The sequence below is a fragment of the Primulina eburnea genome, chromosome 10, assembly GCF_022965805.1.
Source record: "Primulina eburnea isolate SZY01 chromosome 10, ASM2296580v1, whole genome shotgun sequence".
Lineage (NCBI taxonomy): Eukaryota > Viridiplantae > Streptophyta > Magnoliopsida > Lamiales > Gesneriaceae > Primulina > Primulina eburnea.
The window spans coordinates 22,754,927-22,827,015 of record NC_133110.1 but is presented as its reverse complement, the minus strand read 5'-3'; the positions used below and the strand labels follow the sequence as shown (position 1 = coordinate 22,827,015).

General features: G+C 36.8%; 1 protein-coding gene across 1 annotated transcript; it reads right to left on the bottom strand.

Moving 5' to 3' along the window:
* Nucleotides 1-12,599: 12,599 nt before the first annotated feature.
* LOC140802802 (uncharacterized) lies at nucleotides 12,600-61,007 on the bottom strand. The gene is made up of 7 exons (XM_073158427.1): nucleotides 60,932-61,007; nucleotides 54,550-54,693; nucleotides 54,007-54,348; nucleotides 25,889-27,436; nucleotides 24,214-24,349; nucleotides 23,407-23,601; nucleotides 12,600-12,618 (listed from the first exon to the last, which is right to left on the bottom strand). The coding sequence occupies exons 1-7, from the start codon at nucleotides 61,005-61,007 to the stop codon at nucleotides 12,600-12,602; spliced, it is 2,460 nt and encodes an 819-aa protein (XP_073014528.1).
* Nucleotides 61,008-72,089: the final 11,082 nt, after the last annotated feature.

Below are 72,089 nucleotides of genomic sequence, written 5' to 3'. Positions count from 1 at the left end.
AGGAGTGTTTATTCAACCCCCCCCCCCCCCTTCTAAACACTCTTTATTCGTTTAACCGATCCTTTCAAGTGGTATTAGAGCAGTTGTATCTCGTCTCAGAATATCTATACTCAAATTTTTCATTATGTCTTCATTCAATAAGATTCCTATGTTCTCTAGAGAAGACTTCATTGATTGGAAAATCAGGATGCAGGCTCACCTAGCTACACAAGATGATGATATGTGGTACGTTATAACTGATGGACCCATGAAGATTTTGAAAGCCAACACAGCTGTTTCGATTACTGATGGGGCACCTCATCGTATAGAAAAGCCCAGAGAAGAATGGACCACAGAGGATAAAATAAAAGCCAACTTGGATAATGTGGCGAAGGACATACTATATAAGACGTTGGATAAAGTAACTTTCAGCAAAATCAAAATGTGCAAGACAGCCAAAGAGATTTGTGAGAAGCTGATCCAGCTTTGCGAAGGGAACGAACAAACCAAAGAAAACAAACTTTCTGTTGCTGTTCAGAAGTTTGACAATATCAAAATGAGAGTTGGTGAAAAAACGATGCATGATTATGATGAAAGAACCAGCTGCATCATCAATAAATTAAATGAACTTGGAAAAGTGTACACAAACAAAGAAGTTGCATTGAAGATAATCAGAAGTCTTCCCAAGGAGTGGGACGTGAAGACCATGGCAATGAGGGAGTCCAAGGATCTGAACAAAGTTGAGCTTCATGACCTATTTGCTGATTTGAAAACCTACGAGTTTGAGTTGCAAACTCGTGAAGGAGAATCTTCTACTCCAGCAGCCACGACTGCCTTAGCTGCTGTTAGAACAGAACCAACTGGTTCAGTTGAAAAAGCTGCTGATCAACTAAGCAATGATGCCATGTCATTGTTCATCAAAAAGTTTGGAAGATTTATGAGGAAAAATCAAGGAAACTTTCAAAATAAATACCAAAGAAGCAATTCTAAGGAAGAATCAAACGCTTGCTACAATTGTGGCAAACCAGCTCACTTCATTGCTGACTGTACCAAACCAAAGAAAGACAATCAAGGCTCAACTGAAAGAAGAAACAAACCATATGAGCACAAAAAGGGATCCAAAGATGATAAAAAGTTCTCCAGGAAGAAGCATGAAGTGCTCTTGGCTGAAGAGAGCAATTCAAAGTGGGCAGACACTGACAGCAAGGATTCAGAACCAGAAACTTCATGCAGTTCTAGTGACAATGAAGAGGAAGTGAAATGTCTGATGGCTGGTGACACAGAACTGGAGTCCAGCAGTCAACAGGTATTTGACTTTAGCTCCCCTGATTTTACAAGAGAACTTATTTCAACATTGCATGACATGGTCAGTGAGTATCATAAGCTTGCCTTATCATTTGAAAAGGCCAGAGCAAAGCAAAATGATTCTATTGACAATAAGACTAAAACTGATGAATCAGTTGATATGTTGAGTCTGAAAAAGGAGATTGCTGAACTCAATACTGAAAGAAGCAAGGATCAGTTAATGATTCAAAAGTTGATGCTAGAAAATTCAAAGCAAACTGAGTTTATTCAGGCTTGGAACAAATCATCTGCTGCATTGACTGATATACACAACTTACAGAAATCAGTTACTGATGAAACTGGTTTAGAGTTCAGTAACCAAGGTGAAATGTCTCTCAAAGATACTCGATCAAAACTGAATATGGATAAAGGGAAATATATTCACTTTGTCAAATCAGTTATGATACAAGAACAATCTGAGCCAAGTAAACTGATTGAACAGCCAACTGTAAGTATGAACAAGGGCAAAAGATGTGGTATTGGTTATAGCCCAAAAGTTGTGACTTATTCACGAAGTCAGCCACAAAAAATTTTCAGCAAAAATTACTCAAATGGCTACTCAAATTACTATAACAGGAAGCCAGTTCAGAAGAGATACTGGCTGAAAAATCAGTTGAAAAAGGGCAAATCACATGTTGTTTCTTCTGCACACCATACACCAAACACACACAGATTGGGAAAAACCATCTGGAATACAGCAACTGGACGGTCAGTTAGACTAATCCAAGTCTGGATTCCCAAAGGACTAATCAACTTTGGACCCAAGTAGAAAAGGGTACCAGAATCTTATCTTGTGTGTGATTGCAGGTAAAAGGTACAACCATTGAATCTATATGGTACTTGGATAGTGGATGTTCACGTCACATGAGAGGAGATTCAGACTTATTATCTCAACTGATTAAGTACACTGGACCAAACATTAGTTTTGGAGAACTGTGGGTAAGGGTAAGCTTATCCATGGTAACTTCATCATTAATGACATCTTATTAGTTGGGAATCTCAAATATAATCTGATCAGCATCAGTCAATTATGCGATAATGGATTCTCAGTTCAGTTTGACAAATATTCTTGTTCAGGCAAAAACTCAACTGAAGAGATCATCTTAACTGGCAAAAGGTGTGGAAACACTTACAAAGTCAGTTGGAATGATCAACCTTATGCACCAGTATGTTTTATTGCTTTAAATTCCTCTAAAAACTGGTTATGGCATAAGAGATTAAACCACCTGAATTTCAAGTCTATTTCATATTTGAGTAACCACGATCTTGTTACTGGATTGTCCAAAATAGATTTTACCAAAAATAAAATTTGCTCAGCATGTCAGTTTGATAAACAAATCAAATCTTCTTTTAAGAACAAGGGCCGTAAATCTTCTTCCTGATGCTTAGAGCTTTTACATATGGATCTATTTGGTCCAATACCAGTCATGAGCTTAGGGGGAATGAAATACACCTTGGTGGTTGTAGATGACTTTTCAAGATTCACTTGGGTTATATTTCTCAAGTCCAAAGACCAAACTGCTGCTCAACTGATTAAGCTTTTCAAAAGATTATTAAATGAAAAATCAGTTGGAATTGACAGAATCAGATCCGATCGAGGAACTGAATTTATCAATCAAATTCTTTCAAATTATTTGGAGAATGCCGGATTCAAGCATGAGCTCTCAGCAGCTAGAACTCCTCAGCAAAATGGTGTAGCTGAAAGGAGAAATCGGACCCTCAAAGAGGATGCTAGAACAATGCTTGCTGATTCTAGTATCTCTCAAAGGTTTTGGGCAGAGGCAGTGAACACTGCGTGTTACACTCAAAACAGATCAATGATTAATAAGAATCATATGAAAACACCTTATGAGATCTGGCATGGAAGAAAAAGTGTGGTTTCAATTTTAAAATATTCGGCTGCAGATGTTTTATACTTGTCAATGATAAAACTCATTTAAAAGCTTTTGATGCTAAATCTGCAGAAGGAATATTTCTTGGTTATTCTTCAGTGAGTAAAGCTTATAGAGTCTTCAACAAAAATACTTTAAATGTTGAGGAATCTATCCATGTTGTTTTTTGATGAAACAGTACTAACTGACAAGCCAACTGATCAAGTTGAGCTAGCTGATAGATTTACAGATATAAGATTGGATGATGATGATGAAGAACACATCAATATTAATCAAAGAAACCTCCAAACACCTGAACCAGAAGTGTTAGATCAACCAAGTGAACCAGAAGCTGTTCCTAACGATCAGTTGATAGAGCAACCAAATGACATTCAGTTACCAACTGAAACTGAAAACGTTCAGTTGCCCATAGAAGCAGTTGTTGATTTAGAAGCAATAAATGTTGAACTCAGATGGAAGAAATCACATCCTCCAGAGTTTGTAATAGGTAATCCATCTAATCCAGTAAGAACAAGAAATCAGATGCTCAATCTATTCATTCATTCAGCTTTCGTATCACAAATAGAACCCAAGAAGACTGATGAAGTTCTTGCTGATCCAAACTGGATAAATGCAATGCAAGAGGAGCTAAATCAGTTTATCCATAACAATGTCTGGAACTTAGTTCCAAGACCAATTTCAAAAACTGTTATAGGTACAAAATGGGTGTACAAGAACAAACTAAACGAAGATGGTTCAGTTGTGCGCAACAAAGCAAGGCTAGTAGCACAAGGATATAGGCAAGAAGAAGGAGTTGATTACGATGAGACGTATGCACCAGTTGCAAGAGTGGAGGCAATCATAATATTCCTTGCCTATGCTTCATTCAAAAACTTCAAAGTCTATTAAATGGATGTAAACAGTGCATTTTTGAATGGCCAGTTGCAGGAAGAAGTCTACGTTGAACAACCTCCAGGTTTTATCAATCATCACCTTCCTGATCATGTCTACCATTTGAACAAAGCCTTATATGGTCTTAAGCAAGCTCCAAGAGCTTGGTATGAAACCCTTTCAAAATTTCTAACTGATCACGGTTTTTCTGTTGGATCATTTGATAAGACATTGTTTAAATTCTCCAAGAATGATCATGTTCTACTCGTTCAAATTTATGTTGATGACATTATTTTTGGGTCAACTAACCCCAAATTATGCGAGAAGTTTGCTAAGTTAATGCAGGAGAAATTTGAAATGAGCATGATGGGTGAACTGACATTCTTTCTTGGATTACAAGTGAAGAAACTGGAGTCGGGCACTTTCATTAGTCAAACTAAATACACGAAGTAATTACTGAAGAAGTTTGGCATGGAATCGTGTTTAGCTGCAAGTACTCCCATTAGCTCATCAGTAAAACTGGACACTGATCAAGGGGGAATACTAGTTGAGACGACACTTTACAGAGGTTTAATAGGTTCGTTATTGTATCTAACCGCTATTCGTCCTGATATTGTATTTGCTGTATGTATGTGTGCTAGATTTCAAGCAAATCTTATGCAATCACACTTTACAGCTGCCAAGCGTATTTTGAAATATCTTAAGGGCACACAAAATGTTGGGTTATGGTATTCTAAAGATTCATCTTTCGATTTAGTTGGATATTCAGATGCAGATTTTGCAGGATGTAAGCTTGATTGTAAAAGTACTAGTGGATCATGTCAGTTTCTAGGGGACAGACTGATCTCCTGGTTCAGCAAGAAGCAAACATCTCTAGCAACTTCCACAACTGAAGCAGAATATCTTGCTGTTGGAAGCTGCTGTGCTCAACTGCTCTGGATTCAGCAACAACTGAGAGATTATGGAATTGATGCTAAAAAATCACCCATATTCTATGATAATACAAGTACGATTGCTATCACCTACAATCCAGTTCTTCACTCCAGGACCAAGCATATAGATGTCAGGCATCACTTCATCAGAGATCATGCCTTGAAGAAGAACATCAGACTTGAATACGTCTCAACTGAGCAGCAAGCAGCTGATATCTTCACCAAACCACTGGCTGAGACTAAGTTTTCTAATTTTCGCAATATACTTGGATTAATTGATTTATCCTAATCAAGTTTTGCTGTTGTCTTGGTTGTTAATTCCTTTGTCAGTTTTACTGTCATTTACTGATCATTCAGTTAGCTCTTTATTAATATAAATTTCAACTGATGTCAGTTAATCATCTATCTGTTCATTGTATTCAGTACTTGTGCTTATGATTTACTTATCAACTGATGAAATCAAGTAATGCAGGAAAATAACAAGACAGAGATAAACTGATGACATCATTTCATTCATTTGAGGAAATTGTTGCGAATTACATTATACAATTCCTCCTGAACAAAAGCCCTCCACTTGGCCTTCCATTGATTTAAATCTCCAGTGCAAGTCTTATGAAAGCTGTCAGACTGAGATATGAGCTCCAGGATCCTCATCTCCTTGTAGAGCATCAGCTCGTAAATATTGTCTGGTTCGAAAATATTCACAGCATGGGCAACGTGCAAGCGTTCCCGATATTTCTCCAGTTTTTACAGCAAAATGAGAGTGTTTGCCATCTCATTCTCCCAAAGAAACTGAAGTTCTTGGATATTCTCCCAGTAGCGTAGTATTTGATGGAAAACATCATCTTCCATCTCAACCTTTCTCTTCTCCAGAGCTGCTTTCATAAAATCTTCAGCCATGTCCGGAGATTTTGAACTGCTGGCACCTGCCATTTTCTTTACTGAATATATTTTGCTAATATACTTGCGACTAACTGAGCTGCTCTTATTTATAGAACAGGACAAAGAAGATGAAAGGACTATTTCATTATGACAGACGTTTACACTACTAAGCATCAGGATTTCTTTTAAATAATCTTGTTTATTTTCTCGAAATTCTCTTTTATGCATCTATTAAGGGGAAATATTGGTTTTAAAAGGTTAACTGAGAAGACAATTATTAGTCAACTCTCAACTGAGGACACAGTCTCACAACTGATCATTCAGTTGAGTTTTTCACTAATCTTCTCATATAGGTTAACTAATTAACCATATTATATTCCAAATCAAGTGACGTGACTATTCTTCAAGCATTAAATGCTATCCTTCAGCAAATGATTGGTGGAAACGTGGATACCTTTTGAACCGTTTAAATTACACACGCTTACAGCACACGTACACACGTTGTAATTCAGAATTTCTATTGACTGACACGTGTCCAGAATTTGAATAGTCACGTAACATATGTACCATTCCCCGCTCCATTTCAGTTTTACCTTACGTTTATCTACAAACTCTTGAGAGCAAAAACAAATCTCATCCTTCTATTTTCTAGGAAATCATTCAGTTCCAAATGGCGAATCAAACTCCTGCTGATATGCTGAATGCAATGGCTATCAACTTCGGATCGATTCCATCCTTCGGTGACGCTGATGTCAAGAACGTATTTCAAAAACTCGAAACAGCTGGGTTAAAGACATTCTTGGTACAATCATCACAAGAGATCTACCCCAAAGAACTTCAGGAATTCTACTCTAGCAGTATGATCAATTCTGATGGAAACATCACTTCTACTATCAATGGTCAGTTGCGGACCATCTGTGAAGACTCCTTTGGAGAAATCTTTTCTTTACCATCTGATGGACTGGCAGACCTCTCTGACGTAAAAGCATCTGATGTTGAAGAAATGCAAACCTCACTTTCTGCTGATGGACGGAAAATCAAAGTTTCTGATCCAAAGAAGGAGCTGAAGCACGAGGTTCAGTTACTTGCTGATATAATCGCCAAAGGGATTTTGGCGAAAGCTGGATATTTTGCTGCACTTACGTTGAAAAAATTTCAGGCCATTTCTATCATTATGGCCGAACGTAAACTCAACTGGAAGCATCTTATATTCAATATTTTAAAGAATATGTTTCTATCATCCAAACAGTCCAAAGGCTTTGTCGTGCAACTGAGCTATTTGCTGAAAGTGAAGGGGTTAGTGGCAGATGATTCAGAAAAATCATCCAAATTCAAAGTCTTCAATGTGAAGAATACTATGCCACTCAAGACCAAATTAGACATTTCTCCTGCTCAGTTTGTAAAGATAAAGCAGGAGATTGGGACTCAACAGGAGGCCTCTAAATCAGTGAAAAAGGCCAAGACCAAATTAGAGAAGAATACTATGCTGAAAGTGAAGGGGTTAGTGGCAGATGATTCAGATAAATCATCCAAATTCAAAGTCTTCAATGCGAAGAATACTATTCCACTCAAGACCAAATTAGACATTTCTCCTGCTCAGTTTGTAAAGATAAAGCAGGAGATTGAGACTCAACATGCGGCCCTAAATCAGTGAAAAAGGCCAAGACATTGTCTCAACTGAAGTCAGCAAAAAGGAAATTAGTTGTGGGTGAATCAGATTCAGAGAAAACTCCTTCCCCAAAGATAGCCAAGAAACCGAGAACCCACAGGATTAAGCCAACAACTATAGAGGAATATATTCCTACTGACAAGTTGATTTCTTAAAATGCTCAACAGCCAATTGAAGCAGTTTCTCTGAAGATCATCCCACCAGAAAAATCAGCTGGTGCAAAGAAAGAAACAGTTAGGATCAAAGCTCCTCTGATTAATATTGCTCGTACTACTGTTTTGGCACCTGCCCGACCCAAAGGCATCACTATTATAGAACGGGTGGATGCTACTCGAACTGGTCTAGAAATTCAACACATCCTCAGTTCTGATAAAGGCAAGGGCAAATTGATTGAAGAGCCTAGGCCTTCCAATGCCATTCAGACCCACATTGACCTTGTTTGGGATAGGGTTAACAATTTTGCAGCATCAAAACTTCAACTCTATGATGCTTGGACAGCTTATCGTACTCATATTTTTTCCAAGCAACTGAGAAAGAAATCCCAGCTGAACAAGTTCATCAAACTGGAAGCCTTTGTCCTCAAGATGGTCAAAGCGGCAACAATTGCTCAAGCTCTGGAGAGAAAAACTTATTTGTTTGATCAGATGAGTACGAAGAAGTTAGCATAAATTCTTGACAAATTGAAAGCTAACTACGTTCCAACAAATCCTACTGCCTATGGTGATCATGCGGTGATTACTCAGCTAGACACCGATGTGATTGGATTGCTATCTCAGATAAAGTTTTGGGAAATGGATCAAGAGTTAGTCCTTCATCAAGGAGATCCAGATGATGATGAAGAGGAAATAGTTGAAGAACCTTCCTCTCAACAGAAAGAGTCACCCCCAGAACAGGCCATTATTCCAACTGAAGAGCCAGTTCAGAATTTGCCTCAATCACCTACTGGTGAACATCAAATGTACACTGAAGCAGAATTATCTTTTGCAAACATTGATGAAATAATCTAAGCAGTGATGCAAGAATCCAAATTGAGTGAACCTACTTCTAATCCAGTTGATCACCCCGTTGATCAAATCCATCCAGAGGTTCCTATCTCTTTAGAAGCACCAGTTCAGCAAGATCTATCTGCTGAACAAGCTATTCCAACTGTTGTGCCAACTGATCCCCAAGATCACCCTCTAGAAGCACCATTTTTGGCTTCATCAGATTCTATTATTTTTCTAGACAGCTCATCTGTTGATCAGAATCCACCTTCTCCACCTCCAATTCCAGAAGAAGTTGCTGGAATCACTTCAGTTCAGATTGTTGCTGAAATAGTAGCAACTGATCAAGAGTTGATTATATTTGATCAAACTACAAGAGGACCGGAAACCTCTCATCAGTCTCCTCCTCCATCCTCATCAGATTTTGATCTTGTTCTCGAAGAGATTCAGAATATGCAGGATAGTATGAATCAGATGCTCTCAGCCATCTCAAAGATTCAGAATACGAAACTGTCTCACACTTTAAAATTGGAAGACTCTTAACAGTTCAACTCCGAGAAGCTGAAGGCTATCCAAACTGCTGTTACCTCTCTCTCATTTGCAGTTGAAGAAATCCAAAAGAACAAGGGGATAGCTTTGAGTCTCACTGCAACTCAAAATTCTATTAACAAACGAGTTGACAGTGTCGAGACACTCGTCTCCAGAAAGATAGATTTGCTTCAAGTCACAATGACCTCTGCTATTGAAAACATTTCCACCTCCGTCCGGCTTCTATCTACTGACGTTCGGAAATTATCTATAAAGATGGAGCTGTTTGAAATCTCAATAAGCAGCAGTCTTTCTTGTATTTGTGAAGTATATGAGTTCAGTTGTTCTACCTCTTAGTTTATCTACTATGAAGTTCAGTTATTCGATTTTCTTTTACTCCAGTTTTGTCAAAACACCATAAAGGGGGAAATTTTTGGAAACTGAATTCCGATGTTTTACAAAAAGATAAACCAACTGAACTAAGAAATTGAATTCAGCTAACTGATCAATGTAACTGATTATAACTGAACAGCTAGCTGCTCTTTCATCTGAACATCTCTTCAGTCATTCTCGTCAACTGACTCTTTACCAGCTGATCTCTCAGCTGTACACGTCATCAGTTGAAAACGACAACCGAAAAATAGTACAACTACCTGCAATTGGTAGTGGAAAGCCGCATTTCAGAATGAGCAGTGTAAGACTGTCAGAGTATATCGACGTGGCAATCAACGGTTAGAATATTCAAATATCCTTTAATGTTACCGTTGAGAGAGAAGCCTATAAATAATCGAAGATAGCAGCCGAAGAAACAACGACTGATTTCAGCTATTACATTCTAATTGCTGTTACGCTGCAAAAATATCTACTCACATTCAGAAGTTAAAAGCTCACATTTACTGGTTATATCAGTAGCATTCAAGGCAACATTCTCGAGCTTAAATAGCACTGTGTAATATTTCATAAAGTTTTTCAAAGTTGTGTTAAGATCAATTACCATCTGTAAAAGTGTTATCTAAGAGTTTCAGTTGTGGCAAAGTGATAAGTCCAAACTGAAGTGGGTCAGTGCAGTATCTTGTATTTGATCAAAGTCTTTTAATGGATATCCTATGTTCGTGATAGAATGGGTGACATAGGAGTTATTCAAGTCTCCGAACATCCAGAAACAAATTGTGTTATCTTTACTTCAGTCGTTACTTTTCAGTTAGATACTCTATCTTTCAGTAAGTTTATTTTCCGCAACTGTGTCATTCAGTTTAACTGATTGTCATTGACCGACGTGATACCTAGTATCAGTTTGTAACAAAACTGAACTCAAATTGTCGAAGTATTTTTAAATTTTGAGGAGTGTTTATTCACTCCCCCCTCTTCTAAACACTCTTTATTCGTTTAACCGATCCTTTTTCATATTTATAATTATGAAAACAAAAATAATTAATTTTTTAAATAAAAAATTAAATTTTTTTAAAAAATAAGTACGCAGAGGTAAATGGAACCAATCAAATGGTGCAAAGGTTGGAAATGCACTAAGGGACTTTAAATGCTTATATAACTTTCATAGGGGGTTTTTATGTCATTTTAACGCTTGGAAACCAAAGTTTGATGGTATGGACTACGTATGATTAAAGGAACGTTTGAGAGAAAAAATGATTCCAATTTTTTTTTTTTGTAAAATTACAACAATATCTTTAACCTACCTAGAATTTTCTATTTTATATTATTATTAATTACATTTTAAATCTTATATAGTATTATAGAATGAGTAAGTATCTTGTGACACGGTCTCACGGATTTTTATTTCTGAAACGAGTCAACACTACCGATGTTCACAATAAAAAGTACTACTGTGGGGACCTGGACGCTAATTTATATCTTAATAATTATTAATATCAAATATAACAATTAAGAAAAGTGAGACTATTTTTTTTTTTTAAAATAAAAATGCGGAAACGTAATAGTAATCTATTTGATATCCTTATCAATATCAAACTACAAGTCATGTACTACAAGTCTCTATCTCAAATAGATTCAACGACTATACATTCAGTGCTGAATCCTATCCTGCTTCTAGGCCCAGATCTCCACGCTATCTATAATCTTTCATCATCTTCTTGATCCTGATCCTGATCATGTCCCACATGTTGTCAAGCACACATACAAACAAGACAACAGCCGGATAACTCCGGTGAGAATTACATTCCCAGTATAAATCATGTATACATGCATTTCATATAAAAAAATATAAAAGCATGAAATAGATGTTTCATGACATGTATCAAATCAGAAACATAATTAATACAAACTCTGAATCACATGAATCAATACAAACTCTGAATCACACTCCGTGATTCTTAGACTCTGACTCAACTCATCCTAATCTAGGGATTTTGATCTAAATAAGAACATACACCCACCTACACTCCCGATCGGGGTGGTGGCACATTCTTATTCACGGACTTTGGCTCTTTCCATATCGAACATCAGTAATAGAAGAAATTCCAATTCTATCCACTTCGATATAATCAAACGTCCGGTGTCTTGACTTATCCGTCACAGACTTTGGCACTTTCGCCAACTCAGTATCTTGTGACAATGTGCAATGTGTGTAACGCCCCGAAAATTTAAGGGTCCACGCGAACCAGATGCATGCAATTATTAAATTCTTTGTATTTTAGTTAAATTGTTTTAATGGCATTAATTAATTATGTTGTGCATAATTGCATGTTTAAAATATACTCTTCTACATGGTTGCATTAATAATGTATTTTTTAAAAGGTTATTCGAGTTGCGATTGAAGAACGGAGACCGATGGCTGAAAAATAGGAAATTATTTTTATTAAATAATTGTTTTTAATTATTTAAATTATGGGTGATGCTTTTTATTATTTTTGAAAATAAGGGGTTTTGAGGTGATTTTATACGCCGAGACGTAAATTTTATCGGTGTTGGTTTTTCAACTAAAATACGAACGTTTTGGCAACCCGGCTATTTAATTCACAAATCTTATTAAACAAAATAATTTTTATTATTTAATTAAAGATTTATGAGCCTAATTTGTATGCTTATTGGGCCTAAGCCTTGTTTAGTGAATTAATTAGTATATAATACTCAAAACCCTCCCCATTATCACACAATTCCCACTTTTAAAATTTATAAACTCTCCCCAAAATCCCCACCAACACACACGACACACTCAAGGGTTTGGAAAGGAAAAGCTTCGAAAATTCATCAAGGTTTCAAGCCAAGGTTATCCGTGTTGTCGTTCTTCGATTCGTCAACGTATATTCGTGCGTTTAATACGCAAAGGCACGCCATATTATCTTTTTACTCATCATCACATCATAGTATATTTTTATGCATGCAAAAAATGGAAATCAAGTGGCACTTCCTGTTATTTTCGGATTTATGGCCTATGTCAAGTTTTAGCTTGTATTTTCTTTCAAAAAAATCATGTTCTATATGTTTAAGAGGGCTGCCATGATATAGGTATTGACCAAGCATTGTTTTACATGAATTTAAAGTCTTAATCATCACCTAAAACCCTGCACAACGAAAAGGAAAAGAAAAAACGTAAGCTGGAAGCATGGGGCTGTCATGGGAGACAAGGGTTCGGTTGTTGGGGTCCTACGGCTGGGCTTGGTAATGGCTCATGTCCAGGACTAGCCAAGGTCGTAGGGGGGTCAAGGGAAGAGTCCTAGCCATGCTAGGACTCGAGCTAGATAGGCTGGGAAGAGTCCTTGTGGACAAGGACTCTCACCCGAGAATGGGAAAACAGCGTGCGCAGGTGCAGCGCTCGTCCAGGGCTTAGGGGCTTGGTCTGTGGATTGCAGGCTGGGCCAGGGGGTGACCTTAGGGTCCTAGGTAAGTGCTTGATACGTTGGTTCAGGGTTGGAGTCGTGGGTAGGGGCCCTAGAAGCATAAATCGTGAGAGGAACATGAGTTGCGCAGCTGCTGGGTTCCTGAACCAGGTGGCTCACGCGCAGGTTTTAGGGTCTGGTCTTTGTCTGGTCATGGTCCAGGGATGGTTAGGTACAGGTGGGTTCGGTGGTGGCTCGTTTGGGAGAGTCCTAGACTAGATAGGAGTCTCTTTTGTTCAAGGACACTACACACACACATGTGCAGAAATATGGGTCGAGTTCCAGGATCTTTTTGAGCAGGTTAGGGTCATGTTTTGGGGCTGGGCTTGCACAGTAGGGTCCCTAGATGGGTTGGCTAGGTTTTGGTTCAAGGCGGCTTGGGTGTCGCTCGAGAAAATTGGGAGATGGCTCGGGTGGTTCGGTAAGGGGTCAATATTTCGAATTTAAGACCTAAAATTGAATCCAAGGGTCCACGGGGGTGGCTCACGACTTGGAAGGGTAGAATAAGTAATAAAAAGGCTATGTTAAAAATTTAGGATCAAAATAACGAGTTTTGGATTTATTCGGAATTTAATCGCCGCGCGAAACGCTAATTAATGAGTTAATTGAAACACCTAGTTTTAAGCTTTATAAAATTATGAAAAATTATATTTAAGCTTAAATAATTATTATAAGTCTAAGTTTTCAATTTAGGAATTTTATATTAAGGTTTGGTTTAATTCGGGATTAAAACGCATTAATACGTCATATTTAAAGATGAATTTAAAAGTCATCGAATTAAGCTAAATAAAAATATGAGAAAATTCTTGTAGGCTTAAATAATTATTTGGGACATGTTAGAGTCATTAAAGCAAGAAAAAAGTCGAAAACGTAAAATGTCACGTCCAGGGGTAAAACGGTCTTTTTACATCTAAAAATTAGTAAACGTCATGGCAGTGTCCTAAATGCTATTTTATATGCTAATATGATTATTTTCAATGGTTATGTATGTTTATATGTTAATATGTCAATTTTATATTTTATGGATTTTTCAGACGTTAATATGTTTAATGTTTTATTATTTAATATGTTAAAACGTTTATTTTAAATGTTTATTTTAAAAGTTTACGATGTTAAAATGTTTATTCTAAAAATTTTCATAGATGTTTATGATTTTTAATATGTTAAGTTATGATTTCTAAATGTCTATGATTTTTATGATTTAAATATGGGCATTTAAAAGACATGTTGCATGCTTGGTTTCAAAATAAAATGATAATATATGCATATTTTATTAAGTGATGGAAATACGACATGTTGAAGGATGTGAAGGATTGTGACTACAATATGTTGGAAATATCGTGAGGGTTATGGTCCCAGTGGGAGCCCGACGATCGTGTTTTCGTTGATACGAATACGAATACGAATACGAATATTAATACCATGAATATGATTGGAGATGTCATGAGGGGAGAAGGCCCCAGAGGGAGCCCATTTATGGGAAAAGGCCCCAGAGGGAGCCCCGACGATCGTATTTCCAATGCCATGATATGTTAATACGTAGGCCAGGGCCCAGTTGACCGGTGAGACTGTTGCTGGTGTCCCCCGCCACCCAGTACTGTGGTTACATGTAGATGGATCAATCGCCCAATATGTTTAAGAATACGAGTCACAATCACGATCTGAATTCAACGAACACGAACATGAACATGAATATGAATACGAATATGGACATGAATATGAATATTTTTAAGTGATATGTTTATGTCTTTTGAAAATGTTTTTACGCATCATGAAAATGTTTACGAAAACGTGTATGTTTAAAGTTATGCATCTTCATGAAAATGATATTTTAAGTATAGGTATTTTTCACTGTTATATGTTAACTGTATTATGTATTACTCGTTATAAAGGATATGACGTGTTGAGTTTTTAGACTCACTAGGTGTGATTGATGCAGGTGATATTGATTATGAATATGATAATGGAGGTCTTGATGGTTGATCTGACTGGACTGGAGGTGCACATAACCCGAGGACCGACGCTAGTTTTCCGCACTAGTCATGATTTATGATTTTAAATGATGTTAAAGATATTTTTTTACGACAATTTATTTATGAGTGGTTTTTGAGAGGTTATAGTATGGGCTATACTTTTCAAATGTTAGTTGGTTGATTTATTTTAAAATGATGTCAAAAATATTTTATACTTGTGTATGCAATTCGGCCGATGATATGTGAGGTTTTTTAAAAAAAAATTCTAGCACGTTTTTAGAAAACGAATAGCAGACGTTTCAATGTGCCCGTGACGATTCCATCACTATCAGGCACCCCTGTCACGAGATCAATCGTCTCTGCCTAGGCGTATCCACCTATGACTCAATACATAAATAAATAGATCAAAGATATCAATTTCATTCAATTGAAAATATCAATGCAATAAAGTAAAGTATGTGATTTTGGGAAACTCAAGTCAATCGGACTCGAGTTGTGCAATCCCACATCAACCTCAATTTATACCTTTCTGTTCTCGGTCTGACGAATTCGAAGTCTCGAAGTCAAATCTGTCCATATCCAATATGACATGACAATATCGAATAGACACAATATCAGTATACAAATCATTCAAGACCGGTTCTGATCAATACTCAATTCAAGACATAGTCTGATCAATGTCAACGATATAACGATACAATCTCAATCAATACTGAATCTGATCGAAGTCAATCTACTGATGTTTCGACGGCATAACAATATAATCTCAATAACCCCGTCAATATCAACATCACAGACATAATATCACAACTCATAATCGATATTACTACAAATCATAATCTTCAATAGTAACGGATTATAATCTCAAATCTGTACAATCTCGCAATACCGGCAATACAATATCAGTATATACGAATCAACAACTCATCTGATCCAAGTCTGAATAATATCAATATACCCAGCGATACAGCATAAATCAGATATCAATTCCAACACCTCATAATCGATAACAACATAATTTGAATATCAAATCGGTGTAACCACAATTGAATCAACTCTGAAAATTCATAACAATTTTATAAACAGTCTGTTCTTCAATCCAATTTCAATTATACAATGTCTGATATCAAAAGAACAACATATATGGATCATATGTGATTCTGACAGTACCATAATTTCAAATCATGTCAAGAATCAATGAAACTTACGTCCTGTTATAGCTGTCGTCGCTAGGAACTCGGTGCTGTACTCGGATTCAAAATCTAACGGGCGGATCGTCACCAGGTAAAATTTCCAACGTGAAGCTTACAATTCCTCCAGAGCTTCCTCGGTTTTCCTTTTTCTTCTTTCTGAAGAATAATTGTTGTTCATTCTATGTGGTATGGTCTGCTTCTTGAAGAGGGCCATGATGAGCCTAACCTTGAATGTGATCCAAGGACCTTCAAGGAAGCGTTATCTGATGCCGATTCATCCAAGTGGCTTGAAGCGATGGAATCTGAGATGAATTCCATGCATTCGAACCAAGTGTGGAATCTCGTGGATCCACCTGAGGGAATTGTTCCCATAGGGTGTAAATGGATTTACAAGAGGAAACTTGGGGCGGATGGGAAGGTATTGACCTTCAAGGCACGATTGGTGGCAAAAAGATATACTCAAAGACAAGGAGTTGACTTTGAGTAAACCTTTTCTTCAGTTGCAATGTTCAAGTACATAAAGATATTGCTAGCCATAGTTGCATGGTATGACTATGAGATATGTCAGATGGATGTTAAGACAGTCTTTCTTAATGGGGATATTAAGGAAGAGATTTACATGTCTCAACCCGAAGGGTTTACATCTATCGGAAGTGAGCATATGGTATGCAAACTTCAAAGATCTATTTATGGTCTAAAACTGGCATCTAGGAGTTGGAACCTCAGATTCGACAGTACAATCAAAGAGTTTGGTTTTGATAAGAATCCTGAGGAACCTTGTGTGTATAAGAAGGTCAGTGGGAGTGTTGTGACATTCCTGGTGTTTTATGTTGATGACATTCTAATCATTGGGAATGATGTAGGAATGTTGCAATCAACTAAAATATTGTTAGAAAGTGAGTTCTCGATAGAGGACTTGGGTGAAGCATCTTTTGTATTGGGAATACAGATCTATAGAGATAGATCAAGAAGATTGCTTGGTCTCACCCAGTCCACATACATTGATACCATCGTGAAGCGGTTCTCGATGGATGAGTCCAAGAGAGTACATCTACCAATGTGTCATGGTGTGTCCCTATCCAAGTCTATGTCTCCCAAGACTGATGCAGAGATAGCGGCGATGACAAGCATTCCTTATGCATCTGCGATTGGTAGCATCATGTATGAGATGATATCTACACGTCCTGACGTAGCTTTCACACTAATTGTAGTGAGTAGATATCAATCGGACCCTGGTCTTCCACACTGGAAAGCTGTGAAAGACATCCTCAAGTAGTTGAGAAGGACCAATAAATTGTTCTTGGTCTATGGGGTGGAGAACTGAAATTGGAAGGCTATACCGACTCTAGCTTCCAAAGCGATATCGATGACTCAAAGTCAACCTCTGGGTTTGTATTCATGCTCAATGGTGCTGCTGTCTCTTGGAAGAGTTCGAAGCCAGACAATACGATAGATTCCAGCACAGAGGCCGAATACATTGCTGCATCAGATGCAGCAAGGGAGGCTGTTTGGATAAGGAATTTTGTCTAAGAGTTGGACGTCATTCCTAATGGAGTTGCTCCTCTCCCGGTGTTGTGTGACAACACGGGAGCTTTAGCTCAAGCAAAGGAGCCAAGGTCTCATCAGAAGTCCAAACATATATTGAGAAAGTACCACATCCTCGGACAGATTGTTGAAAGAGGAAGAAGTGTCTTTTGACATAGTCGGCTCCGCAGATAATGTTGGCGATCCACTAGCTAAGCCTTTACTTGAACCATTATTCGAGATGCATCGCGAATCAATGGGTTTGAAGCATATGGGTAGTTGGCTCTAGTGCAAGTGGGAGATTGTTAGAGTTGGTACCCGTCGAGCCAAGTGTTGGCCGAGTGTTCACAATGAAACTCTATGTATAAGCAATCTTTATTTTAATAATATTTGAAATTATTGTTTTGGCAAATCTTTATCTGTATACCCATGCTAGTTGCATAGATAAAGCCCTTGAATATACAAATAGTAGAAAGAATATGAGATGCTCATATGATGAGTATCATGAAACTCATATTTGGAATACTGTATATTCTAAACAGTTCCTAGTCGATTCAGCCGCCGCTAAGAAGGATATAGGTCGCTGGAGTTCGAGACTAGTATCTGCGATGTTAGTACCATGTTTCATTGGTAGCGGACATTGTGATGTCCGAGCATGCAGATAGGTGCTCCTGGTAGAGTGCACTGAACAACCCTCAATAAAGGACTTTCCAAGTGGTTCTCGCTTATCGAGTGGAAACGTCCTGGTTTATGGTTGTACACCATTAGTCCTTATGACCCGGGACAACATTGAGACTCTATGTGCTAGCATTACACTTTGACTTGTTTACCGACTCTCAAGGGGTCATCAAGTGGCAAGGTTGGGTGTTTTGTCGAAACATATAGGAGTCGATGCATTGTAGTCGGGGATTCACCGCTTACCTTCGGGTATGGATATCCTATGTGTTCTCATGTGTATGTAGGTTGAAATCTCTGATCAGAGTTTGATGGTAATTATGAAAGGGGTTTCATAGATTACACCATCAATACAACTACGACATGATACATAGTATCGATTCATTGACAACTTTCGATAAACCAATGGTTGTTGTTGCGACTTTGATTGTTGCACTCCCAAGAGCAGGTTGTCCACAAGTAGTATAATTCGGTGAGTCCGAATATCGTATCCACAGGGAAGCAAAGGTAATTACAAGTCCACTACAATGTCTTTTTGTTTTTGTTTTTGTTTCTTTTTAATTTTAATTGAATCTTTAATGGGTAAATTTTAATTGTTCAAATTTTAATTTAAGTAGTTGAGATTAAAGGATCCACTCTTGGCATTTTAATAAAATTAACATTAATGAACAATATTGAAATCCACTTAATAAAATGGTTCCAATATATTAAATAATCATATTTATATTATGTTATATATTATTATCTTATAAGTATATATACCAAAACTTATAAATGTGGTCAAGTATTTATTGTGCTATATATATTTGTAAACACTAAATCAAGGTTCCCACTTTAAATGGTTGGTAAAACCAAACTAACATTTAAATGGTACCAAGAAAATATTATTATGATATATTTATATATAGTAAATCAAGGAATCCAAGTTAAATGGTTGGTAAAACCAAACTAACATTTAAATGGTTCCAAGAATTTAATATTATAATATATTTATATATAATAAATCAAGGCATCCACTTTAAATGGTTGGTAATACCAAACTAACATTTAAATGGTTCCAAGAATTTAGTGTAACATATAGCAACAATAAATCAAAACTCCCACTTATAAATAGGGTATAAAAATGCTTAAAGAAATAAATATAACATAAACAATAAATAATGATTAAATAATATAAAACATAAATTCTTACCTTTTAATAACCTTATTATCATGCCAAGAGTTTCACCTTATCATCTCAACTTTAGGAAGTTAGCTATTCATTATTCAAAGTGTAAAACTTTGAATATGAAATTAACATGCTAATTGTATTTAAATGAAGAAATAAAGGAAAAATATAGATAGAAATATTATGAACTCAAAGGTTTGTTCATAGAATGAGGGATATCCCAATACATTACAATACACCCCTATTTATAGCCAAATTAGGGGAGACAACCACAAATAAAATATTATTTTTCACACAAAAGTCTTCATTGGTGTTCCAAGAAATTAATATTATATTACACATCACTTTTGAAGGTCTTCTTCTTCGAATTTGCTTCTTCACATAAAATGAAACATGTGGATAATTGAGTTGTCTAGTTGTGGTATTTTTTTCAGAATATTTGACCAAGTAATTTGAGAGATATGGTCAAAATACTAGAGCATGGTAAAACTGCCACTCCTTTGGTAACTTTAATTGTTGCTTAATTTGATCCCAATTGTGAAAGGATTTTTATCTCATGCTTGCCATCAATATTGTAGATATTAACATCAACTTTCTACAGGTCCAAGAATCATCTTAATCCCATTTGCAATGCCAAGTTTATTCTTCTTTTATCGAACCTATAAAAATAGTAAAAACTTATAATTACACAACAACTTATATTTTATACAATTTATTATAAAAAATATAATATTTAAAAATTTAATAAAACAAAAACTATATATTTATATTATAAAACATTTAATTAATGTACAATTTTTATGTTTATCACACCTCCCAACCAGCTTATTGCTAGTCCCTAGCAATTTAAGCGTTAATAGCAATACAAAACATATTGATTAATTTAAATAGAAATGTAATCAAAACTATCTAAGTGTTTAAATTAAATTTGAAAACTGTCAAAGTTATATCAAGATCATCATAATTATAATTTATGAAATAATTTGAGATGATTAATTCAAAGCTTATTTCAGGTAGTTAAGTGTACACGGCCTTCAGAAATTCCTAGTAAGAGTCTCAACTCCATATCCTCACAGGTTAATAAATGTTTCTATTTATGGCAACGATTTCTTTCATGGAGTTGGAATACAGATGAATGCTCAGGAAAATGGTTTACAGAATGCAGACAGACAAACGAGCCAAACTAATCAAAAGATAGAAAATCCATTGATTTAAAATCCAGTTGTTCTTATTATATTTTTTTTTTCCTGATTTTTTTTTTTTTTACATCATAGAATCAGACTAATTTTATGCTTTTTGACCACATATTTATTTAATTTGTACAATGTATTTCTCTCTTGCTTTTTTTTTTCTTTTTTTTTTATTCTTATGAGAGAAAAATGGGTCGCAGCATATAACTTAAAAATTACATAGATCTTCAACATCTTTGTTTTTGTATTTTTCTCTTTTTTTTTCTTTTTTTTTTTTTCAGGAAATATCATATTTTTTTTTCAAAATAAGAACTCAAGATCTAAACAATAGATAGTCTCTCTCATGATCAATAAAGGCTCGAAAGCTGTTTTCTCAGTCCTCTCCACTCACTCACAAAATATGTGTGAGTTTAAAATTTTAGGCACTCTTATAAGGTATATCTTGGGCCATATACTTTAATACCTGATTTTATCACAATGGTTAATCACTCAAAAAGATTTCATAAATCATATTTTTATATTGATCAGAATATTAAAATTGACATTTTTTTTTTCAAATAAAAATTTAAACATTCTTAAATAGATTAATGCATATTCTAATTTAAATCTTTCAAACATGTAATGTATAACATTTTTGCGAAAATTACTAAGATACAAACAATAAACATGATTTTATTTTAAAATAATATATATTTTTTAATTTTTTAATTTTTTTTAAATATTTTTTATATAAGTTTGTTCTCCCCCCAATCAGAATATGACATTGTCCCTAATGTCAAAATAACTAGTAATAAAGAGTGCATAATGAAAGAGATATCACCTGGAATTTTATTGAAGATAACAAACTGAAACAAATGCAAACCAATCCACGACTTTTGAATCAATGATCCAACTTCCTTTTCTTACTGCTTGATTGCGACCAATTGATCTTTGTTATCATCGGATCTGGCTTATGAACAAAAGCTTCCAAATCATCAATTAATTGATCGGCAGTCGAAGCACAGATGAGCATCCGTCGTGAATTTTCTGAAATGAAATTCTGGTCCACAGCTTTATCAAGAAATGTCAACAAACTGTCATAATAATTATTGATATTCAACAAGCCCACAGGTTTATTATGGATATTAAGTTGTGCCCAAGAAACAGTGTGAAAAATTTCTTCTAATGTACCAAAACCACCTGGTAGTGCGATAAAAGCATCAGAATTTTCAATCATTTGAGTGATTCTTTCATACATAGAAGAAACTTTTAATTCCTCACCAATCGTAACACCTGTAATATTTCCTTCAGCTAAAGCTATAGGAATAATACCCAAAACCTGACTACCTCCAAGATGAGCAGATGTTGAAACAGATCCCATTAACCCAATATTACCTCCCCCATATACCAAGTGAATTTTTCTCTCAGCCAATATCTTTCCAAGATTATTCGCTGCTTCTACAAACACTTCATTTTTTCCAGGACTCGACCCACAAAATACACAAATATTTTTCAATGTTTGTGCAGAGGATCCAGCCATGTTTTTACTTTTTTTTTTTTCTGCGAAAATAGAGAGAAAGATGAGAGATTTTATAGGGGTAATATGTTATCATGACAAAACTATGAGTCACAGCTGTAAACAGAATAAATAGTAAAAACAATAATGACACACATGCATATAAACAGTAGTGTGATTGTGGATCACAATTTTCCTCTGGTTTTACGTCCAGAAACGGCTTCAACGCCTTCTATGAGTCGAGGATATGCTTCCCATCCAATTTTCTTATAAATTGGCAAACATGGTCTTTTTTAGTCAGATTCCCAAGACTATGACGCTCATCTTGAAATTGTTTCCATAAACGGAGAAGTTCAATATGCACATGTCCACTAGAATGCGTCTCAAGAGTCAATAAGATGTTATCCAAAGACTCCTTACTCAGCCCATTCTTAATGAAACCAATTTTATCTTCTCTGTTATCGGAAACACATCCCAAAGATCTGCATCGTTTGTCACAAGTCCATCTTGCACACTTATGACAAACCCCTAAACTTTTTGCCCTTCGTTTTTTCGCATAAGTGCTTTTTCCTAATCCAGGCAAATACCGAATGAGCAATGATTGTGGAACTTCTCCTCCTAATCGGACCTTAGCTTCAATTACAAGACGAATATCTTCTGGAATTCCTTTTTGCATTAGCAATCTCAATCTTTCACACCTTCCTGCATAAATTTTTCTTAGAACATTTTCAGAAACAGAGGGAAAATATTTACAAATTTTTGAGAGAATTTCATCCATTTTGAAAAAAAAAAGAAATGATTTTTTTTTATTTTTGTATCAGCAATTGTGGGAAACTGATTTAACCGACTATGAGAGTCACGGAGTACCGTTATCCGCCATTTAACCGGGAAAATAAAAAGATTAAGGAAACCTGAAATAAAAACAAACAAAATTAAATGCAACATAAAAATTTAAGGATCAGAAAGGGAAATAAACTCTTCTTGAAAGATTTCATTTTCCAAAAATGGTTTAAGCCTTTGTCCATTCACTTTAAAAACATCACCATTTTTAGGATTTTCAATATCCACAGCTCCATAAGGATACACATGCTTTACAACATATGGGCCTGTCCATCTTGATCGTAATTTTCCTGGGAATATGTGAAGTCGAGAATTATAAAGCAAAACTTTTTTACCAATATCAAAAGATTTTCTAAGAATTGTTTTATCATGAAATGATTTGATTTTTGCTTTATAAATCCTTAAATTCTCATACGCATCATTTCTGAGTTCATCAAGTTCATTAAGTTGCAATTTACGCAATTTGTTGGCATCACCCATGCTTGAATTTAAAGTTTTGATCGCCCAATAAGCTTTATATTCCAATTCCACAGGCAAATGACAATGTTTTCCATAAACCAACCTATAGGGAGACATATTCAATGATGTTTTAAAAGCTGTTCGATATGCCCACAGTGCATCAATAAGTCGCAGAGACCAATCTTTTCTATTTGAGTTAACAGTTTTTTCCAAAATTTGCTTTATCTCCCTATTAGCTAATTCAACTTGTCCATTTGTTTGAGGATGATAAGGAGTTGTTACTTTGTGAGTAATACCATATTTTTTCATTAATGAAGCAAATGGTTTATTAACAAAGTGAGTTCCCCCATCACTTATCATAGCTCGAGGAATTCCGAATCTACTAAAAATATTTTCTTTCAAAAATTTGATGACGATTTTATGATCATTTGTTCGACATGGAATTGCCTCTATCCATTTGGAAACATAATCAACTGCAACTAAAATATACAAGTATCCAAACGACGGTGGAAAAGGTCCCATAAAATCAATTCCCCAACAGTCAAAGATTTCAATTTCAATGATAGGATTCAAAGGCATCATGTTTCTTTTTGAAATTGCACCCAATTTTTGACAATTTTCACAGATCTTGCAGATTTCGTGGGTGTCTTTAAACAAAGTGGGCCAATAAAATCCACACTGCAAAATTTTTGCAGCCGTTTTCTTTGAAGAAAAATGTCCTCCGCATGCTTCTGAATGACAAAATTTAATGACACTACTTACCTCATTGTCGGGTATGCAACGTCGAAAAATTTGATCTGGACAGTACTTGAACAGATACAGATCATCCCAATAAAAGTTTTTTACCTCATTCAAAAATTTTCTCTTATCTTGGGAACTCCATTGCGGTGGCATTTTTCCTGTCACAAGAAAATTTACTATATTAGCAAACCAGGGTGTAGTAGTAACTGAAAATAGATGTTCATCAGAAAAATTATCATTAATTGGTGTCATTTCACAAGATGATCCTATTACTAGTCTCGATAAATGATCGGCTACGACATTCTCGGTTCCTTTTTTATCTTTGATCACAATGTCAAATTCTTGGAGCAACAAAATCCATCGTATCAGTCGTGGCTTTGCATCCTGTTTCGTCAACAAATATCTAATAGCAGAATGATCAGTAAACACAAAAGTCGTTGATCCAATCAAATAAGAACGAAATTTATCTAATGCAAATATTACAGCAAGTAGTTCTTTTTCAGTTGTGGAGTAATTCATTTGAGCATTGTTTAAAGTTCTACTTGCATAATATATCACATAAGGCTTACCGTTTCTTCTTTGACCCAGTACTGCACCGACTGCATAATCACTCGCATCGCACATGATTTCAAATGGTAAAGACCAGTCAGGAGGTTGCATGATAGGAGCTGATGTTAAATGTCGAATGATTTTATCAAAAGCATTTTGACATTCTTGAGTCCACTCAAATGCAGTGTCTTTTGTTAAGAGGTTACAAATGGGTTTAGAGATTAAACTAAAGTCCTTTATAAACCTCCTATAAAATCCAGCATGTCCCAAAAATGATCGAATTTCTTTAATGGTTTTTGGAGGGGGTAAATTGGCAATGACATCAACTTTTGCTTTATCAACTTCAATTCCATGAGATGACACGACATGTCCCAAAACAATTCCAGAAGTAATCATGTAATGACATTTTTCCCAATTTAAAATAAGACCTTTTTCCTCGCATCTTTTTAAAACTTTTTCCAAATTTTCAAGACAATTATCAAATGTATTCCCAAAGACAGTTAAATCATCCATGAAAATTTCCAAACAATTTTCAACCATGTCGCAAAAAATGCTTAGCATACATCTTTGAAATGTTGCTGGGGCATTGCATAATCCAAATGGCATCCTTCTAAATGCAAATGTTCCAAAAGGACATGTGAATGTAGTTTTATCTTGATCTTCGAGTGCAATGGGAATTTGATAATAGCCTGAATATCCGTCAAGAAAACAGTAGTAGGGATGACCAGCTACTCTTTCTAAAATTTGATCCAAAAATGGTAATGGAAAATGATCTTTTCTAGTGGCATCATTTAATTTTCTATAGTCAATACACATCCGCCAACTAGATGGGACTCTACTTGTTAACAATTCACCTTTTTCATTTTTTATCACTGTGATGCCAGATTTTTTTGGAACTACTTGTGTTGGACTTACCCACTTACTATCAGAAATAGGGTAGATAATCCCAACATCAAGTAGTTTGAGAACTTCAGTTTTCACAACATCTTTCATGTGTGGATTTAATCTCCTTTGTGGTTGTTGAGATGTTTTAGCATTTTCTTCTAAATGAATTTTGTGTGTGCAAATTAGTGGATTAATGCCCTTGAGATCTTTCAGTGTCCAACCAATTGCATTTTTATGTCTTTTAAGCATATCAACTAATTTACCTTCTTGATCACTTTCTAGTTTGGAAGAAATTACCACTGGATATGTTTCATCTTCTCCAAGAAATGCATACTTCAATTCTTCTGGCAAGGGTTTTAACTCCAATATGGGTGGTTCGTCTTTGTTCTCATATTTCGCCTCAAATTCTTTCTCTGATCCTGTTAACGAGTGATACCTGATAAAATCATCAAGATCAATTTCAATATTTTCTTTAACAGTTTCAATTGAACAAATATCTAATTGATCACGAGTACTCCCTTTTTGAATGTTTTCTTCCACAAGAGTTTCAATAAGATTTTCATCTTCACTTTCATCTCCTTTGTCATGTGGTTGCTTACAAAGATTAAAAACATTGAGCTCCAAGGTCATGTTACCAAATGACAACTTCATTATTCCATTCCTGCAATTTATAAGAGCATTAGAAGTTGCTAAAAATGGACGACCCAAAATTACAGGAATTGCATTACAAGCTTCGATAGGTTGTGTATCTAAAACTATGAAATCGACAGGATATACAAAGTTATCAACTTGGACCAACACGTCTTCTACCATACCTCTTGGCACTTTAACAGATCTATCACCAAGTAAAAGTGTTACCGAAGTAGGTTTTAACTCGCCTAGATTGAGTTCTTGATAAACTGAATATGGAAGTAAATTAACACTAGCTCCAAGATCAAGCAAGGCTTTTTTAATCTTTCGTTCTCCAATAATACATGAAATAGTAGGACAACCAGGGTCTTTGTATTTCAAAGTATTATTATTTTGAATGATTGCACTTACTTGTTCGGCTAAAAATGCTTTCTTTTTCACATTCAATTTTCTTTTCACAGTGCACAAGTCTTTCAAAAATTTAGCATATGATGGTACCTGTTTTATTGCATCTAATAAAGGAATATTAACTTTTACTTGTTTAAAAATATCATATATATCAGAATTCAAATTTGATTTTTTTGTATTTTTCAATGCATGAGGGAATGGTGGTGACACTGTCTGTTGAACCTCCTCTTCGCAAGTTATGGGTTCCACTTCCTTACCCTTTGGAGTTGATTTATCATCATCTTCACAAGGTTCAAGAATGGATTTTTCCACAACCTTACCACTTCGAAGGGTAATAACAGATTTTACCTGATCCATCGGTTGAGTTGCAGAAGTTCCAGTTTGTGTATGATGATCCTTGGGATTAGGCAAAGGTTGTGAAGGAAATTTACCTTTTTCATGAACATTAAGTGCAGATGCAAATTTAGCAAGAGTATCTTTCAAATCTGTCATGGTTTGAGCAGTTTGAGTATTGATAGACTCTTGCTTTGCAATGAAAGAATTCAATGTATCTTCCAAATTTCTTTTCGGTGGAGGAACATAAGGTGCATAATTTTGAAAATGTGGTTGCGGAAATTGTGCAGCATTATCATTCCTCCAACTAAAATTTGGATGGTTTCGCCAACCTGGATTGTAATTTTGAGAAAATGGTTCAAAATTTGGCCTTTTGAAATTGTTCAAAACATTGGCTTGTTCATGGAGACATTCTTTAAAAGAGGGCAAAGTGGGACAATCTTTTGTAAAATGATCACTTGTGTCACAGATGTGACACACAATTTCTTGAACAGATTTTAATTGATCATTCTTTTTCAATTCAAGTGCTTCAACTTTTCTTGCCAAAGAGGTAAATCTAGCTTGAAGATCATGTTCATCTTTGAGAGTGTACATACCTCCACCAGATGTAGGAGATTGAATCTTGTTTGATGGTTCGATTGTACCTATAGTGTCCCAATTTTGAGCATTTTCAGCTAATGAATCGAGATACTCAATTGCCTCGTTTGGATCTTTATCTTCAAATGTTCCATTACACATAAATTCAACCATTTGCCTATCTTTAGGTGTTAAGCCTTCATAAAATTGAGAAACAACTCTCCAAATTTCAAAACCATGATGTGGACAAAGATTAAGCAATTCTTTGTATCTATCCCAACACTGATAAAAAGTTTCTCCTTGTTTTTGAGTGAAAGTGATGATTTGCCTTTTGAAAGAATTTGTTCTATGAGATGGAAAAAACTTTTTCAAAAATTGTTGTTGCAATTCATCCCAAGTTCGAATGGATCCCGATCTAAGATTTTGTAGCCAAGTTTTAGCTTTATCTTTTAAAGAAAAAGGAAAAAGCTTAAGTCGAATGGTGTTCATGCTACAATTTAGATCATTATATGTGTTGCACACTTCTTCAAACTCTCGTAAATGCATGTATGGATTTTCAGAATCTAAGCCATGAAAGTTGGGTAAAAGTTGGATAATACCAGGCTTCAAATTAAAATGAGATGCATCAGGGGGAAAAACTAGACATGAAGGTGCACTAGTACGTGTAGGATTCATGTGATCTCTAAGTGTTCTTCGTCTATCATGATCATGTTGAGATTGAATTTCATCTTCATTTTCTTGGATGAGTTCTTCCGCCATGTTTTGTAAAAATAAAGGGTTGTTTCGAATGAGTCGACCACTAAGTGTACGTGACCAAATGCTCATGCAAATGCAAATGCAAAAGAATAAAAACACACAAAAGCAATAAATATTCAAATAAATAAAAATAAACTATAAACAAAATTAAATAGACTTGAAATTAAATTATACTTCCCCGGCAACGGCGCAAAAAACTTGTTGCGACTTTGATTGTTGCACTCCCAAGAGCAGGTTGTCCACAAGTAGTATAATTCGGTGAGTCCGAATATCGTATCCACAGGGAGGCAAAGGTAATTACAAGTCCACTACAATGTCTTTTTGTTTTTGTTTTTGTTTCTTTTTAATTTTAATTGAATCTTTAATGGGTAAATTTTAATTGTTCAAATTTTAATTTAAGTAGTTGAGATTAAAGGATCCACTCTTGGCATTTTAATAAAATTAACATTAATGAACAATATTGAAATCCACTTAATAAAATGGTTCCAATATATTAAATAATCATATTTATATTATGTTATATATTATTATCTTATAAGTATATATACCAAAACTTATAAATGTGGTCAAGTATTTATTGTGCTATATATATTTGTAAACACTAAATCAAGGTTCCCACTTTAAATGGTTGGTAAAACCAAACTAACATTTAAATGGTACCAAGAAAATATTATTATGATATATTTATATATAGTAAATCAAGGAATCCAAGTTAAATGGTTGGTAAAACCAAACTAACATTTAAATGGTTCCAAGAATTTAATATTATAATATATTTATATATAATAAATCAAGGCATCCACTTTAAATGGTTGGTAATACCAAACTAACATTTAAATGGTTCCAAGAATTTAGTGTAACATATAGCAACAATAAATCAAAACTCCCACTTATAAATAGGGTATAAAAATGCTTAAAGAAATAAATATAACATAAACAATAAATAATGATTAAATAATATAAAACATAAATTCTTACCTTTTAATAACCTTATTATCATGCCAAGAGTTTCACCTTATCATCTCAACTTTAGGAAGTTAGCTATTCATTATTCAAAGTGTAAAACTTTGAATATGAAATTAACATGCTAATTGTATTTAAATGAAGAAATAAAGGAAAAATATAGAGAGAAATATTATGAACTCAAAGGTTTGTTCATAGAATGAGGGATATCCCAATACATTACAATACACCCCTATTTATAGCCAAATTTGGGGAGACAACCACAAATAAAATATTATTTTTTACACAAAAGTCTTCATTGGTGTTCCAAAAAATTAATATTATATTACACATCACTTTTGAAGGTCTTCTTCTTCGAATTTGCTTCTTCACATAAAATGAAACATGTGGATAATTGAGTTGTCTAGTTGTGGTATTTTTTTCAGAATATTTGACCAAGTAATTTGAGAGATATGGTCAAAATACTAGAGCATGGTAAAACTGTCCACTCCTTTGGTAACTTTAGTTGTTGCTTAATTTGATCCCAATTGTGAAAGGATTTTTATCTCATGCTTGCCATCAATATTGTAGATATTAACATCAACTTTCTACAGGTCCAAGAATCATCTTAATCCCATTTGCAATGCCAAGTTTATTATTCTTTTATCGAACCTGTAAAAATAGTAAAAACTTATAATTACACAACAACTTATATTTTATACAATTTATTATAAAACATATAATATTTAAACATTTAATAAAACAAAAACTATATATTTATATTATAAAACATTTAATTAATGTACAATTTTTATGTTTATCAGTTGTCGAATCGATCAGGATATATGAGTTGAATGGACCGTACTATACGCTAACCATAATTGAATGGTTCTTGCAGGCACTATCATTTGATACCTAGGGAATCATGTAAGCGATGCTGCTAGGCGTTTAACATTATTGGTTGGGTACTATCAGACTTGAGTTCTGACGTTCTTGTTATCAAGGAGTTGAAAAGTAAGAATGAAGCAATTGGAGTATGCTCATATAAGGACATGTTTAGTCCGAATCACATGGAGATGTGAACCCACGGCTAGTTGTATCAATGAACCATTGAGGGCCACACAAGTACTAGCTTTCTAGATCCCGTTGAGAAGTAAAATAGTTCAATGTGTTGAACGACTTATAAATGAGTTTATAAGTGTAAAGAAAAATAGAAGTATGACTTCTACGAGAGAAATGTAAATTTTAATTTATGGAATTGTTCCTAAATTAAAAGTTGACCAAGAGAATAATGTATTTGAAAATTGTGATTTTCGTAAACATTATTATGGACTAAATTAAATTAATTCAAGTGTTGAATTAATTAAATACTAGTGGACCTAGTAGAGTCCAAATAATTAAATTAATTCAAGTGTTGAATTAATTAAATCATATTGAGTCTTGTAGAGCTCAATTTAAATAAATTATTTAACTAGTGGACTTGAGTAAATTCAAGTAATGTTTAATTAATCTCAAAAATGTTTGAGATAATTAAATTACGTCCATGGGTTTTTAATTTGTTAAAAAACCATATAATATATGCATGCATGGGAGGTGAAGGGTTGGAGACTACTTTTTGGGTTATCAAGGCATGGCATGCAAAAAGGTGTTTTTGCTTTTAGCTTTTTGCAAGTCCAAGACAAGTCTCCCTTCACCCATTCCACAATCACTTTGGCCGAATTTTGAGAGGATTTCTCTCCCTCATATTTCTCTCATTTTCTTCTTCAAGTGTTGAGAAAAGAAAATAATTCTCATTGAAAAAACTCTTAGTTTTCTAGTGCAAATTAAGAGGGGATCTATCTAGTTGGTGGTGGGCTTAATAGTTGAGCAAGGAGTGCTCAAAAGAAGCTTGAAGATAGTTTCTACCATTGAAGAGCTAAGGTGTTTACACCTTAGTTGGAGCCATACATCAATCCTTGTGATTGATAGGTACATTTCTTAACACACTATGAATGTCATTTTGTGTTTATTGTATTTGCTACACATTAAATCAAGGTGGCCGAAATTTCTTATGAAAAATTCGATTTTTTAAACTTCCGTTGCGCTTCCGGTCACCGTAACCGATCCCCTTTCATGTGGTATCCGAGTATGGTTACGATTTTGTGTAGCATTTACAAGGTATTATGTTGAGATCGATTTCTAACCGCATGAGAACAAAATTGTGCAACAAAATCAAGGCTACCTTGGGGCATATTTCGGCAGCTTGTTGCTGCCCATTTCGGGCAGCCCAAGCTACCGAAATATGCCCCAAGGTAGCCTTGATTTTGTTGCAAAATTTTTTTCTCATGCGCCCAAGCTGCCCGAGGGGCTGCCCGAAACCCCCCTTTAAAATAAAAAAAAATATTTTTGTTGCCGAAATTCGGCGACGGAGCCCCGGCGACGGCGATGACGACTAGGGTTTTCAAAAGTGTTTTGAAATATCAAAGTGTCATGGGCCTTGAGTTGTTGGGTCATTAGATGGCTAACATATTTAAAATGGGCCAAATTGTTTTTGGTGAAAAATGAGTTTTTGAGCCCTTAAGTTTAAAATTACAAAAATTGAAAATTTTTTCTCATAAATAAATAATTGAAGTTGGACTTTAATTATTTATAGTAAATTGTGATTTACAAGAAATTCGGTTATAAATAAATTAATTTGAAAGTAGACAAAGGTGTTTGTATACTTTGTTAATTTAGTTTATAATCGTGGCGGTTAGTGATTGGATCAAGATATATAATATTGGATCAATTAATTATTGTGACAATTAATTGATGGTGTATGATATGTGATATTATGCATGAAGGATGATCAAAGCCCAATTTGCTAGGTGTATGCTAGGATATTTTGTGTTGAATGATTGTAATAATTATCAATTTATAAAGTGGGCTTGGTTTATGGCCCGTTCCCACCCCATGAGATGTATCCCTATTTGTCATGGATATTTATTTGTAAATATTAAGTATAGTGGATGATCAAGATTGGAAGATGGTGGCCATGATGATTATGAAGATCGAAGACATGTAAATATTGGAAGCTAATGTAATAGTTGCATTTGCATCCCATGCATTTCCCTAGGATTGGACCTAGGCCCGTGTTTAGCTCACACGGGCTATTAGTATTGGGGCGATTGATCATCCTTGTTTTGTTTACTGTTTATAATATATGCATGATATGTTATAAATAATGTGTATGTGCGTTATTATTATGATAATAACAAAGTTGCATGAATCCGGCAAACATACGATCAAACATGGCGAGCTTTTAAATAAAATTAATGATGAGACCTATCAAAAATAAAAAGCCTCATTTTGAATATGATTCAAAATAAATATCAAGCCCGAAAAGGGGAATTATAAATTTGTTTATAATTTCCATGTCTTCCATCGACAATGGGTGCATGATGAACGCTACCCGTACTCGTGGCTCGGCTCATATTATTGGGGGAGCTCTGGGTGCTGGAAAGTTGTGACATCCATTGACATGGTGATGTGAACTACGTGGAACTCCCATGATTTCGGCTCATATTATTGAGGGAATCATGGCGACTGTCCATTAAGGTTCAACATCGATGGGTTAGGCTTGACACGTGCAGATGAACGACGTCATATTATTGGGTCTTAATCAAACGTGAGACAAAAGTTTACGTAGAGGGTTGCATTGTGATGCAATTGGAAACTACCTTTTAGGAATTGTGATTGGCTGATATTATTCGGGATCATAATTCGCTAATTGGACCTTACCTACTGAGGAAAGGAGTTTCCCGTTTTCACTAGAGGGTAGTGAAAGATGTCTAAACAGTGGGAGCAAATATTTATGAAGTAAAAGTCCAAACTTCATATCTTACTAAATATTTTAGAATAGTCATCAGCATTTATCTGTTTTTACTTTTCAGTACAAATTGACAATGTCTTCGATTCGCAATCCGATATCTGCAATACTCGACAAAAACATATTAACCAGACCTAACTATCTCACTTGGCTAAGAAACCTGAAAATCGTCTTGAATTCGGAAAGGGTAGCATATACACTGACTGAGTTGCCCCCTGTTGAGGCTCCGACTTACTGCACTCCTGAGGAATTGCAGGCTTACAAGGAATGGTGTGACCATGACTTGATAGCCATGTGTTATATGCTGACTTCTATGAATGATGAGCTGCAGACATTCATTTGCATCTCAAGGAGCTCTTTGGTGAGCAAACACAGCCTCTTAGGCATGCTACTGTCAAGGAGCTGATCACTTTGCGCATGCAAGATGGGCCTCGGTCCATGAGCATGGCCTGAAGTTGATTGGGCTCGTTGGCATGGATCTGATCTTTCCTTCGGAGTTGACCACCGACGTGTTGCTGTTATCATTGCCTAGCTCATTTGATCCTTTTGTGGTGAACTTCAACATGAACAAGATGGAGCCGACCCTTGAGTAGTTGGTGAATATGCTTGTTACGTTTGAATCAACCATCAAGAAAGAGAAGTTGGTTCTTTATATGGGTTCTTCATCTGGTACGAATATTGATCCACATGGGAAGGGAAAGAAGCGTTCTTTCCAACGTCCCAAGAAGAACGTGCCCTTGTTCAGGCAATCTCTGAATCCCGTTGTGGCAGCCACACTAGTTAAGGCTGACAAGACTAGTGATGTTTGTCATCACTACAAGAAGCCTGGACATTGGAGGCGAAATTGCAAGGAATATATGGCCCAAAAGAGTTCTGGAAACTGGTATGTTCTATATTGAAGTAAACATTTCAATTAACTCTACTTCTTGGGTATTGGATACCGGTTGTGGCTCACATCTCTGTAATGAGTTACAGGTGATGGGAAGATGTAGGAAGCTTAAGGAAGGTGTGACCTTCTCGAGGATGGGCAATGGAGAAAGAGTTGCTGCCAAGGATGTTGAAGATGTTTACTTATTATTGAACAATAGTTTTAAGTTTATTTTATGAGATGTTTTGTTTGTACCTAATTTTGTGAAAAACATTGTTTCCATTTCTATGTTGATAAAAATGGATATTATTGTTTATTTTGCAAAGGTGTTTGCAACATTTACATGAATGAGTGTTTGATTGGTACTGGAGAACTTGAAAACGATCTCTACAACTTAAAATTGAAAGATATTCCACTAAATGTCCATTCAAAGGCAGACACCATACGAGATATGAATGGGTAAGCCTCCCAAATATTCTTGTCTTAGAATGTGAAGCAGGTAGTGGGAGATAAATTGGATTGTCGATCCATTTTATGTTGCGTTGTGGGATTCCAAGGAATTCAGTTGGATATCATTTCTATCATCCCCAAGAAACAAAGGTGTTTGTTTCTAGGAATACAACCTTTTTGGAAAGAGAATTTCTATTAGATAGAAAAGGCGAGATGATATAACTCGAAGAGGTTCGAGAGACACCCACAGTTGTAGAACCCACACCCGAGGAGCCAAGAGAGGAGATACAAGCTCCTAGAAGATCCGAGACAGTCTCGAGACCACCTATGAGGTATGGTGTGCTTCTTGAAGAGGGCCATGATGAGCCTAACCTTGAATGTGATCCAAGGATCTTCAAGTAAGCGTTATCTGATGCCGATTCATCCAAATGGCTTGAAGCGATGGAATCTGAGATGAATTCCATGCATTCGAACCAAGTGTGGAATCTCGTGGATCCACCTGAGGGAATTGGTCCCATAGGGTGTAAATGGATTTACAAAAGGAAACTTGGAGCGGATGGGAAGGTATTGATCTTCAAGGCGCGATTGGGGGCAAAAGGATATACTCAAAGACAAGGAGTTGACTTTGAGGAGACCTTTTCTTCAGTTGCAATATTCAAGTACATAAGGATATTGCTAGCCATAGTTGCATGGTATGACTATGAGATATGGCAGATGGATGTTAAGACAACCTTTCTTAATGGGGATATTAAGGAAGAGATTAGCCTTTCTTAATGGGGATATTAAGGAAGAGATTTACATGTCTCAACCCGAAGGCTTTACTTCTATCGGAAGTGGACATATGGTATGCAAACTTCAAAGATCTATTTATGGTCTAAAACTGGCATCTAGGAGTTGGAACCTCAGATTCGACAGTACAATCAAAGAGTTTGGTTTTGATAAGAATCCTGTGTGTATAAGAAGGTCAGTGGGAGTGTTGTGACATTCCTGGTGTTTTATGTTGATGACATTCTAATCATTGGGAATGATGTAGAAATGTTGCAATCAACTAAAATATGGTTAGCAAGTGAGTTCTCGATAGAGGACTTGGGTGAAGCATCTTTTGTATTGGGAATACAGATCTATAGAGATAGATCAAGAAGATTGCTTGGTCTCACCCAGTCCACATACATTGATACCATCGTGAAGCGGTTCTCGATGGATGAGTCCAAGAGAGGACATCTACCAATGTGTCATGGCGTGTCCCTATCCAAGTCTATGTCTCCCAAGACTGATGCAGAGATAGCGGCGATGACAAGCATTCCTTATGCATCTGCGATTGGTAGCATCATGTATGAGATGATATCTACACGTCCTGACGTAGCTTTCGCACTAAGTGTAGTGAGTAGATATCAATTGAACCCTGGTCTTCCACACTGGAAAGCTGTGAAAGACGTCCTCAAGTAGTTGAGAAGGACCAATAAATTGTTCTTGGTCTATGGGGTGAAGAACTGAAATTGGAAGGCTATACCGACTCTAGCTTCCAAAGCGATATCGATGACTCGAAGTCAACCTCTGGGTTTGTATTCATGCTCAATGGTGCTGCTGTCTCTTGGAAAAGTTCCAAGCAAGACAATACGACAGATTCCAGCACAGAGGCCGAATACATTGCTGCATCAGATGCAGCAAGGGAGGCTGTTTGGATAAGGAATTTCGTCTAAGAGTTGGACGTCATTCCTAATGGAGTTGCTCCTCTCCCGGTGTTGTGTGACAACACGGGAGCTTTAGCTCAAGCAAAGGAGCCAAGGTCTCATCAGAAGTCCAAACATGTATTGAGAAAGTACCACATCCTCGGAGAGATTGTGGAAAGAGGAAGAAGTGTCTTTTGACATAGTCGGCTCCGCAGGTAATGTTGCGGATCCACTAGCTAAGCCTTTACCTGAACCATTATTCGAGATGCATCGCAAATCAATGGGTTTGAAGCATATATGTGGGGACCCGGACGCTAATTCATTCCTTAATTGTCCTTAGGAATATTTATTTATAATAAACAGGGTATAAATTTTTTTTTTTTAAATTGCAAAGCGGAAACGTAATGTAATTAAATTCAAATTACATATTAAACATAAATATACAATTATTGTATTATCTACAATAATCCAACTAGGTTCAACTACATGTCAGTGCTGAATCCTAAGTTGCTTCTGAGCCCGGATCTCTGCGCTATCTAGTCCAGCCTCGATCTCGTCCTGACCCCGCTTCTATCCCACCTGTTACCATGCACACATACAAACAAGACAACAGCCGGATAACTCCGGTGAGATATAAATATCCCAGTATAAATCATGTATACATGCCATCATATAAACAATATAAAAGCATAAGACAACAAATCATATCCTATATCAAAATCATGATATGATTCAATAACAAGAATAAGTCATATTCTAAACATGTACCCTAATCCGGAACATAATTTAATATCTAGAATAAATTCTATTCTAAGCATGTACCAATATCAGGAACATACTCAATAATCAAGAATAATTGTCACTCAGACTCGTGACTCCACGTTTTAGACTAGACTCAGTCCTAGCCTAGGGATCCCGATTTCCAGATGTGGTGATCCTATATCGAATTCCTTAATAGAAGGAACCCCGATCCTATTACTCGATATAACCAAATATGGTGTTCCTATATCGAATTCCGTAATAGAAGAATTCCAATCCTATTTACTCAATATAACCAAACATCCGGTGTCCTGACCTAACCGTCATGGACTGTAGCTCCATCGCTAACATCCTATCTTGAGACATCGTGCAATGTGCCCGTGGCGATACCACCACTATCAGGCACTTCTGTCACAAGATTACTCGTCTAACACCTGTCATATATAATTCAAGAGAACAAGTATATCAATCAACTCAATGCAAATGTCAATGCAATAAAGTAAAGTATGTGATTTAGGGAAACTCGAGTCAAACCTCACTCGAGTTGTGCAATCCCAACTCAACATTAATTTATACCTTTATCTTCTCGCTCCGAAGAAGAAGAAGAAGTCCCGACTCTATCTCGGTCCATTCTCAATCTGGTAATAACAATACCGAACAGATATAATATCAATATACCACTCAATTCAATACATGTTCTGATCAATATTCAAATCAAAATATACTCTGATCAATACCGAATCAATATGCAATCTAAATCAATGCCGGATCTGATCAATATTAATCCCCTGATGTTTCGACGGTATAATAATATAATCTCGATAACCCCGTCAGTCCGAACATCACAGATATAATACCAGAACTCATAATCAATATCGATACCAGTCATAATCTCAATAACAATACATATCTGATATGAATTCTCAGACAAATCGATTCCAAAAAATCATAACAATTACATAATCAGTCCGTTTCTCAATCTGACTTCGATTCTATGATGTCTAACATGACCAGAACATCATATATGAATCCTATTCAGTTTTGACAATATCATAATTTCAGAACATGTCTAAACGTAATAAAACTTACGTCCAATTGTAGCTGTGGTCGCTAGGAACACGATACCGTACTCGGATTCAAAATCAGACGGGCAGATTGAAGTAAAAAGGCGTAAGGATTTTCTAAGCTTCCTCGGCCCTTTCCTCTCGTTTCTGTGAGAATTTGCTTGTATATACGTATATATATAAACATAGATACATTGCATGCAAGGCAAGTGGCGTATTTTCGTGATGCATGCCTCGCGCATATGCGACCATACTGCCGCGCATATGCGCCGAAGGTTCGGCCTTCCAATTCTCCATTCGCGCATATGCGCGACTCTATCCCGTGCATATGCGCCACACTTTCTGTCCATCTCACGCAGGTGCGCGGCTTACGTCGCGCATGTGCGCGTAATGCTCTGTTCCATCTCCTTGGCTACTGGAGTGCTCGCGCATATGCACGCACTGACACCGCGCATATACGCGAGACCTACTGTCTCAGCACATATTTCCTCGCGCATGTGCGCGCACCATCCGGCACATATGCGCCCAACTCTCTGGACGTTCGGTGCATGACTCGCGCATCTCATCGCACATGTGCGCGAATGCACACACTCGCACTTATATTCTTCGTCTGTTCTCGCCTTTCCCAGTACGATCCGATCCGTCTATATTTACCATAATGAAACTGTGGGGACCCGGACGCTAATCAAGTTCTTAATAATCATTGGGACTAATTAATCAATTAAAACAGGGTCTAAATTTTTTTTTTTTAAAATGCGGAACGTAGTGACATACAACATATATACATATCAGTATATAAAATACAAATCCTGTATTTCAACATTTATTCAAACTAGGGTTTAAAACTAAAGTCAAGTGTTTAACCCTACATCTAGTCCAAGTCCGGTGCCACCACTCTAATCACGATCTAGCTCTTCATCTCCTCGACCCTGGACCTGTCCCACCTGTTGTCAAGTACACATACAGACAAGACAACAGCCGGATATACCGGTGAGAATATAATCTCCAGTATAAATCAATGAAACATGCAATCCTATAAACAATATAAAGCATGTAATCAGGTAACATGAATATGAATCCAACTCTGAAACATAAACAATATTAAATCAAACTGTCGACACATAATTCAGACTAGACTCAATCCTAGTCTAGGGATCTCGGTTTCCAGATGTGGTATTCCTATATCGAATTCCGTAAAGGATGGAACCATAATTTCTATTACTCGATATAACCAGTGCCCTGGTATTCCTATATCGAATTCCGTAATAGAAGAATTCCAATACTCTTTACTCGATATAACCAAATATGGTGTTCCTATATCGAATTCCGTAATATATTCCATTACTCGATATAACCAAACATCCAGTGTCCTAACCTAACCGTCAAGGACTGTAGCTCTATCGCTAGTATCCTATCTTGAGACATAGTGCAATGTGCCGTGGCGATACCACCACTATCCGGCACTTCTGTCACAAGATAACTTGTCTAATACCTGTCATCTAAATACAAGAGAACAAGTACATTAATCAATGTAATGCAAATATCCATGCAATAAAATAAAGTATGTGATTTAGGGAAACCCAAGTCTAAACCGACTCAAGTCCATCTCCCAATACCACATTGACTTATACCTTTCGTTGCAGTCTCGGTTTCTGGCTCAGTCGAAGTCCTGAACTCACAATCTGTCTGGTACTGACAATATCAATAATCTCATATTAATATACTAGTCAATTCCATAACAATCTGATCAATCTGGATTTAATTCAAAATCAACGGTATAACGGTACAATTTTTAATATCCCCGTCAATACCAATTCACCATATAACAGTTACAATTTATAACCCATATCCAATACAATCCATAATCCCGCCACAATTCCAATCTGTCCGGTATCAACCGATTATGATCAGAAATTCATAACAATTCCATAATCAGTCTATTTCTTAATCTGACTTCGATTCTACGATGTCTAACATGTCAAGAACATCATATATGAATCCTATTAAATTCTGACAATAGCATAATTTCAAAGCATGTCAAAACGTAACAAAACTTACGTCAAAGTGTAGCCTACGTCGATAGGATTACAGTACTGAAGTCAGATTACAATTCGGACGGACGGATTGAAATATAAAGGCGTAAGGATTTTCAACAACTTCACAGAACCTTTTCTTGATTTTCTTACGATTCTGAAGGATAAATTCGTTTTGTATATATATATATATATATACTCACGGCGTACAACAAGCCAAATGTCAATTTTTCTTTCTGCATGGCTCGCGCTCGAGCGGTGATAAACTACCGCTCGGGCGCGGCGTTTTCTGTCCCGGTATTTCCAAATGCACCCTTGGCGCTCGGGCGGTCAAAAACTACCGCCCGGGCGCCACACCTTCTGCCCGAGACATTTTCCTATCGAACATTGGCGCTCGAGCGGTTAAAAATCACCGCTCGGGCGCCACACTCTCTGCCCAAAATTCTCGAATTTCACATGTAATATTATTTTCGTGTCCCGATTAATCTTTTCGTAATCATATCAAATTATAAATCAATAATTACCGATTACTAGGATTAAATTTCCGGGCATTACAGAAACAATAAATCATTTCAGATTACGGTAATCAAATTCTCGGGCCTTACATTTCTCCCCCTCTAAGATATGATTTCGTCCTCGAAATCACAAGCAATTCACTCGTGTAATACGGATAATCATATGATATCTCAAATCAGATATAAGAAGGAGACATACCGAAACGACAATAATCTCCTATCCACGAAATCACTCGTGATAAAATTAATTTCAGAACAATGGCTATACCACATCTGTATATACCAATCAACAACTCATAACAATCAATATCCCGGTCAGACATATACTCAATCTTCGGTTTCAAATACCAACAGTCATCGTCCGACATTGGATTAATAGTCTATGTATTCTGAGCTATCCTCATTTCTTCTGAATCAGTTTCATTTTTCTTATCAGATTTCTGTTCCTATTAATTCCAATCTCAGGCATCACTGCAATATCATTCCTATAAGAAGGAAAATAGCAGTTTTCACTGTACAATACTTCAACTCAAGCTATTTCGATACTCGTTTAGTAGCTATTATCGTACAATAGTTCAACAGTGACAATGAATCATGTCAACTAGTGCTATAATCCAGCACTACATTTCCTGGATATCCTCCAGTATCAGGATAGTTCATTCCGTCTATCCATCAATCTATAAATCATAGATGAAAAATCATGTCATACACTCAGCCAAAAGTATAAAATCAAACGAAAATCACAATCTGACCTAATTAACTTTGGCATTCAATACACTCTGACTCCTGTTTCTGACATATCTCTCAGTCGTCTGGTCATATTTGTACGTCATCCGGTACAATATAACCTATGCAGATTTGAACAATCGTTCAATCATAACCACTATCTTGGCAAGATTACAGTAGTGTCATCACACAATCCATAGAAATGTACTCTCATTTCTATTTAGAAATCAATAATCAAGATAATCAATCTCTTGGTTTCTATCTTTCTGTCTTTATTTGTCAGCGATTTAGACATTTCAATACAAATTCTGACATAACTGATTTCCTCTGTTTATATCAAAATTGTCTATTCGAATTATCACACATTTCCTGTTACCAGAATAGTACTGAATCTACTATTGTGCGCATCTGACAATACCTGTCATTTCAAATTTGAATATCTGACATAAGCAAATCAGCTAATAATATAAATTAAAGAAAAATACCTACCTGGTATTCGGTTCTGACTATCAAAATCAAGTTCTGAACAGTCTGATCAAACTTCTGAACTGCTTTAATCTTCAAAATCAGTTCTGACTCGACTAAACTGTATATAAGCTCAACGGTTCATAACAATCGGTATCAAACACGGATTCAGAATGATAACAATATCAGATCAGATTCAGAATATCAATACGCAATACTGATTTAATAACTGCATAGAATGCAATTTCTGACATTCCGAAAATTCTGCCCTATTCAATGTCGTTCTCAGCCACTGATCACGGTCTCACTGTGCTACAATCAATCAGTATACCATCGAGATACATATCCGAACATTTCTGTATACAACAATCTCAGTTCCCATAATACTCAATACAAATTTCAACTGTTCGATTCAATCAATCATACGCTGCGAATATATCAAAATATCATAGATAAAACGAGCATATATCATGAGAATATCTCTGAATATCGGATTTATCAACCCATAATTGGAACTGAAGTACTTTCCAGAGAAACACATAATCAGATGTAACTCTAACTCTTCAGGTAATAAACCTTTCGACTGATATCTCAATTCTCTCAATTCAATCAGTATCAGTCTATAAGAAATTCTAAAATGAAACCAATATCTGGAATCAAATCAAGGCCGACATCACTCTCCCTGATACAGGACAAACCTGAAATCTCATCAACAAGACTATAGCAAACTTCTGCTACTAGTAAATCAATCCCTGATAGGCTCATCTTCAGTAATCAACTGAATATATGAGGAATTACTCCATTCCTTTTGATAATCATCGAATCATATATAATACGGATATCAAGGAATTCAAAATCAAGAATTCTTACCGTATATCATTCATTCTTTGGCCATTTTAGGTCTGAATCTTACCATCTCCTGGCAAGAATCTAAAATAGCTCTGTACTTGTTCGATATATCAATATCAATAACGTAATCCGAATCAGGCAACACAAGTACAACATAGTTTAATTCGTTTTTATTCTTAACTTACTGTCGTATATAATATATCACAGAATTCACTGCTATCAATTCTTTTCCCCAAAATGTATAAAGGTCAATACTTCAGTAATACAGACCCAACAGGTACAACATATATCAATGCAACTCAGTCAAAGATAAACATCAAGAATGCATTAGTATACATCAATACATATGCAACATAATCATCAAAGATCAGTACCTGTTACTGTAACATCAAATGTGTCCTGGGTCTGTTTCTCGATCCCTCCCACCAGAGGATTCTGCTGCCTGAAATAGTCGGGGACCCCTCTGTGGACAAGCTTTAGCAAAATGTCCTTGTTGTTTACAAATATTGCACCTACCAGTTACTCCCCGGCATTGCTCCATGGAATGTCTTCCACCGCAATTCCTGCAATAAACTCCAGTATAACTCGGACCAGAACCGCTGGAGCTAGATGAACCACTCCCTAACTTCTTGAATGGCTTCTTTCGAGCTTTCAGCAAATCCTGCTTTCCACTCGTACTACCGCGATCAAATCGGAGAGAAGGTTGTTGTGTCTGGGGTTGCACCGCACACAACCTTTTTAATTGTCTAATCAGACTCGTCTCCGCTCTCTTCGCTCTACTCAGGATATCATCAAAATGGTACGGCCGCTGCATATTCATCAATTCAACTATCTCCGAGTTCAATCCTCTAATGAACTGAGCCGTTACCGCTTCATCATTCCCAGCTACATGAGGAGCAAAACGCAGTACAGTAGAGAATTTATCAACATACCCTTCAATATTCAGTTGACCTTGGCTTAAATTCTCAAATTCTACTTTCTTGTCCTCTCGGTACGATCCTGAGAAGAATCTTCGATAAAATTCAGTTTTGAATATTTCCCACGAAATTACTGTACCTCTCAGTTCTAATATTCCTTTGGTTGTAATCCACCAACTTCTGGCAGCCTCTCGTAACTGATGGAATACCAGTTTAACTCTCTGTTCATCTGTACACTCAAGTAAATCGAACAGTATTTCTAGGTCATCAAACCAGTTTTCACAATCTTCAGACGTCTCGATACCACTCAGAATCGGCGGCTGTAGTAACTGGAACTCTGTCAACTTTATTTCCATCTGAGTTTCTAATACATCTATCTGATCAGACGAAGTATTACCCCTTTCTAGAATCCTTCTAGGAGGAATATCTGATAATCACATATGTTAGTAGTAACAGGAGACAAATCCGTCTCAATCCCAATCCTGATCAGCTTACCTCCGATCAAGAATTGGTTCTGATCCAGTTTCAAATAATACATATTACCAAATCGACTCAGATATTCAGGTAACATGTAGCTTAATATACAGTAAAAACATACTGAAATCTTAGCATATACAATGTAATTTCAACATTATATTCAATCATATGCCATATATGAATCCAGTCAGTAAAATATAGTATCATGCTAGCATACACAATGTAATTCCACATTATAATCAATCACATGCTAGCAACCACATGCAAGGAAGAAAACTCATTCTACCCCGCTCACTCTTCTCTATCTCAGTGCTAAGGAACCTATAGTTCAAGGACCTACAACTCTGAAACCTAATGCTCTGATACCACCTGTTGTGGGGACCCGGACGCTAATTCATTCCTTAATCGTCCTTAGGAATATTTTTTTATAATAAACAGGGTCTAAATTTTTTTTTTAAAAAATGCAAAGCGGAAACATAATGTAATTAAATTCAAATTACATATTAAACATAAATATACAATTATTGTATTATCTACAATAATCCAAATAGGTTCAACTACATGTCAGTGCTGAATCCTAAGTTGCTTCTGAGCCCGGATATCCACGCTATCTAGTCCAGCCTCGATCTCGTCCTGACCCCGCTTCTATCCCACCTGTTGCCATGCACATATACAAACAAGACAACAGCTGGGTAACTCCGGTGAGATATAAATATCCCAGTATAAATCATGTATACATGCCATCATATAAACAATATAAAATCATAAGACAACAAATCATATCCTATATCAAAATCATGATATGAATCAATAACAAGAATAAGTCATATTCTAAACATGTACCCTAATCCAGAACATAATTTAATATCCAGAATAAATTTTATTCTAAACATGTACCAATATCAGGAACATACTCAATAATCAAGAATAATTGTCACTCAGACTCGTGACTCCACGTTTTAGACTAGACTCAGTCCTAGCCTAGGGATCCCGATTTCCAGATGTGGTGATCCTATACCGAATTCCGTAATAGAAGGAACCCCGATCCTATTACTCGATATAACCAAATACGGTGTTCCTATATCGAATTCCGTAAAAGAAGAATTCCAATCCTATTTACTCGATATAACCAAACATCCGGTGTCCTGACCTAACCGTCATGGACTGTAGCTCAATCGCTAACATCCTATCTTGAGACATCGTGCAATGTGCCCGTGGCGATACCACCACTATCAGGCACTTCTGTCACAAGATTACTCGTCTAACACCTGTCATCTATAATTCAAGAGAACAAGTATATCAATCAACTCAATGCAAATATCAATGCAATAAAGTAAAGTATGTGATTTTGGGAAACTCGAGTCAAACCTCACTCGAGTTGGGCAATCCCAACTCAACATTAATTTATACCTTTATCTTCTCGCTCCGAAGAAGAAGAAGAAGTCCCGACTCTATCTCGGTCCATTCTCAATCTGGTAATAACAATACCGAACAAATATAATATCAATATACCACTCTATTCAATACCTGTTCTGATCAATATTCAAATCAAAATATACTCTAATCAATATCGAATCAATATGCAATCTAAATCAATACCGGATCTGATCAATATTAATCCCCTGATGTTTCGACGGTATAATAATATAATCTCGATAACCCCGTCAGTCCGATCATCACAGATATAATACCAGAACTCATAATCAATATCGATACTAGTCATAATCTCAATAACAATACATATCTGATATGAATTCTCAGACAAATCGATTCCAAAAAATCATAACAATTACATAACCAGTTCGTTTCTCAATCTGACTTCGATTCTATGATGTCTAACATGACCAGAACATCATATACGAATCCTATTCAATTCTGACAATATCATAATTTCAGAACATGTCTAAACTTAATAAAACTTACGTCCAATTGTAGCTGTCGTCGCTAGGAACACGATACCGTACTCGGATTCAAAATCAGACGTGCAGATTGAAGTAAAAAGGCGTAAGGATTTTCTAAGCTTCCTCGGCCCTTTCCTGTCGTTTCTGAGAGAATTTACTTGTATATACGTATATATATATATACATAGATACATTGCATGCAAGGCAAGTGGCGTATTTTCGTGATGCATGCCTCGCGCATATGCGCCCATACTGCCGCGCATATGAGCCGAAGGTTCGGCCTTCCAATTCTCCATTCGCGCATAGGCGCGACTCTATCCCGAGCATATGCGCCACACTTTCTGTCCATCTCGCGCAGGTGCGCGGCTTACGTCGCGCATGTGCGCATAATGCTCTGTTCCATCTCATTGGCTACTGGAGTGCTCGCGCATATGCGCGCACTGACACCGCGCATATGCGCGACGCGCATATGCACGAGACCTACTGTCTCAGCACATATTTCCTCGCGCATGTGCGCGCACCATCCGGCGCATATGCGCCCAACTCTCTGGACGTTCGGCGCATGACTCGCGCATCTCATCGTGCATGTGCGCGAATGCACACACTCGCACTTATATTCTTTGTCTGTTCTCGCCTTTCCCAGTCCGATCCGATCCGTCTATAATTACCATAATGAAACAATAAATCATTTCAGATTACGGTAATCAAATTCTCGGGCCTTACAATATGGGTAGTTAGCCCTAGTGCAAGTGGGAGATTGTTAGAGTAGGTGCCCGTCGAGCCAAGTGTTGGCCGAGTGTTCACAATGAAACTCTATGTATAAGCAATCTTTATTTTAATAATATTTGAAATTATTGTTTTGACAAATCTTTATCTGTATACCCATGCTAGTTGCATAGATAAAGCCCTTGAATATACAAATAGTAGAGAGAATATGAGATGCTCATATGTTGAGTATCATGAAACTCATATTTGGAATACTGTATATTCTAAACAGTTCCTAGTCGATGCAGCCGCCGCTAAGAAGGATATAGGCCGCTAGAGTTCGAGACTAGTATCTGCGAAGTTAGTACCATGTTTCATTGGTAGCGGACATTGTGATGTCCGAGCATGCAGATAGGTGCTCCTGGTAGAGTGCATTGAACAACCCTAAAGGACTTTCCAAGTGGTTCTCACTTATCGAGTGGAAACGTCCTGGTTTATGGTTGTACACCATTAGTCCTTATGACCCGGGATAACATTGAGACTCTATGTGCTAGCATTACACTTTGGCTTGTTTACCGACTCTCAAGGGGTCATCAAGTGGCAAGGTTGGGTGTTTTTTCGAAACATATAGGAGTCGATGCATTGTAGTCGGGATTCACCGCTTACCTTCGGATATGGATATCCTATGAGTTCTCATGTGTATGTAGGTTGCAATCTCTGATCAGAGTTTGGTGGTAATTATGAAAGGGGTTTCATAGATTACACCATCGATGCAACTACGACATGACACATAGTATCGATTCATTGACAACTCTCGATATACCAATGGTTGTCGAATCGGTCGGGATATATGAGTTGAAAGGACCGTACTGTACGCTAACCATAATTGAATGGTTCTTGCAGGCACTATCATTTGATACCTAGGGGATCATGTAAGCGATGCTGTTAGGCGTTTAACATTATTGGTTGGGTACTATCAGACTTGAGTTCTGACGTTCTTATTATCAAGGAGTTGATAAATAAGAATGGAGCAATTGGGGTATGCTCATATAAGGACATGTTTAGTCCGAATCACATGGAGATGTGAACCCACGGCTAGTTGTATCAATGAACCATTGAGAGCCACACAAGTACTTGCTTTCTAGATCCCGTTGAGAAGTAAAATAGTTCAATGTGTTGAACGACTTATGAATGAGTTTATAAGCGTAAAGAAAAATAGAAGTATGACTTCTATGAGAGAAATGTAAATTTTAATTTTTGGAAGTGTTCATAAATTAAAAGTTGGCCAAGTGAATAATGTATTTGAAAATTGTGATTTTCGTAAACATAATTATGGACTAAATTAAATTAATTCAAGTGTTGAATTAATTAAACACTAGTGGACCTAGTAGAGTCCAAATAATTAAATTAATTCAAGTGTTGAATTAATTAAATCATATTGAGTCTTGTAGAGCTCAATTTAAATAAATTATTTAACTAGTGGACTTGAGTAAATTCAAGTAATGTTTAATTAATCTCAAAAATGTTTGAGATAATTAAATTAAGTCCATGGGTTTTTAATTTGTTAAAAAACCATATAATATATGCATGCATGGGGGGTGAAGGGTTGGAGACTACTTTTTGGGTTATCAAGGCATGTCATGCAAAAAGGTGTTTTTGCTTTTAGGTTTTTGCAAGTCCAAGACAAGTATCCCTTCCCCCATTCCACAATCACTTTGGCCGAATTTTGAGAGGATTTCTCTCCCTCATATTTCTCTCATTTTCTTCTTCAAGTGTTGAGAAAAGAAAATAATTCTCATTGAAAAATCCTCTTAGTTTTCTAGTGCAAATTAAGAGGGGATCTACCTAGTTGGTGGTGAGCTTAATAGTTGAGCAAGGAGTGCTCAAAGGAAGCTTGAAGATAGTTTCTACCATTGAAGAGCTAAGGTGTTTACACCTTAGTTGGAGCCATACATCAATCTTTGTGATTGATAGGTACATTTCTTAACACACTATGAATGTCATTTTGTGTTTATTGTATTTGCTACACATTAAATCAAGGTGGCCGAAATTTCTTATGAAACATTCGATTTTTTAAACTTCTGTTGCGCTTCTGGTCACCGTAACCGATCCCCTTTCATCGGCATACCACCACTCGCGCCGAGCGCTCTCTGGACTCATCACTCACCTTATGCACAGCTCGCGCATATGCGCGACCACTTCTCACGCATATGCACGACCACTTCTCGCGCATATGCGCGAGGTCTTCTGGCACTATCGCGCATATGCACGGCTCCTCGTCGCGCATATGCGCCAGGTGTTCTGCCCTCGCACATAATCCGTGTTTCCTTTCTTCTTTTCGGTCTAATCCATTCTATCTATAATCACATCAATCATTGCCAAATCATTTCAAATTACGGTAATCAAAATCATGGGACTTACATTTCTCCCCACGCTAAGATACGATTTCGTCCCCGAAATCACAGGCAATTGGGTCAGATATCAATCAGATACCAAAGGAGGTCTATACAAAAAAAAAAAAAAACTAAACGAAAACTCACCTCAATAAAACAATTATGGAATCAATGTCTTATTTCGAATTCTGTCTTTCAAGTAGCTTCTTCAAAATTCTAACTACTCTATTGAACTTTCAGCAACAGAATAGTCTTCTTTCTGAATTATTTGTCTTTTACTGATTCTGATTTCAATCTGGAATAATACTTCAAGAAATATAATATCATAATATAACTCGAAGTAACTCTGATAAAATCAATCTCAAAATACTGGCTATACGACATTCGTATATACCAATCAACAGCTCATAACAATCAACATCAACAGCTGTTATCAAATCTGTTTAATTCCTGTTAATTCAATATTCAGTCTTCTGCCTCAAATATCAACGGTCATCTCATGACTTTGGCATATTTAGTCTGTTTGTTCTGAGCTGTCTTCATTTTCTTCTGAATCAGCTTCACTTTCTCAGTCATATCTCTGATCATATCAGGTCCAGTCTCAGGAACTTTAGAGATATCATCTCGATAAAGAGGGAATCTGCCTTTCTTACCGTACCACGTTTCAAATTGTGCCATCTCGATACTCGTCTGATAGCTGTTGTTGTACGAAAACTCACGACATGACATAAATCCTGCCAACTAGAGCTAAAATCAAGCACTACGAATCTAAGCATATTCTCCAAAATCCGGATAATCCAATCTGACTGTCCGTCAGTTGGTGAATGATATGCAATACTCAGATATAATCTATTACCCAACTCTTGCTGTAAACTCTGCCAAAAGTGCAAAATAACCGCAAATCACGGTCTAAATAATCAACTTCGGCACTTCATGCAATCTTCTCATTTCTTTGACAGAAATCTCAATAATCTTGCCATATCTGTATGTTTTCATGTACAACTAGAATTCACAAATTTAATCCATCTGTCATTCTTAACTCAAATAGGTGCTCAATTTTGAGAGAGATGCCGTAGTTTCATCCCGATATCCTTAGAAACATAATCTCATTTCCATTCAGGAATCGATAAGCTATATAACCAATCTCCTGGTTTCATTATTTTTGTCTTCATCGGTCGGCAATTTCAGACATTTCAATACAAATTCTGCCACAACTGGTCTCATCTGTTTCCCTTCTGTCTTTTCAAATTATCATACATTTCTATTATCAAAATAAATGTTGAATCAAAATTGTGCAGTTGTGATAACACTTGTCATTTCACATCCGAAGAATCTGGCACAACAATTCGGTTATTCATATGCAATGCAGTATCACATACTTGATATTCTGATCGATACCATGCTCTGACTATCAATAATCAAGTTCTGCTCATTCTGATCAACTTTCTGAACTGTTTTACTCTAAAAATTAGCTCTGGTTCGGCTTGGACGGTATCGAATCTCAACTGTATACGATCTGTATTAAATGCTGCTCCCAGAAAGTAACAATCTCAATCAGATTTAAACAACAGTCAGATATAATAGCCTGCTAAAATCATGCAACTATAAGTTTCTGACACTGATGTCGATCTTAGCCAACTGATCGCAGTCTCAACTGTGCTAGAATCAATCGGTATACTATCTTCAGATATAACAAACCCTGAATACAATCTGTCTCGGTCAAAATTCACAATTCAGCAATTCCTGTGTACCATTTTCCAATTCTCAGAATATTCAATACAACATTCACATATTTAACAAAATCAGTCTTATTCTTCGAATATCCCAGAATATCATAGATCAACTAATCAAAGAATCATCAAAATATTCTGAACACAGAGTTTATCAACTCACCAGCATAGCTGATACATCCCTGATATCGAGTCATGGTTGAAATCAATCTCCCTGTCTAGAATCAAACCTGGGATCTCATTTGAGGAAAAACATTAGCAACGCTCCTGTCACTGGAAAATCAGTCAATAATACCCTCCATCTCAGTAAATCAACTGAATATATAAGGAAACACTCTGTTCCTTTCGATAATTATCGAGTCATGAACATTACATATATCAAAAGTATTCTAAATCCAGAATCCTTATCATACCATGTTCATTCTTCGGCCATTTCAGGTCCGAATCTTACCATTTCCTGAAAATAATCTGCAATAACTCTGTATTTGGCCAACACATCAATATCAATAATGCGGTCAGAATCAAATGACACCAAGTACTATATCATCTAACTCAATCTCACATCTGTCATACGGTAGCATACAAAATCCAACAGATGTCATGGATACAAAACCTCTCCCGAACAGAAAATAGATCAATACCACAACATATAATAACTCAATACTCAAAGCATATATCGATGCACTTCATTCAAAAATCATATAAAGGATGTACTAATATTTTTCAATATATATAGGTACGCAGAATAATTATAAGAGACCAATTACCTACCACTATATCATCAAGTGTATCCTGGATCCATTCCTCGGTTACTACCACCACTTTGGCTTCCTGCTGCCCCTGATTGAGACTGAGTAGAGGGTGGTTGGAAAGAGCGAACAACGGAAGATGATCTATCGATCTGAGTCACTGATCCAGATGATTCTGCTCCCTGGAATCTTCGGGAACCTCTCTGTGGACAAACTCTAGCATAGTGTCCTTGCGGTTTGCAAATGTTGCAACTACCATACACTCCTTGGCATTGCTCTGTGAGATGTCTTGTGGGGACCCGGACGCTGATCATCTTCTTAATCATCTTTGGGATTTAATTATCAGTTCTGATAAACAGGGTCTAAAAATTTTTCTTTTTTTTACTATAAATGCGGAAGGTAGTGGAATCTAAATAATATACATATCTGTATGAAACTACATTTCAGTATAAATGCACAACACTGTACAACAGTCTTTTCAATTAATCTAGGGTTCAACTACTAAAGTTCAAGTAATAAAACCAAATCTATCCAAGTCCGGAATCACCACGCTAAACTCGTCTTCTCTCGTCGTCTTCTCGACCCCGATCTTGCCCCACCTGTTGTCGTACACACTTACAAAACAAGACAACAGCCGGATAACTCCGATGAGAATAAATCCCAGTATAAAACATGGTAAACATGCATATACATATAATAATTCATGAAACATGTTGTCATGAATAAAAGCAATAACAATAGTAATAGAGTTCATCATCTATGAAATCTAATCTAACTGAACATGCCACTCAAATCAGATAAGCATGAATATAATAATCTAAATCATGAAACATGCTGTCATGATTAAAAGTAATAACAATAGGTTCCATAATCTATGAAACCAATACATATACGCATGCAGTTCTAATCAAATCATGTCTAGACTTGACTCGGCTATAACTATAGGGATCCCGGTACGAATAAGACGTCAATCGCTGTCACTTACTCTCCAATCGGGGTGACTGTACGTCTTATTCTTAGACTTCGGTGCTAGCTGTATCGAATATCTGCACTCGGTCTAGATCTGATCCGAAGCGTCAATACCACCGAACGTCTAGCTTTTGGCCGGTTCTGCCAAAAGACTTTCTATCTTAAATGCTATGCATATCAATCTGTAAACAAAGCATAATCATATTCATATCTGAACATGACAATAATCTCATAAACTTAAGTGAAATGCTATAATCAAAGCATAAGCATAACAAAGTATAACCACAGTCTAGTATGTGATTTTGTTGGGAAACTCAATGAAATCTGAATTGAGTTGTATCTTCCCGCATATCACATGAATTATACCTTTGTCTTCCCTATCTGACGAAGACGATGACCTGTATTCAACTCTGTCCATATCAAATCTGAAATGACAATATCGAACACCCCGTATCAGTGAATAACTCAATATACACCATGTTCTGATCAATACTCAAATCAATATACAATCTGATCAATGTCTGAACAAAATACAATCTGAGTCATATCAATAATACCACAATCTAATCAAAATCATATCTGAATCTGATCAATCTAACTCAGCTGATGTTTCGACGGCATAACAATACAATCTGCATAACCCCGTCAATCTGAACATCACAAATACAATTCTAGAACGTATAATCAATACTGATATAACTCATAATCTCAACAATGACATAAATCTGATATCGAATTTCAGTCAATATCTTTCAAAAATCATAACAATTACAGAAACAGACTGTTCTTTAATCTGAATTCATTTCTACAAGGTCTACGGTTGTAAAAACACCATATCTGAATCATATTCAATTCTGACAATATCATAATTTCAAATCATGTTCAAACGTAACAAACTTACGTCCTTACGTAGCTATCGAAGGGAGGAGCACGAATCTGCGTTCGGATTCAAATTCTGATACACGGATCTTCCACAAAAGGCGTAAGGATTTTCACCCTTTTTCCCTAAACTTTTCTCGAATTTATGCTGTTCTGAGGAAGAGAAGAACGAGCTCCACCTATATATACTACATGCAACAGCAGGAGACGTGTCTCATTTTTCATGTTGCACGTCGCACCGCGGGTGCGGTCATACATGCACCGCGGGTGCGGTCCAGTCTCGTCAGCTATATCCAGAATTTCCCGAAGCTTGACCGCGGGTGCGGTCCTGTTCTTACCGCGGGTGCGGTCCTGCTTCGCATAAATTTGCCAACTTTCTGTCCATGCACCGCAGGTGCGGTCGTGTCTGGCACCGTGGGTGCGGTGTGGCTTCGGCCTCACTTCCAAAATTCCATAATTGCATGACCGCAGGTGCACTCCTGTTCTGGGCGCGGGTGCGGTCTTGCAAACCCTATTTTCTCATTTCATTTCTTCTCTCATTGCATGTCAGGCATTCTCATATCTTCCGAGTATCTCGTTAATAAAGATTGATAATCTTGGTTTATCAATTCTATAATTTCTGGGCATTACATGTCTTCCACCACAGGTTCTACAATAGACCCCGGTATAACTCGGGCTAGAACTACTGGAGCTAGATGAACCGCTCCCTAACTTCTTAAACTGCTTCTTTCGAGCTTTCAACTGTTCTTTCTTCCCAATAATACTACTACCAACCTCCAATTTCAAAGGGGATTGCAGGAATTGGACGGGAGATTGTTGTTGTTTCTGAGATTGGATCACATACAGCCTTTCTTGTTGTCGAATCAAACTTGCCTTAGCTCTCTTTGCTATATTCAAAGCGTCAGAAAAAGTATAGGGTCGCTCTACATTTACCAATGCAAGTATTCCAGGATTCAATCCATTAATAAACCGATCAGTTACAACTTCATCATTTCCAGCCACGTGAGGTGCAAAACGTAGCAAAGTAGAGAATTGAGCAACATATTCTTCAACGTTTAACTGCCCCTGTTTCAAATTTTCAAACTCGGTCTTCTTATCTTCTCGGTACGAACCTGGGAAAAACTTTTTATAGAATTCAAATTTAAAGATTTTCCACGTAATCACTGTACCATGCTGTTCTAGGGCTTCTTTAGTTGCAATCCACCAACTCTTTGCGACCTCCCGTAAATGGTGCCCAATGAGTTTAACTCTCCGTTAATCTGGGTAATCAAGCGAATAAAATAGCATCTCGATATCGTCGAGCCAACTCTCACAATCACTCGTCGTCTCAATACCCCTCAGAATCGGCGGTTGAAATAACTGAAACCTCATCAGCTGTGTTTCCATCAGAGTTTCTGACACATCCAACTGATCAGTCACCCTACTTTCTCGTTCTGGAATTCTTCGAGGAGGGATATCTGATAATCAAAAGAGTCAGCAATCACATGAGACAAATCCGTCTCAGTCCCTTTCTGATCATCTTACCTCTGATCAAGAAGTGGTTCTGATTCATTCTCGAATAATACACATTACCAAATCAACTCAGATATTCATGCAACATGTATCTTCAAAAACAGTAAAAACATATTGCAATATTAGCATATACAACGTAATTCAACATTATAATAAATCACATGCTAGCAATCACATGCAAGGAAAGAAAACTCAATCTACCCCGCTCACTAGATTCTATCTCAATCTCAAGAACCTACAGTTCTAGACCTATTGCTCTGATACCACCTGCTGCGGGGATCCGGACGCTAATTTATATCTTAATCATTATTAATGTCAAATATAACAATTAAGAAAAGTGGGACTAATTTTTTTTTTCTTTTTTTAAAATATAAATGCAGAAATGTAATAGTAATCTATTTGATATACATATCAATATCAAAGTACAAGTCATGTACTACAAGTCTCTATCTCAACTAGATTCAACGACTATACATCCATTGCTGAATCCTATCCTGCTTCTGGGCCCGGATCTCCACGCTATCTATAATCTATCATCATCTTCCTGATCTTGATCCTGTCTCACCTGTTGTCAAGCACACATTTATAACTCCGGTGAGAATTACATTCCCAGTATAACTCCGGTGAGAATTACATTCCCATTATAAATCATGTATACATGCATTTCATATCAACAGATATAAAAGCATGAAATAGATGTTTCATAACATGTATCAAATCAGAAACATAATTAATACAAACTCTGAATCATATGAATCAATACAAACTCTGAATCACACTCCGTGATTCTTAGACTCTGACTCGACTCATCCTAATCTAGGGATCCCGATCTGAATAAGAACATACACCCACCTACACTCCCGATCGGGGTGGTGGCACATTATTATTCACGGACTTTGGCACTTTCCGTATCGAACATCAGTAATAGAAGAAATTCCAATTCTATCCACTTCGATATAATCAAACCTTCGGTGTCTTGACCTATCCGTCACAGACTTTGTCACTTTCGCCAACTCAGTATCTTGTGACAATGTGCAATGTGCCCGTGACGATTCCATCACTATCAGGCACCCCTGTCACGAGATCAATCGTCTCTGCCTAGGCGTATCCACCTATGACTCAATACATAAATCAATAGATCAAAGATATCAATTTCATTCAATTGCAAATATCAATGCAATAAAGTAAAGTATGTGATTATGGGAAACTCAAGTTAATCGGACTCGAGTTGTGCAATCCCGCATCAACATCAATTTATACCTTTCTCTTTTCGGTCTGACGAAGTCGAAGTCTCGAAGTCAAATCTGTCCATATCCAATATGACATGACCATATCGAATAGACACAATATCAATATACAAATCATTCAAGACCGGTTCTGATCAATACTCAATTCAAGACATAGTCTGATCAATGTCAACGATATAACGATACAATCTCAATCAATACTGAATCTGATCAGAGTGAATTTACTGATGTTTCGACGGCATAACAATATAATCTAATAACCCCGTCAATCTCAACATTACAGACATAATATCACAACTCATAATCGATATTACTACAAATCATAATCTTCAATAGTAACGGATTATAATCTCAAATCTGTACAATCTCGCAATACCGGCAATACAATATCAGTATATACGAATCAACAACTCATCTGATCCAAGTCTGAATAATATCAATATACACAGCGATACAGCATAAATCAGATATCAATTCCAACACCTCATAATCGATAACAACATAATTTTGATATCAAATCGGTATAACTACAATTGAATCAACTCTGAAAATTCATAACAATTTTATAAACAGTCTGTTCTTCAATCCAATTTCAATTATCCAATGTCTGATATCGCAAGAACAACGTATATGGATCATATCTTATTCTGACAGTACCATAATTTCAAATCATGTCAAGAATCAATGAAACTTACGTCCTGTTATAGCTGTCGTCGCTAGGAACTCGGTGCTGTACTCGGATTCAAAATCTAACGGGCGGATCGTCACCAGGTCAAATTTCCAACGTGAAGCTTACAATTCCTCCAGAGCTTCCTCGGTTTTCCTTTTTCTTCTTTCTGAAGAATAATTGTTGTTCATTCTATATATATATATATATATATATATATATATATATATATATATATATATATATATATATATATACATAGCATGCATGGTGAAGCAACGTGGCTCACCCTTCAACTTGCACGTCTCGCGCATATACGCGACCTGTCTCGGTGCATATGCGCGAGACAATATGTCTCAGCGCGTCGTTCACACGGCATCTCACGCATATGCGCGCACCATCCCCGCGCATATGCGCGAGACTTACTGTATCGGCATACCACCCCTCGCGCATATGCGCACCCTAGCTCGGCGCATATGCGCCCAACTCTCTGGACTCATCACTCACCTTATGCACTTCTCGCGCATATGCGCGAGGTCTTCTGCCATTATCGCGCATATGTGCGGCTCTTTCGTCGCGCATATGCGCGAAGTGTTCTGCCCTCGCACATAATCCGTGTTTCCTTTCGTCTTTTCGGTCTAATCTATTCTATCTATAATCATATCAATCATTGCCAAATCATTTCAGATTACGGTAATCAAAATCACGGGCCTTACAACTATTCTTAACATAAAAAGTAATATTTTTTAATAGATGACTCAAATAAGATATTCATCTCACAAAATACGATCCGTTAGATCGTCTCACACAAGTTTTTACCTTATAAAATTTGTTTTATCCCTTGCTTTTTCGGGACCACGTTGGGAGGTGGTTGGGGTGCATCTAGTGAAGAGATAAGCCAAAGATAAGGTGTATTATCTAAATGTGTCCCCCACCAATTTTTTTTCCCACTTTCTCCCAATTTTCGTTATTATTATCGACACCCTAATAAATTAAATTATTCATTTTCTTTCCAATTGGAAGGAACAACTAAAATTGTATAATTTGATTCTAAAGCAAGGTCGTAAACAAATACATTCGAATTGCATTTGATAAGACACTAAATATATTTAATAATGGTGAGTCATTATATTCATTTCATCTAATGTTTTTAAATTTAATTATTCTAATAATATCGATATCATAATATGTTGTATAATATAATTATTCAATATCATCTACTGTTTTAATTTACGAAAACAATAATTGGATAAAAAAATTCGAAACACAACCTTTACGTCTCATACAATCTAAAATTTTGAGTTCCAGGGGGACAAGTTAAATCGTACATGTTAAGCGACATGTGTCATTCACATGTAAAATATCCTTTAAATGAATGAATGAATAATATAGGTTGATTTCTTGAGATTCGATGGATGAGAAAGAAAGGCCACCATTCCCATTGCCAAGGGCATTTTTTTATGTACAAAAATTTGTATGAGACGATCTCGAAATATCATATTTTGTGATACATATTTCTTATTTGGGTCATCCATGAAAAAAATATTATTTTTTATGCTAAAACTGTTACTTTTTATTGTGGATATCGGTAGGGCTGACCTGTCTCATAGATAAAGATTCGTGAGATCGTATCACAAGAGACTTACTCTTCTTTACGAGCCAATAACATGTTTAGAAAGCCACTGTCATAAAGTCTATTATCCCTCTTAATATCTCATTGGAGTTGGGCTCAATACTTGTAAAAGTTGAAGAATAATGTATTGTTAAAGATAGAAGATGATAGCGTAGTTTATGTATTGAAGATCGACTCAAGATTCTACCAAATATTTTATTTTATTTTATTTATTTTTCTATATTCCACATTTAAATGGGAACTCCAACCTTAAACAAAGGAAACCCAATTAAATGGTCAATTGTGCTTTTACCTCTTGACAAACTCACTCAACTTGAGTAGATAAGAATGTGGTAACTATCAATACCTTGTCCGACTGTGTCGTGATTTATGCTTAGAATGAAATCGATCATTTCGACAAAATTATTCGATGAAATTATGAGTTCAAAATTAGTTACAACGGCGGCTTTATTAACGACACTGGCATGAAACTTAATTCTTATTCAAAAAATAGAAAGTATTTGAATATTGTAACACATACTCATCACATTAATCAGGATCTTAATGATAATATAATCAAAGATTGTTTGCTACTTTGTGGAGAGGATAAGATATGACAAGGCATCATCTGTCGGGCTTCTATTGATTATGTAATATTTAGACAAAGTTGTTGGATTAAAGGTGGGCTTTTAGGTTTACGGGCTTTCCATGTGAGTGAATGGAAATTTGGAAAGGTGGGTTTGTCCCATATTGAAAAACTGAAGTTGTAATGCCCGAAATTTAATTGCGGTAATCAAACGTTGAATAATTGGTAGAATTGATGTTGTAAGAGCTCACGTGGAAAAGCCGGGCGTCGGTGCAAGACAAACAAGATTTTTGTACAGAACTTGTGGCGCCATAGCGGTAGAAAGAGACCGCCCGAGCGCCAATGCACCATAAAAATGATACTCGAACAGAATGTTTGGCGCCCGAGCGGTAGAATACTCGAGAAAGGGTTTCTGGAAAAGAGTGAAAAATCCTTACGCCTTTTGTGAGAAATCCATCCATCCGATTTTGAATCCGACTTCGGTATTGAGTTCCTATCGACGGAGGCTACAACTGGACGTAAGTTTTGCTACGTTTTGATATGTTTTGAAATTATGGTATTGTCAGAATCTGATAGGATTCATATATGATGTTCTTGTCATGTTAGACATCGTATAATCGAAACCGGACTGAAGAACAGATACCATATGAAATTGTTATGATTTTTAGAGTTGAGTTGATTGAGATTTGATATCAGAATTGAATTGTTATCAAATATGAGATGTTAGAATTGATATCTGACTGATATGGTACCCTTGATATCGTTATTGTCAGATTGAGTATAGGCAGGCTTGGGGTTTGAGACTTCAACAGAGTCAGAGTGTCAGAAAGAAAGGTATAAACTAATTTTGTGTTGGGATTGCACAACTCGAGTGAGGTTTGACTCGAGTTTCCCTAAATCACATACTTTGTTTATTGCATTGATATTTGTCATTGTTGAGATTGATGTTTGTAGTCTATTGATTTATAGCCACTGCATGTATTGACTACTGATTCGTTTAGTCAATGGCTGATTCGCCTAGTCACCGGCTGATTCGTCTGGTTATTGGCTGATTTGTCTGGTTATCGACTGATTCGTCTAAACTTTGGCTGATTCGCTTAATTACTGGCTGATTCGTCTAGTTATTGGCTGATTCGCTTAATTCTTGACTGATTCGTCATTTCTGCGGTTGTTTCGCCCAGACATTGGATATATGAAATTATATCGATGCCGTTTAGGGATTGATTCATTCCTATCGACTGAGATTCGGTATATTTATCATTATCCAAACATCGGGATCCCTAGGTTAGAGTTGAGTCGAGTCTGAGACAACGCGTCGGTTGAGTTGAGTCTGATACGACATGTTGATTTACATTAGTTATATCAATTATGTTTGTTGAATTGTTACATGTTAATGATACCTGTTATATGCCTTTATATATGTTTTTATATGATCGCATTTATACATTGTTTATACTGGGATTTATTCTCACCGGAGTTATCCGGCTGTTGTCTTGTTTTGTATGTGTGCATGAAAACAGGTGGGCTGGATCAGGGTCAAGAAGAGGATGAGAGAAGACAGTTAGCGTTGAGATCCGGACTTAAGAGTATATCTGTTATATCACCTGAGGTGTAGTGAAGAAACAATAGTTACTATGATTTATTGTTGTACTTAGATGTGAATAGTGATCTCGTAAATGAGATAAGACTTATTTTATATGCTGCGTGCTCTCGTATTTTTTAAAAAAAATTAGACCCTGTTTATTATAATTGATTAATTATTCCCAGAAAGTGATTAAGAATTGAATTAAGTTCGGGTCTCCAAAGAAGTGGTATAGATAAGTTTAGATTGTGTTACACTTTATGGAGATGTAACAATGATTGGTCAAGAGGCTCTCTCTCGCCACACAGGCGCAGGGGGGTGCAAATAATGGGCCAGATTTGCAGTGGAAAAAAGGCTTGACTTGTGTGCAAGCGTACGAGCGCAACCTTGGCGCGTCGAATGTCGGACCGATCAAGGCAAAATTCGCCTAGCAGTCTATGCCATCTTTTGTTATTTTTTTGGTTGAGACCTTTCACATGCCCTTGAGACCTTTCACTTGGCTTGGCTTTTGATGCTTCATCTTTTGATGCTTCATCTCACCAAATCTTGGTGTTTCATCTACCATCTTTAAGGCAAGAAAGAAGAGAGAAACAAAACACCTGAAAATTCACTTTCCCTGCATTATGTTTTCGTCTTGCTTTCGTTCTGCTGAACTTCTGGTTCTGCTACAGTACCCGTTCTGCTACAGTACTGATTCTGCTACAGTACTGCATCTGCTACAGTGCTTGTTCTGCTACAGTAGTGCTTCTGCTTGTTCTGCTTCTGCTCCGTTCACTGATAAAGTTAAGGTACTGATTTTGTTCGCTGGCATAGTGCTTTGTGCTGCAACTCTGATGGTTTGCCCGTTGTATCTTGGGAAACAGACGTCCGTTGAATCCTCAGAGCACATATCGGAGGGGGCGAATCTGTTTTAAGGAAACTGTACAAGCTACATGCCTCGGTTTGATTTACTTAACCATTGTACTACTGTTTTGATTAACTACACCGATTTGCTGGTTTTACACATAGCTATCTGTTCTGGTTTTCCATATATTTTGACCAACAAACTTAAAACAGATTTTACTCATTACGTGGTTTAAAGTTCAGATATGGCTACTGAATCCAGCATGCAAAGGGAAACTGGTCATGTTGTCCCTACTGTGCCACGAGCTGCTGCGGTTACTGTCCCAGCCAGCCACGGTGAAAAGCCTGAGAAGTTCATTGGTGTGGACTTCAAGAGGTGGCAGCAGAAAATGTTGTTTTACTTGACAACACTGAACCTGGCTAGATTCCTCTTCGAGGATGCTCCTAACCTGAAAGAGGGTGAGGGAGATGTTGAATCCGTCAGTGCATTGGAGGCTTGGAATCATTCTGATTTCTATGCCGAAATTATGTGCTGAATGGATTAGCAGACTCGCTGTACAATGTGTACTACGAAAAGAAGATAACCAAAGAGCTATGGGAATCCCTTGACAGAAAGTACAAAACCGAGGATGCCGAGGCCAAGAAGTTTCTTGTAAGCCGCTTTCTGGATTTTAAAATGGTAGACTTAGACACGTTAATTATGATACAATTCGTAGACTAATTAACATGAAAAGCATTCCTGCATTCCATATTGATAAACAACACAAATGTGAAACTTGTGTTGAGGCAAAGCTAACGAGATCATCTTTTTGAACTATTGAAAGAAATAGTGAACCACTTGATCTAATTCACAGTGATATATGTGATCTAAAAAGTGTGCAAACTCGTGGTGGAAATAAATTATTCATCACTTTTGTTGACGATAGCACAAAATTTTGTTATGTGTATCTCCTCAAAAGTAAGGATGAAGCTATTGACAAATTTGTCCAATATAAGAGTGAAGTTGAAAACCAACTTAGCAAGAAAATTAAGGTGCTAAGAAGTGATCGTGGAGGTGAATATGAATCACCATTTACTGAGTTTTGTGCTCAACACGGTATTAAACACGAAAGAACTGCACCTTATTCTCCTCAGCAAAATGGCATTGCAGAGAGAAAAAATCGCACATTGAAAGAAATGATGAATTCGTTGTTATTAAGTTCTGGTTTACCACAGAACATGTGGGAGGAAGCTGTTCTAACATCAAATTACCTTTTAAATAAGGTGTCCCTAAAGAAGAAAGATAAAAGTCCATATGAGTTATGGAAAAGTAGAAGTCCTTCCTATCAATATCTACGAGTGTAGGGTGTCTTGCCAAGGTAGCAGTACCCACTCCATAGAAAGTAAAGATAGGACCAAAAACTGTGGATTGCATTTTCATTGGATATGCTCAAAACAGTAGTGCGTATCGTTTTCTCGTACATGAATCTCAAATACCTGATATTCACAAGAATACGATAATGGAATCAAGAAATGCTTCGTTCTTTGAACACATGTTTCCATACAAATCTAAGGAAGAACCAAAATCATCCAAAAGATTATATAAAACAATTGATGAATAACAAGAGCTTGATCAAGACATTTAACCTAGACGTAGCAAGAGAGCTAGGACTGAGAAATCTTTTGGTCCAGATTTCATCACTTTCATGATGGAAAGTGAACCTCAAAGCTTCAAGGAAGCAATGAGTTCATCTGAGGAACCTCTATGGAAAGAGGCTATCAATTCTGAAATAGAATCCATTTTACAAAACCATACGTGGGAATTAGTAAATCTTCCTCCGGGAAGCAAACCACTAGACTTTAAATGAGTTTTCAAAAGGAAAATGAAATCAGATGGAACCATAGATAAGTATAAAGCCAGATTGGTAATTAAAGGTTACCATCAACGTGAAGGACTTGATTACTTTTATACATATCCTCCTCTATCGAGAATAACCTCCATTCGTGTGATACTTGCAATTGCCGCCTTGCGGAATCTTGAAGTACACCAAATGGATGTAAAGACAGTTTTTCTAAATGGAGATTTAGAAGAGGAAATTTAGATGGAACAACCTGAGAGATTTTCTGCGACTGGGCAAGAAAATAATGTTTGTAAACTGGCGAAGTCTCTGTATGGCTTAAAACAAGCACCAAAACAATGGCACGAAAAATTTGATAAGGCCATGTTGGAAAGTGGATTTAAATTCAGTGATTGTGACAAATGTGTATACATAAAAACCACTGAAAATGGATATGTCGTTTTATGTCTTTACATAGATGACATACTTATCATTGGTAGTAATGATAAGATGATCAAATCCACCAAGAAGTTATTGAATTCAAGATTTGACATGAAAGATTTGAGCTTAGCCGATGTAATCCTTGGAATTAAAATCCATAGAACATCAGAAGGGCTAGTCCTAAGTCAGTCACATTATGTTGACAAAATACTTGAGAAATTCAATAACGATGACTCTGCATTGGCTAGAACCCTGATAGATACCAGTCAACATCTATCACAGAATCGAGGTGAAAGTATGTCTCAATTAGAATACTCTCGAGTCATTGAAAGTCTGATGTACTTAATGAGTTGTACAAGACCAGACATAGCTTATGCAATGAGCAAATTGAGTAGATTCACGAGTAATCCAGGAGCTGAACACTAGAAAGCAATTATCAGATTGCTAAGATACTTAAGGTACACTCGTAATCATGGGGTGCACTATAGCAGATATCCTGCTGTTTTTGAGGGCTACAGTGATGCAAATTGGATATCTGATATGAAAGACTCAAAATCTACAAGTGGATTTGTATTCACTTTAGGAGGTGCAGCAATTGCGTGGAAATCTTCTAAACAAACTGTAATAGCCAGATCCACAATGGAATATGAGTTTATAGCTCTTGACAAGTGTGCTGAAGAGGCCGAATGGCTGCGTCACTTCTTAGAAGATGTTCCAGGATGGGAAAAACCATTGTCGGCTATAAGCATACATTGTGATAGCCAATTTGCGATTGGTAGGGCACAAAATAAAATGTATAATGGTAAGTCTAGGCATATACGTCGTAGACATAATACCATTAGACAACTACTCTCAACTGGAGTTATCTCTGTTGACTATGTAAAGTCAAAGGATAATATAGCGGATCCACTGACCAAGGGGTTAAACAAGGAGTTAGTTGCGAAATCGTCAAGGGGAATGAGGCTCAAGCCTATAGAATAAATTGGTGCGAAGGAAAACCCCACCTATGCTGACTGGAGATCCCAAGAACTAGGTTCAATGGGACAACCTAATCGCACTAATTTGGAGAATCACTGTGGGGGTTATCTCTAGTCCATTCCTATTATGAAACAGTGAATGTTGAGGATAAGCTTACGGCTTTTAATGATTTTGATTTGAAACAATATAGAATCACCTATGTGAGAGAGAATTGGGGCCGCTTCAAAGGAATTGCAGGGATCAATTCTAGACCCTCTTGCAGAACCAGGCATGTGTTCATGGCCAAAACGAACACAATCATGAGAACTTAATAGTATCAGGGAGAGTCATGTGTGAAGTATATCACAATTCACACAAACGGATGTACAGTTCAAAGACATCACGTCTACTGTCAACCAGTGAATTAATATTCTTTCACAAAGGAAGGTTCAAAGGATAACACATACCTATCCTATGCAAGACTCAACTGTTGAACTTTATCAGTGGAATCCTTTAGTATAACTTTAAATTCCCATTCATGTGGGAGATTGTTGGATTAAAGGTGGGCTTTTAGGCTTATGGGCTTTCCATGTGAGTGAATGGAAATTTGGAAAGGTGAGTTTGTCCCATATTGGAAAAATGAAGTGGTATAGATAAGTTTATATTGTGTTACACTTTATGAAGGTGTAACAATGATTGGTCAAGAGGCTCTCTCTCGCAAGCGTACGAGTTGTGTGCAAGCGTACGAGCGCGACCTGGACGCGTCGAATGTCGGACCGATCAAGGCAAAATTTGCCTAGCAGTCTATGCCATCTTTTGTTATTTTTTTGGTTGAGATCTTTCACATGCCCTTGAGACCTTTCACATTGCTTGGCTTTTGATGCTTCATCTCACCAACTCTTGGTGTTTCATCTACCATCTTTAAGGTAACCTTTGGCCTTTCATATGGATGGTATTGACATGTATAAATAGGAGATGTGCTTAGCCAAGAAAGAAGAGAGAAAAAAACACCTGAAAATTCACTTTCCCTGCATTCTGTTTTCCGTCTTGCTGTCGTTCTACTGAACTTCTGGTTCTGCTGTAGTACCCGTTCTGCTACAGTACCGTTCTGCTACAGTACCATTCTACTACAGTACTGATTCTGCTACAGTACTGCTCCTGCTGTTAGAGTAGGTGCCCGTCGAGCCAAGTGTTGGCCGAGCGTTCACAATGAAACTCTATGTATAAGCAATCTTTATTTTAGTAATATTTGATATTATTATTTTGGCACATCTTTATCTGTATACCCATGCTAGTTGCATAGATAAAGCCCTTGAATATACAAATGGTAGAAAGAATATGAGATGCTCATATGATGGGTATCATGAAACTCATATTTGTAATACTGTATATTCTAAACGGTTCCTAGTCGATTCAGCCGCCACTAAGAAGGATATAGGCCGCTCGAGTTCGAGACTAGTATCTGCGATGTGAGTACCATGTTTCATTGGTAGGGGACATTGTGATGTCCGAACATGCAGATAGGTGCTCCTTGTAGAGTGCACTGAACAACCCTCCATAAAAGGACTTTCCAAGTGGTTCTCACTTATCGGGTGGAAATGTCCTAGTTTATGGTTGTACACCATTAGTCCTTATGACCCGGGACAACATTGAGACTCTATGTGCTAGCATTTCACTTTGACTTGTTTACCGACTCTTATGGGGTCATCAGGTGGCAAGGTTGGGTGTCATGTCGAAACATATAGGAGTCGATGCATTGTAGTCGGGGATTCACCGCTTACCTTCGGGTATGGATATCCTATGTGTTATCATGTGTATGTAGGTTGAAATCTCTGGCCAGAGTATGGTGGTAATTATGAAAGGGGTTTCATAGATTACACCATCGATGCAACTACGACATGACACATAGTATCGATTCATTGACAACTCTCGATAAACCAATGGTTGTCGAATCGGTCGGGATATATGAGTTGAAGGTACCGTACTGTACGCTAACCATAATTGAATGGTTCTTGCAGGCACTATCATTTGATACATAGGGAATCATGTAAGCGATGTTGCTAGGCGTTTAACATGGTTGGTTGGGTAATATCAGACTTGAGTTCTGAAGTTCTTGTTATCAAGGGGTTGATAAGTAAGAATGGAGCAATTAGGGTATGCTCATATAAGGACATGTTTAGTCCGAATCACATGGAGATGTGAACCCACGGCTAGTTGTATCAATGAACCATTGAGGGCCACACAAGTGCTAGCTTTCTAGATCCCGTTGAGAAGTGAAAATAGTTCAATGTGTTGAACGGCTTATAAAGGAGTTTATAAGCGTAAGGAAAATTAGAAGTATGACTTCTATAAAAGAGAAACTAGTTCAATGTGTTGAACGACTTATAAATGAGTTTATAAGTGTAAGGAAAAATAGAAGTATGATTTCTATGAGAGAAATGTAAATTTTAATTTATGGAAGCAGATATTGTGGATTCAGCAACAGTTAAAAGACTATGGGATTCAAGCCTCCGAATCACCTATATTCTGTGATAATACCAGTGCAATTGCAATCACACAAAATCCAGTACTTCATTCCAGAACAAAGCACATTGACATCAGACATCACTTCATTAGAGATCATGTGCAGAAGAAGAGCATTCGTTTGGAATACGTTTCTACTGATCAACAAACAGCAGATATCTTCACAAAACCCTTACCAGAAAATAAGTTTTCTTACTTTCGTAATTCTCTTGGTTTGATAGATTTAACTTGATTATTTTCTGTTATCTTGGTTAAATTTTATTCTTACTTGTTTATTTATCGTATTGAACTAACAGTAAGTTATTTGCAGAAAAACAGAAGGAATAGTCAGATACGTAAACTGGAACTTTATTAGAAACCATTTCAGTACATGACACGATGCAAAAGTAAAAACAGTAGATTCTACAAATGCTATTTAACCAGTAGCGTTACATTTAGCTTTTGTCTTCAGTAATAGGAGCTCTCTGCAATTTGCTTGCAAAGTACTTCAACAGGAACAAGAGACTCCAGCAAGCTCAAGGCCTAGAAAGAATCTAGCAAGCTTGGGTCTTGTCAGCACTAATGTATTTTTAGATGCCTTACAGGGCATCATAGATGATTTCAGCATCATCAATCCATCAGCACTCTCTTATTGCATTAGCATGCTTCTGGAAGGAATCGATGCTACATTTCAAACTCAATCTAAGCAACAGATTTGCTTGACTGTGGAAACTACAACTCCAGGAGTGTGTTTCAAGGATCATTACGTAAATAATGATATCCTCAAACTTCTCTCTGAACATTTTTGCTTCGACTCCTGGATCCAACTCTAACTTACTTTTATCTTGAGTTTTCATTTTAGATTGTGTGTTTTATCTCGTTCCAGTTGTGCAGGTGTTTATAGAAGGAACAAAGACCCTTGCGACTGTTCATTTCGACGGTTAAGATTGAAAGATGGCCAAGAGTCACTTGTCGCAATTATGACCACTTATTAGTTGCATTTACCGAGGGGGAACAGTATTTTAGTCAGACTAAGAGTTTGACACCTTTTCAGAAAACAGATTGAATGTTTGTCTTTTCGATAAAACTACAAGTCTGCTGGTTTTTGTCAAAGTGCTCAAATATTTCAGCACCATGAAACTTCCAGCAGACGTTATCATAAAACGACAAATCCTCTTCTGATTTCTTTAGTAACCGTCTGGACAGCCCGCCTTTTTCAAATTTTCAAAATCATTCGTATATCTGACAGTTTCTGCAAAACTTTTCAAACACTCAACCAAAAACATACTGACACGTGTCTTTATGTTTATTTGACGGCTGTATATTTTTCTCAACTTCACCTTTTCACTTTTACTGTTTCATAACTATCGTTATTCAGCTACTGATTTCTCTCTATCATCTCTAACTACTGCAAATTATATCTGCTTCTATCCTTATACAGAAATGGCTGGAGCATACACTCTTAACGCTTATCAAGTCAATTTTGCCTCTGTTCTCAACATCAAGGATGAGAATCTCGTTAAAATGTTTCAAGACATTGAGAAATCGGGACTCAGAAAATTCCTGGAAGCACCAGCCGTAATTTACAAAAATGCTCTCCTGGATTTTTACGCTAAAGCGTCAGTACATGAAGGAAAGATTGTTCACTCTCAAGGAGATGCATCTATCTCTATTGATGCCGCACTTCTAGGAGCGACCTTCCTTCTTCCACTCTCAGGTATTTCTGAACTATCTGATATTTCCAAAACAGATATTTCTGTTTCGCTTAGCTCGTTCTCAGCCTCTGGAGAAGAAGTGTCTCCCTCTTGTCACAAGAAATTACTCAAAATGGAATATCAAATTCTGGCCGATATTGTGGCAAAAGCTATTTTGATCAAAGCTGGCACCTTCGACAAGTTGACAAAGGATAAGGTTCAAGTGATGATTGCCATCACTAAGGGAACCAAAGTGGACTGGAGTCATTTTCTCTTTAGAATTATGAAGGATATGGTTGTCAGGAAAAGTTCTGGATTCGCTGTTCAAATCAGCGCAATGCTCAAGGATGCTGGTTTCGCCTCAACCAGTGATCAGGATGCTGTTTCAGTAACCATGATTGATGCTGCGAACGTACTTGCTTTAAGGCCTAAGCCAACCGTGGCGGAGTTTGTTGCCTTGAAAAAGGAAATTGGAGAAACTGCTTCTGAGGTTCCAAGACCTCAAAAGACAATTAAGAGGAAAAGAGTGATCATTTCGACTGAATCGGACAAAACAGCATCAGAAGAGTCTGCTGCTGTTGTTCAACCACCAGTGCCAACCCCAGCCAAGAAGAAACCTCGCACCATTCTTAAAATCAAGAAGACAGCAGCACTGTCTGAGATTGAGAAAATACCTATCAGACAGGTATTTCCAGAAGTGGTTCCTTCTGTTCGACCCATTACTTCTGCGATTGCACAAGCTACTGCATCTATTCCAGCACCGTCTACTGCTTTTGTTTTCAAGCCATCATCTGGAATAGTGATTCGAGAATCAACTAGTGGGTCCTCTGCTTTCCGACCTATCGTGCCTATTTCTTGATCTGATAAAGGCAAAGGGAAAATGGTCGAAGAACCACCAATTTTTGGACACAAAACAACTGATGATATGAATTTTTTTTTATGAATGGCACTCAATTCGTCTTTTCCATTCTTTTGCTTACTTTAAGACTAAAGGGAACTATGCCAAAATGATGATTGCAGAGAAGAAAATTTTTCAGCTTGAAAAAACGAAAAATGTTATCGAGGCCTTGCGCAGAAGGAGTTTCATCCTCGAGCAGCTGAAATGTCAGAAGCTAGAATCAGTTCTGAAAGTTCTTGAATCGAATTTTGATCCTAGTGTTCCTATTGCTGTTCAGGATCAAAATGTTATTGTGATTCTATCTGACAAGTTCAAACAGATGCGTGAGCAACTTCTTGCTCAAGAACAAGGCTTTGGCGAGTCTACTATTTATCACATTGGCCTTGTTCCAGACTTTCATCAGAATCAGACAGTTGAGGAAAGGACCACAGCCTCCCCAAAGGCTGCTGCTCTCAGTACTCCTGCATCTCCGGCAAGGCCCATTCAGTCCTCATCGCTACTATCTGTACATGAACTGGCTTCGGTCGAAGAAGTCATTGAGTCGATTGTTCCTACAGTCACTACTCCTCTGGAAGTCGCACTGGCTGCTTCATTGTCACCTTCTGCTTCTCCGACCCCAGTCAACACATAGCACAACCAGATGCCTCTCCTTTATTGCCAAATTTAGAGATATTTTCTGCTGCTCATCAAGCAGCAATGCACATTCTTCTGGATCAGCCTTCTGCACCTTCTACTGAAGAACCATCAGTCTCACAGGCTGTTATTGCACCAACGGAAGAAATTTTGGCCTCTGACTTGGCCGTTCCCGCTGAAGAAATTGTTCTTCCCCTGGTTGCTACTGAACCTACTGTTTCTACTGAGTTGACTATCTCTCATCCTGTTCTGACTGAGACGAACTCTCGTCTTTCTGAGATTAGGGAACGCATGCTTGCGCGAACTCCCTCCTCGGAATCAGATGCATTTAACCTGGAATTTCAGATTGAGTCTCTACAACGGGAACTCAACAACATATCTGATTTAGTGAAACGTATGTCCTGTGAAAACATCTCAGAATTCAGTGGTGCTCAATCTTTCAGAGAACGAATGGACAAACACATCTATAACACGGCGGAAACCATGGAAAAGATGTATGCTGAAACCGTCGTTTTCAGACAGGCCATATCGAGAAATCACGTTACCATCATGCTTACTCAAACTGATATACTCAACCGAATCACTGAGCATGATGATCTCTTCCGATCACTTTCTACTTCCGTGGAACTTATGGATGCCAAGATTGACTCTCAAAATCAATCTCTCACTTCATTGGATAATCGCATCTCTTCTCAAACTCCGTACCTGGAGATGCTAACCGATGGCATTCAAAACATATCCGGAAGACTGAATGACCTCTTCGCCCATGTAGTTGCGGCTGATGCCAAAAAAGGGAAAGATAGAGGAGATCCAGCAGGAGCCAGACAACCTGAAGATGAAGCTGAACCATCAAACAGAAGACTTCAAGAACCTCAGAATGAAGAAGTCATCTTCAGGGATATTGAAACTGATTGATCATTTTCTTTGATACTTTATTGACATTATCCTTTTTGTTTAAATGATTATCTGCTTTATTTATCAACTTTCTACTGTTTAGGTTTTGGCATCACCACAAAGGGGGAAATTGTTAGACATGAATTTTATTGTGGCGATGATTAACTAAACCAGCAGACCAGAACAGTAGACTAACTTATCAGAAGCTACTGGTCTCATAAAACTAAACCAGAAGAAAGGATAATAATACAAAACCAGTAGAGGACGTTTCCTAACGTTGCTACCTTTATTGTTACCGTTAAAGGGTTCCTAGTACTAGTATTAATTGCAGCATTAAATACTATACGGAGTCATTTAATGCATTTTACCCAATTAAGTATGAAACAAAACTGATTATTTTATAGCTTTTCTGCAGGAACTTCTTTTGGTAATAAAGCTGATTGTATCAGTTATCTGGAGACATCCTCTGATTGTGAACGTTGAACTCAGTCGTTTATATATACATGGATCAAATCCTTATACGACACAACACTTCGCATAATATCATCTTTCAAGGAACAAAAGCTATTTTCTCTCATCAGACAAATCTCGAAATTCCTTGAGTACTTATTATTCAACACAAAGAAAAGTAGCACACGCTTCATAGCTAATATCTGATCTTTTGAAGATCATCTTGTGCTACTGATTCTTACACTCTTCACAATCTTTACATCATTTATACTTTATCTAGAAGAGTTTGTAATCTGAAAAGAGTCTTTTCAGAACTTTGTGTTTAACATTTTTGTGAGTTGAGAAACTAAGAGTTTCAGTAGGCCGAGGTATAAGTCCTTCTGAAGTGGGTGTGTACAAGAGTTGTACTGTAATATCCAAAGTCTTTTAGTTATACCTTCTGGAAACAGGAGAATGGGAGATGTAGAAGAGTTTATCTTCAAACTTCCATAAACAACTGCTGCCTACTGTTTTAATGT

Excerpts from the sequence above, each read along its gene's own strand:
- LOC140802802 (XM_073158427.1), bottom strand. The coding sequence starts at position 61,007 with ATGGTAGATGAAACACCAAGATTTGGTGAGATGAAGCATCAAAAGATG. Across the intron at positions 54,694-60,931 it reads AAAGCCAAGCCAAGTGAAAG|ATATCCCTCCTCGAAGAATT; the intron begins GTCTCAAGGGCA and ends TTTGATTATCAG. Across the intron at positions 54,349-54,549 it reads TATTGAGACGACGAGTGATT|GTTCGTACCGAGAAGATAAG; the intron begins GTGAGAGTTGGC and ends AGTTTTTCCCAG.